The 72,089-nt window shown below is 36.4% G+C and overlaps 1 protein-coding gene, 1 non-coding gene and 2 pseudogenes across 2 annotated transcripts; 1 reads left to right on the top strand and 3 right to left on the bottom strand.

The window, feature by feature from the left end:
- Positions 1–23,899: 23,899 nt before the first annotated feature.
- Positions 23,900–24,006, bottom strand: LOC120092242 (small nucleolar RNA R71). Its single transcript, XR_005485953.1, has one exon. It is a non-coding gene; the product is annotated as a small nucleolar RNA R71 (small nucleolar RNA).
- An 8,368-nt stretch (positions 24,007–32,374) lies between these two features.
- LOC150032587 (uncharacterized) lies at positions 32,375–33,224 on the bottom strand (annotated as a pseudogene).
- Positions 33,225–33,306: 82 nt separating this feature from the next.
- Positions 33,307–40,955, top strand: LOC150032586 (uncharacterized; annotated as a pseudogene).
- Positions 40,956–48,943: 7,988 nt separating this feature from the next.
- Positions 48,944–56,357, bottom strand: LOC120091600 (Actin-like ATPase superfamily protein). Its single transcript, XM_039049701.2, is given in 5 exon segments — positions 48,944–49,235; positions 49,237–49,545; positions 49,774–49,929; positions 51,174–51,760; positions 55,923–56,357. Coding segments are annotated over 4 exon segments (1,059 nt in total). The 5' UTR covers positions 51,729–51,760; positions 55,923–56,357; the 3' UTR covers positions 48,944–49,196.
- Between the last annotated feature and the right edge of the window lie 15,732 nt (positions 56,358–72,089).

Raw genomic sequence — 72,089 nt, 5'->3', positions numbered from 1 at the left:
CAAGGCGTTTTATAACATTTATAAAGTAACCTATATGTCATGCTTCATGCAATGTCCGGTTATTACTATATATAACTTATATATAACGCGTAACAACCAAGAAAACATACTATCATTCACCCTTATACTATAACAATTATAATATAAGAATGATGCATGTGAATGCTTTTTATGCATGCATAAATATAACTCTTATATTATATAATGCATGAGCATGCTCTTACATAATTCAAATCATACTTCTCTAAATTATAACAATTACAATAAAGAGATGATGCATGATCATTGCATAATCTAAGGTGGGATTTACTATATGTGCATACCATATGACATATAAAACATACATCGCATGTAATAAACAAAGGATTAATGGACCAAGATGAGCCTTTACATTAAAAAAAAATCGGAATGAAAAACCCTATCTATTACATTTTTCATCGAACAAACCGGTTCACAGGCGAACCGAGTCTTGTACCACCAGGAGGTCTTCATCGTGTAGCAAACTCCAGCAGGTAGATGATCGTTCAGCGAACACTAGATGATAAGAGCATAAGTAACGATCGCGTAGACGACAACGAGGCTGCGAAGCCTGACCGTCCATGCGATCATGTAGCACGATGACAGGTAAACGATTTACCTTGCGTTACTAAGCGATCATTTACTCAGTTACTAAGCGATGAAGCTTGTTGACCTAAACGATCGTCTAATGCACGTGCTCTAAAAGATACACGAGCGTCTCATCGTCTAACCGATGCATGCAACTTGGTAAATGATTTACCTTGCAAAGCTAAGCGATCATTTAATCAGTTACTAAGCGATGAAGCTTACTGACCTAAACGATCATCTAACGCACGCGCATTAAACGATACTCAGCGATCGCGTGCCCGATCGTCAACCCGATGCGATCAACTCTTGATCGCATTCCCATCGTTTAACCGATGTGTTCAACTGCGATCGCGTACTTTTCAACTTTACGATGCGATGGATAGCGATCGCATAGAACTTCTTCAGCACGATGCGATAAACCCTAGATTGCCTCCTTCCTCGAAGAGCCGCAACCTTTTCCCAGAACTTCGATGAACAACTCACAACTTCAAACAAACTTTGAATACGGACTCGATAACAATTATTAATGCCCAAAAACACAGGGGCCTTTACAAACAACCGCAAATGTAAAAGGATTTAAACAAACTGAGGCTATTCATCCCGAAAACATCCATTAATCCGGCACATCCATAGTAGATTTAACAATAAAAATAGCGTAGAAATGTATCCACCATGAATGTATACGTTATTTCGTTGCAACAGATGAAATCGGAGTATCAGAAACCTGGCTCTGATACCAATTGAAGGAACTCATACCGAGAGTTCCATGAGCGTGTTCAGATCTCTCCGATTTCACAGTGACCAAAACACAAATGATATACATTCAACAAAAATAGTTATGCACATAAATCTAATTATCGGCATGTTTAGAACAAAATACACAACAGAGAAAGGATTTCATACCAGTTGAAGACTATCTTTGAACTTTAGAATCCCAACACAGTGGATCCCTCCAACAGATCTACCAACACCTGGCGGGAACGTCGACTGTAACAACACAATCAACACAAACATGAACGCTATAGTGGGGACGACACCACCACTAATGAACCCCGGGTATCCTTGGAGTGAAAACCCAAAGAGTGAGCTTTGGTGAGTTTGGTAGAGGATGGAGGACAACGAGTCATGTAGACGATAAGCAAGTGGGAGATAATACACTACTATCGTATAGTGGAAGTGCTTATTGTATAGAGGAGCTACACAATCATGTATGAAAAGCTGAATGATTGTTTAGAAAAAAACGTATACAATCGTTTAGAGAAATCGTGAGGTAGACGATCGTTTAGACGGAAGAGCTACTATCATATAGGCTCTCGGGCGATCGTTTTCACGAATTATTTTGGGTGGTTGAAAATAATGAATGCACGATATGAAAAATGAAAACTCTTTTCATTCTTAACCCGTCGGTTACCATAACCAACGTTGCCCACTACCCACAACGAACATGGAAAAATTAGTTAATTACCATATAATTAATCAATCAATCAATTAATAAATATAATCATATTATATTTATATCCTATAGTTTGATATTACATATCTACTATAGTATTTTCTCCTCTACTTGATATATATCATATTTATATTTAATTTCCTCTAAAAAAATGTATTTCATACATTTAGCCAATTATATCATATATATTAACCAGTCCAATTATATCATACATAATTGAATTTCCTCTTGTCAATTTGAACATTTCAAATTAACCTAAATACTGTTTGTCGACTTTATCCAAGCTACCCAGGGGACCTAATGGACATGTGGCTCGAAGCTCCAACGGTACGTGAATAGCTGACTAAACTCTTTAGCCATCTCTCAGTGATTCCACTAAAGACCAATAGTTGAACTCTTCTTACCACAAATTTATTTCTGTGTCCATTGAATATAATCAATCATGGGTACGATGACCCTTCACAGATGCTCGTAAGTACAGCTAGGCCAATTTACCCTTTTTCCCCTGTAGTTACATCTCACTCCTTAACTACCATTGATTCCTCTAATGAACAACACAATATAGTCTAACTATGTGTGAACACCTCTCGGGCAAAGAAAAGGTGTGTGGCGCCACATCGTTCAAGCCCCAGAATCAACCCTTAAGGGAGCCATCTATCTACTTACCCCTGTCTCGGGGAAGGAGTGAATTCCATCTTGTATAGCTAAGTTCCAAGCTTCTAAATTAGAATCCCCAAAATGGTAGGTTTGAATCGGCGACCTGGCCACTCGCACCTATACAAATCAAAGGACCGCCCTCAATGGCAGGAGTTCCCAACTCACTCAGGATTGAGGTCATGTTACCTATGGTCATCCTAGTAAAGTGAAGTCTCTGTCATGAATGGTGTTATATAACAAGACGTTAACACTTCGTGGTAAGGTCTTATACAAATTCTTTGTATAGGACGCCCCCGCTCGCATGTCCCCAACATGAATGATCAGGATCAGATCATCTGTGACAAGTCACAATACTTGTGATCATTCCATAATGTGGGTCGCGTCCGTAGCGTTACCAAGATAAGGTTTCCCTCCTTTATCCATTTACTACATACCACTTTGGTTATCACTCAAGATATGATCTACTTGTATGTCACCACATACATGCTTTAGTCACATACAGATAACCAGGGATGTTATGTTTATTGGTTTGTGGTAAAGAAAATAAAACAATTAACCGAGCAAAATACAAGATGTGAAGTAAATATCATATTTTAACAACACAAGTGTTCGTTACTGTTTACAAACTATAGGACACGAGACTTTAGGGCATCAACCTAACACATATGATGCTTCATGTCACCCTAGAAGTTACCTCCCTTCGGAAAGTGTTTTGTATGAGTTAATATCAAGGTGAACGAAGGAAGTAGTTTATAGTAAGTGGGTGAAGGAAATGTGTAAACATATCTTGCGGTCTCTTCCGTTAGTTTGGACCATGAGATTCCTATGTTGCGCCTATTGGTTAGCTTTAAGCGGCCATTTGCTAGTCGTTTAATGACGGCTATCCCCTTAGAGGGTTGTAACATAGGATTCGGAATAACTTAGGCTCTAGTAATAGATAGGATTTCTTTGGTCTTAATAACCTCTGACGTCTGAAAATAATGGGTCTACGCTTACAGAATTAGTGTTAATAATTTTTGACCAAAAGCAGTACCTAAATGACTATCGAAATATGAGTTATTTTGGAGATAGTATTTAGTCAAGAATGTCTTGATGTAGTATCGTTGCAAAAGAATAATCTTGGATACATTATTGAAATTGCTAAAACTTGATTGGATTTAAAATTTTAGAATGATGAGTTCAATAATACAAAATTTGGCATCGGATAAACTCATCGGGGATAATTATTTGAATTGGAAATCAAAAACACGATACTTGTGATAGATGATTTGCGGTTTGTCTTAACTGAGGATTGTCCTCCCATTCTTAACTTTAACACAAACCAAAATGTTCAGGATGTGTATGACAGATGGGTCAGGGCTAATGATAAAGCCCGTGCTTATATCCTCACCAGCTTATTTGATGTGTTGGCAAAGAAACATGAGGATATGTGTATTACCAAAGAGATTATGGAATCTATGCGAGGGATGTTTGGACAACCGTCCCTCACCCTGAGGCATGATGCCATAAAGTACGTTTACAACAGTCGCATGAAAGAGGGGACCAATGTTCGTGAACGTCTTGGACATGATGGTCCACTTTAATATGGTAGAAGTAAATGGTGTTATCATGGACGAGAGAAGTCAAGTTGGTTTTATTCTGGAATCTTTTTCAAAAATTTTTCTGCAATTTTATACGAATGCATTGATGAATAAATTGAATTTAGCTTGACTACTCTGGTGAATGAGCTACAAGCTTACCAGACAAAGTTAAGAACAAAGGGTCTAGAGTCAGAAGTAAATGTTACTACTGTTGAGAAGAGAGGAACGTCCTCAAAGCCTGATGTTTCCTCCTCTACAAAGAGTAAGAGTATTCCTTGAAGAAAGACAAAGGGAAAGGGAAGAAGAAGCCTACTGGAAACAAAGGCAAGGATAACGTTGCAGATAAAGAAAAATGTTTCCACTACAACAAAGAAAGGCACTAGAGGAGACACTACCTTCAGTATCTTGCTGAGAAGAGAGTAGAGAAAGGTAGCCAGGCTAACTAGTCCTGGGACCATTTGCTTAGCCCATCCAGTGGGAGAAGTTGTTGCTTGATCTTACTACTTTTGTAAATCTTGTTAAGAACAAATTGTATATATACTTTTTGTGATAAATGAAAAGTTCATTTTAAAAAATCATGTTTGTTCTAGTAACCTCTGTTAAGAATCAAATTGTTAAAAGTCATTTTGCTAATATTCATATATTTAAATGGCTAGATCAAAGTATAGAAAGTTTAAAAGATTTCTAGATCTTACTGTTAACAAAGAGTTGTTGAGACAGGTCAGATGTGTCTTACTCAAAGAGTTGAGAATACCTCAATATAGTGGGAGGAAAGTGTGCTTCCTGACCATTATTGAGAATAAGATGTAATCCTCATATAGTTTATTCAAAAGCATATTGTATACTAAACAATGTTTACAATGATTCTCTCGGCTAAAGTGTTTGAGAATTACCTAGTAGGACTAGGAATACCAGATAACCTAGGGCAAGTGGAAGAAATATCGGGTATGGGATACCAAATGATAAAAGATGGGTATGGGATGCCCTAGTTTATTGTATTTCTTGATAAAACTCAGAAACTCAGTCTTATATATCAGATGTATAAGTTATCACTAGAGTTTTAGACCAAGTGGGATTTTTTGGGTTTTATATCCTAAAACTCGTGGTATGTAAACAATGAAACTTATTCTAAAAATTCAATAAAGGTGTTATTGAATAGATGTTTTGCTTATCAGAAATCCAATAAACCTAAAAGTCCCTTGACTATTGGATGAGTACTTGAACTTTTTGTGGAGACATAAAGGTGGACCAAGTTTGAGTAAATAGTTAGAATGATCTATAGTATATGAATAAGTTTGGGTACCTTATTCTGGTAACACTATTGGATGTGGCCCGCTCTATAATTGTTACAAGGAGTTGTAAAGTGCTATAAACAAAGTGATCCTAATTCGTTCATGTTGAACATGGGGCGTGGGGGTATCCCTGTGCAAAAGGGTTTGTACAAGATTGGACCATGAAATGAGTCACTCTTACTTTATAACGTTGTTTACTGTTTAAGACTGACTATTTCAAAATGATGACCGAGGTAACTTGACCTTAATTCTGAGCTAACTATGAACTCCTGTTTATTCGGGATTATCCTTAGATTTGCATAGGTGAGGGTTGACTCAATAGCACTGGCTCAATAAGACTCCCATTTCATGGGTACGATTGGATAGATAGCTGGGGACATAGGGTGCAAGATGGAATTTGCTCCTACTCGCTTTAAGGATAGTGGGCAGGTTGTTCCCTTAAGTACTGATTCTGGGTCTTGAACAAGAGGCCTCGCCCTCTCATTGGCCCAAGAGGGACTCGGTTTTGTGATTGGATCACAGAACAAGTGTTCATTAGGGGATCAGTGGGGTCTTAAGGAACAAGAGATAATTGCGGGGGTAAAATAGAGATTTTTCCCAACCGTTATTAGAACAACTTGTGAAGGGTTGACTTACTAATAATGGTTATATCAAGTGGACATAATATATCTACAGTGAGGGGAGTTCAATTATGGGCTTTAGTGAAGTGATCCATTAGCTAACAAATGGGGGTTAGATCGGTCTAATGAGTTTAGCCGATTAATCTCGGATCATTGGAGCCCATGATTTGTAGGTCTACGAGGTCCCCCTACTAGCTCGAAAATGGACTAGCTCTAGAGTAGCGTGATAGGTTAATTTGAAACGTTCGAATTAGAATCAAACGGAATTGGTGAATATATATTTAAATATGATTTAAATATATGAAGATGAATTTGTGTAAAAATTAATTTGTAAAATTAATAAATTTTGATTTAAAAAAAAAATGATTTTAAATCAATTTTTTGGATTTTAGAAATAAAATTACACAAAATGAAAAATTAGATTTTTCATGTTCATCTTTAAGTTGCTCACAATGAAACCCACTTCTTCAAACTTCATTTACTCCAAGCATGAGCTGCATTCCATGCAACAAATCTCTTTGCATGATAGTCTGTAATATATTGAAGAGATTGAAGTGAAGTTAAAAGTTTGCAACCGATTGAATTTTTCTAAAAAATTCGGGTAGAAGAAGATGTTCTTCATTTGGGTTGTTGCAGTGAGCTTTTTCCAAATTCCCTTTGATTCCAGCTTATTTTGAGTCTCACAACTCAATCTAGAGTACCAAGAGAATAGTAGGGAAGATCTTGTGCTGGTCTGCACACAGATTTGGAGGATTTAACAGCTGGAAATCAAGATTTCAACGGTTCTCCAAAGGTATGTTCTTGAAACCCATTAAATTCTATTTAAGCATGTTTCTGTTTATGCCAAAATTAATGAATTAAAGTGCTTATCGATCCTATTCGCTTCCACTGCATGCTGGTACCTCTCCAACAAGTACACAGTCATGGTTGTAGCAATTGGAAATGTTGTTACAAAGGTTGTGGTAGGGCAACTAAGGGACATCGTGGTTGAGCAAATAATTCAGCATGTGCAGTCACAATAGATGACACCCCCGCCGGCCCCGACACCACAAGTTCATAACCAAGACTAGGCACTGGACCAGACCGTGGTAAGTCCTTCTCTAGAGGCTTGATATTTATGAGACTTCAAAAAATATGATCCCCTGATGTTTAACGAGTCCCTGAAGGACCCCACTAAAGCAAATTTATGGTTATCTACTGTGGAAGGGATTTTTCAGTACATGAAGTGCCCAGAAGAGCAGAAATTGCAGTGTGCTATCTTTATACTCGCTGATAACGCCAAACGTTGTTGGTACTCAGCAGGGAGGATGATAGAAGCTAATTGGGGCCAGGCAACGTGGGACCAAATCAAAGAACGATTTTATGGAAAGTACTTCTCTGCCTATGTGAGGTATAACAAACAGGGCGAGTTTATAAGCCTGAAGCAAGGGACCATGACGTGGAAGAATATGAGGAGAAGTTTGGTTGGCTTTCTTGCTTCGCCCTCGACTTGGTGTCCACTGAAGCAAAGAGAGTGGAAAGATTTGTTCAAGGACTTCGAGATGGGGTGCGAGGCATTGTGCAAGCATTTGAGCCTACCACCTATGCAACAGTGCTCCATGTGACAGCACGAGTAGGTTGTGCATCGGGGCTAGAGTTTTTGAAGTCCTTGGTAGTAGAACCCACCTCAGGTCAGAAGAGGAAAGTTGATTGGAAAGCACCAAAGCCTCCGCAAAAGGTTCAAAATACACATAGATTGCTAGGACATATCAAGTAGCAAGCTACTAATTCAGGAGGAGTCTAGAGGGACAGACCTATGTGCAAATTGTATGGGAAACATCATTGGGGATGTTGCCTAATTTTTCAGGGACTTGATTTAGGTATAAGCAGGCAGGACGTATAGCCAACCAATTCCATAGTAATGGTTCTGAAAGTGGTAGGGGTTAGCTTCGAACTCTCAATAAGGGAGTTCAAATCAATAAGAACATCAGGGCCGAGTTTATGCTACAACTCAACATGAGGCGATAAGTTGAACTTAGTGGTGACATCTAAGCACTTTAATTACATCAATTTTAAAGGAAAACATGCATGTTCATAAAAGATAGAAATAGGGTTTATAGAATACAACCTTTGTAGATTCCACCAAATTGCTTGATCTTCTCTGATTTCTTCTTCAATCTCAGCAATAGACCACCATCAAAGTCTTCTCTACTATCCGGCCTTAGATTGAGTTGTGGAACTCAAATTGAGATGAAATTGGTATGAGCTTTTAAGAGTTTGAAGATAGAGATAAATAGCTTTTCTTTTCTAGATTTTTAGTCTTGCATGAACCTCAAATTTTAAAGTCTAAACTCAATATATAGAGATTCATTATGTAGATCTAAATCAAGGAGTTCAATCACTCAATTTTCCATTAAGAATCGAGTGGCATGAGGTGAAGATTAATGGAATTTGTAGGACTTTCCCAGTTTCCATTAATTTCAATTGTAGCAATGAAATCAAATTAATTAACATACAAAAAAAAAAAACTTATTAAAAAGACTGAAATTTAAATTAAATAAGTTTCATAATTGTTGTATTTCATAAATTCAAAAACTAATTAATTAATTTCTTAATTTTGAATTTCATAATTCAAAATTTGATCATACTAAATTGGATAATTAATTAAACTAATTTTAATTAATTTAATTTAATATCAAATATTAAATTAATATAACACCTCATCAAATATTTAAATCATGTTTAAATATTGTCAACTCTCTAAAACCGTAATGTTTAATTCGTTAATCAAACATTAATTATATCAAATATAATAATCTAAACCCTAAACCGAGTTTGAATATTCCAATTTCTCTCAACATGCTATTATAAGGTTTAATCTTTTTACGAGCTAGTAGACGACCTAATGGACCTACAGATCATGAGCTCCAATGATTTGAGATTAATTGGCTAAACTCTTTAAAACGAATTAATCACTATCCGTTAACTACCAAGACATACCATTATAGCATAGTAATTGCACTCTCCTCACTATAGATATATTTCTCTCTACAATTAGTAAGTTGATCCTTCACAAGTCGTTTGTATTTACAACTAGGTCAAAATTACCGTTTTACCCCTATAATACATCTTGCTCCTTAAGTCTCCACTGATCCTCCATTGAACAATTGGTTTATGGTCCAACCAATAAATCGAGTCACTCTCTGCCACGAGAGGGTAGGCCCCTTTGTTCAAGACTAGGAGTTAGTACTTAAGAGAGCAGCCTATCTGTTGACCCTAAGATGGATAAGAGTGAATTTCGTCTTGCAAAACTATGTTCCCAACTATTTATCTGATCTAATCCCTAAAATGTGAGGTTTATTGAGCAGTGATGTTGAACCACTCTCGCCTATGCAGATTAAAAAATAATCTTGAATAAATAGGGGTTCATAGTTAGCTCAGGATTAAGATCGAGTTACCTTAGATTATTGAATTGAAATAGTCAGTTTTAACAGTAAACGGTTGTTATAAAGAAAAGTGATTATTTCATGGTCCAACCTTATGTAAAAATCTTTTGCATAGGATGCCCCACTCGTATGTCTCCACATGAACGATTTTGGTATCACATTGTTTGTATTAATATACAAAGAGAGCCACATCCTTAGTGTCCCCAGGACAAGGTACCCCTATCCATATACTTATAGACCTTTTTGGCTATATACTAAAACTTGATCCTCTTTTATGTCTCTACATAAATTTTAAGTATTCAGATTATAGCCATGGGTTAGTTTATCGGATTTATAAAAGAATGCTATTCAATGATGCCTTTATCGAAAGAAATTTCAATAATTACTTTATTGTGAATAAAATATGTTTAATGTTTACAAGCTGCGAGTTTTAGGACATTCCCAACAAGGTACACTTCCCATTTTGGGGCATTGTGCTTATGTATTATTTGACTCGGGTTCGACGAATTCATTCATATTGTCTTTGTTTGTGAAGCATGCTAATATTGCATTAGAACTGATGCATTATGTATTGTCAGTTTCTACTTCTGGAGATGTTATTCATGTGACACAGAGAGTAAAAGTATGTCAGCTTGTAATAGCAGAGCACATGTTAGATGTGACTTTGTTAGTCCTAGATATGGCAGATTTCGATGTTATTCTAGGCATGGATTTGCTGGCTATCAACCACGCCATCATAGATTTTTTTTTTTTCGCAAGGAAGTGGTGTTTAGTCTACCTGCAGAAGTTAGTTTTAAGTTCAGAAGAGCTAAATTTGGAGTTTTGCATAGAGTGGTCTCAACTTTGGAAGCTAGGAAGATGGTTAGTCAAGGTGCTTGGGGCTTACTAGCTAGTGTGGTTGATGTTAGAGACCTTGAGGTCATCTTGTTGTCTGAGCCAGTTGTAAGGGAGTATCTTGATGTTTTTTCGAAGGATCTCTCAAGATTACCGCCATACAAGGAAATAGATTTCACCATTGAGTTAGAACCAGGCACTATCCTGATCTCTAAACTCCTTATAGAATGGTTCCAGCAAAACTAAAAGAGCTTAAGATCCAATTGCAAGAGCTGCTTGACAAAGGTTTCATACATCCAAGTGTGTCACCCTAGGGTGCGCCGTTGTTGTTCATGAAGAAAAAGGATGGCTCGTTATGCCTATGTGTTGGGAATGGTGTCCTAAATCTCCTTGTAATCTCGTAGTTTGTAAACTCTGTATAAACATATTGATATTAATAAAATAAGTGTTATTTTATAAGCATTTACTCAATCCAATAAATTAAGATCTGTGGTTATTTTATGTAAATTTAAACAAGTATGTAGAGACATATAGATGGATCTTGTTTAAATAATAACCTAAATGGTCTGTAGTAGATGGATAAGGTTGGGTACCTTATCCTGGTGACACTACGGATACAGCCTGCTTTATAGGTGTTACAAGTGTTGTAAAGTGCTACAAATGATATGATCTTGATAATTCATGTGGAGACATGCGAGCGGGAGTATCCTATACAAAGAGTTTGTATAAGACCAGACCATGAAATGATTAGTCTTTTTATATAACACCGTTGATAATAGAGACTTACATTTCACTAGGATGATCATAGGTGATATGACTTGAATCCTGAGTGAGTTGGGAACTCCTGCTCATGAAGGCGGACCTTTGATTTGTATGGGTAAGAGTGGCCAGATTTCTAACTTAACAAGCCTAACATTTTGGTGATTCGTCTGATTGTGGAGCTGGGTACTCAACTACACAAGACGGAATTCACTCCTTCTCGGATGCAGGGGTAAGTAGATAAATTGCTGCTTTAAGGACTGATTCCAAGTTTTGAACATAGTGGCCACACCCTCTCTTGGGAAGAGAGGACTCATCCATAGTGGGACTATGACTTATTGTTCATTAGAGGAATCAGTGGTATTTAAGGAGTTAGATATAACTGCAAGGGCAAAACGATAAATTGGCCCAACTGTACTTACGAGCGATTTGTGAAGGGTCATTGTACTGTTGATTGGTTATATGGACATAGAAATATATTTGTAGTGTGAAGAGTGCAACTGTCGTTCTTTAGTGGAGTGCCCAATAGTTAACGAATGGTGGATATCATGATTAAAGAGTTTAGTTAGTTATTGGATATCATGATTAAAGAGTTTAGTTAGTTATTCACGTATCGTTGAAGCTTCAAGTTACAGGTCTATAAGGTTCCCTTGGTAGCTCAATGGATTCAAAGTTGAGAATCAGATTTTGGGTTAGTTTGAAGTGTTCAAATTAACAAGAGGGAATTTGATTATATATGATATAATTAAATTAATTAAATTATATATGATATAATTGATTTGATGCATTTGATACATCATTTGATTGGAGGAATTAATATAAATATGATTTATATTAAATGCCATAAAATAGAAAAAGAATTGTAGTTTATATGTTGCATATGATGCAATATTAAAACTATAGATTATAAATATAATATGATAAGTTAGTTCTTATATTTATTTATAATTTATTAATTATGTGATAATTAATATTTCTTTTTCTCAATAACCGACTTAAGTGGGTGGTTATTCACAGTTTTATGGTAACTGTGAGATAAAAAGAAAAAAATAGTTTTTCAAATGAGTCGGTTGTCATTCAGTGGAATCATCTCACAAATTTCACTATCGAGTAAAAGGAGTATTACTACACGATAGTTTTATTGAGCTTAAACGATCAACCGTCGAGTTTACGATACAATAGTACTCGTTTCTACACAATTGAGTATCAAGTCTATATGATAAACTTCTTCCTCTATACGATTGTTCATCGCATACTCGATCGTCAACAGGGATTTTATTTATATTGTTAAGAGAGTGAATAGAGAGAATGTAATTGGGGATTTCCCATATCGGAAGGAATCATTTTAGTGGACCATTCAGCTTACTTGATGCAAAGAATTATAAGAAATTGGAAAGGATAAATTTAAGTTCTAGAAATAAAAAAATTACTAAATTGTGATCATAAATTAAAATAATAATAATAATAAGACCATCGTAAATATTTTCATCGTGACTTGACTAAAGAGCCCACAACTCCTGGATTTTCACATCGAGAATACCAAGGTAATCTTGTGGTGGTGTCTTGGTCTGTTCAAGGATCGAGGATCGAGTTTTACTCGCTGGTGATCAAGGATCTTCCAGTTGATCGTTGCATTCGTGTTGTTTGGACGTGTTGGTGACAAATCGAGGGAAATACGTGAAGAAAGAGTTCTTCAAAGGTATTGTCACTCGATCCCTTGTATTTAGTTTTGAAGCATGCTGTAATTTATTGATTGGTGCATAATCTCTTCTGTATGATTGTAAATGTTTGAGTTCTTTCACAATGGAGTTTAGAACGATTTGCTTCCACTCACTGGTTCTCTAGATTTAGAGTTCCTTCATTATGCATAGACTATAGAGAGTTGAATAAAGTAACCATCAAGAATAAGTATTCACTCCCCAAAATTGATGATCTGTTTGATCAATTATAGGGAGCTACTATATTCTCCAAAATTGATCTCCAGTCAGGTTACCACCAACTGAGGATAAAGGATAGTGATACCCCTAAGACTACATTCCATTCTAGATATAGACATTACGAGTTCATTGTAATGTTGTTTGGTTTGACCAATGTGATGGAAAAATAGGTATGCACAGCAGAAATGAGAATCAATTTTACTCTAATTTCATAAATTAAACATACAACCCTAAATTAGTTAATTAGGGTTTTTTTTTAGAAACATTACCTTTGAAGCTCTTGAAACTCGTCTATCTCTGCTCGAACACGAACCGGACAACTACTAGAGCTGACCTACTATCCTCTAGACTCAGAATCGGGTTGTGGGACCTGATAGATGAAGAACCCAAGAGAGAGAAAGAGATGGAAATAGTATAATGAATTTTGGGTTGGGTTTTCGATTTTTTTTAGCCCAATTTTTAAAAACTGATTTTTGCAAAATGTCAAAAAGTCTTTAATCCAAAATGAAAAGCCCATATTTATAAAAAAAGGGTCATGTAAAATTGCATGACATAAATTCATAAAAATCCAACACCTAGAATCCACTATCTTAGTGGGCTTAATGTCTCCACTATAAGCCAACACCTAGCCCACTATTTTTTTAGTGGAATTATCCAACAAAAGTTTGGATTTTTCCACTAACTTTAGTTAAAGGGCAAAAAAGTCATTTGTCAAAGTCAAACTTTGACCAAAAAGTCAACATTTTGACTTTTTATGATTTTTTCCGTGTTGACTAATTTTGACCTCCCGAGCATGAATCCGCATTCATTTTCTTGAAATTCAAATCAATTTGAATATAAGGTCGGTTAAAGTTTGACTTTTCAAAGTCAAAAGTCAACTCTTTGACTTTTTACATCTTTGACTATTTCCATTATTTTCGAGCTTTCGAATATGAACCTATTCATATTCTTGATATTTAAATCACATTTAAATATTAAAGCTATATCTCTAAATTGAAAAATCGACCACTATATCACATATACTTGTGGGTTTCTCTCTCTTCACCTAATTCGAACAATTCTAATTATTCTATCATACTGTTCTAAGTTTATTCCATATGAGCTAGTAGGGGAACCTAATGAACCTATAGATCATGGGCTCCAACGATCCGAGATTAGCTGGCTAAACTTTTTACACGGAGTTAATCAACATTCGTTAACAAACGGGTCATTCCACTATAGTCCCGTAGTTGCACTCCCCTCACTATAGATATATTTGTGTCCATTTGATATAACCATGATTACTAAGCTAATCCTTCACAAGTTGTTTGTAATCTTGGCTGGGTCATAAACACCGTTTTACTCCCGAGACTACATCTTATTCCTTAAGTTTCACTGATTCTTTAATGAACAATTGGTTTAAGGTTCAACCTATAAACCGAAGCCCTCTCGGGACAATGAGAGGGTGGGGCCCCTTGTTCAAGACCTGGATTCAGTACTAAAGGGAACAACCTATCCACTATCCCTATAACGGGTAGGAGTGAATTCCGTCTTGCACCCTATGTTCCCAGCTATCCACTTGATCTTACCCCTGAAATGGGAGGCTTATTGGGCCAGCGATAATGAGTTGCCCTCACCTATGCAGATCTAAGGATAATTTCGAGTGAACACGAGTTCATAGTTAGCTCAAGATTAAGATTAAGTTACCTAGGTCATCAATTAACAAAATAGTCAGTTTTATACATTAAACAACATTTAGAACGTAAAAAGTGACTATTTCATGGTTCAGTCTTATGTAAACTTTTTACATAGGATGCCCCCATTTTCATGTCTCCACATGCGATTTAGGATCACATCATTTGTACTACAAAATGGGCCGTAACCATAGTGTCCCAAGAATAAGGCACCCAACCTTATTCATATACTATAGACCATTTTGGCTATATATATTTGAACTTGATCTACATTTATGTCACTACATAAAGTTCAAATTTAAACTTAATAGCCTTGAAACCTTAGTTTATTGGATTCATGAATATAGAATTTAAATTTACTAAAGATTTTCAATAACAACTTTATTGAACAAGAATATGATATTACAAACTACGAGTTTTAGGACATAAAATCTAACACAATGTTCCAGCAGTGTTCATGTACCTGACGAATAGGGTGTTTGGGGATTTTCTTGACACCTTTGTAATTGTTTTCATCGATGACATCTTGGTCTATTCCAAGATAGAAGTAGAGCACGAGAGCATCTTCAGAAAGATCTAGGAACTTTGATGGAGAATAAGTTATATGCTAAATTCTCGAAGTATGAATTCTGGCTTCGTAAGGTGTTCTTTCTTAGGCACGTGGTGTTGAAGGATGAGGTTTTTGTGGACCTAGCAAAAATTGAGGCGGTTACGAGTTAGCCCACCCCACAACAGTTAGTGAGGTGCATAGTTTCCTAGGGTTGGCTGTTATTATCGTCAGTTTGTAGAAAATTTCTTCCGCATAGCCACTCTTCTAACTCAATTGTCTAGGAGGGGAGCTCCGTTTGTTTAGAGCAAAGCTTGTGAAGATAGTTTTCAGAACCTAAAGCAGAAGTTTGTTTCTACATTGATTCTTACACTACCAGATGGCTTCAGAAGTTTTGTGAGTTACAGTGATGCTTCTAAGAAGGGGTTGGGTTGTGTGTTTATGTAACATGGTAAAGTGATTGCCTGCCTCCCACCAGTTGAAAAACCATGAGCGAAGCTATCCTACTCATGACTTAGAACTAGCAACAATGGTTTTTGCCCTGAAAATCTAGAGGCACTATTTGTATGGGGAAAATATTCAGATTTTCATCGACCATAAGAGTTTGAAATACTTCTTCACCTAGAAGGAGTTAAACATGAGACAACGCAGGTGGCTCGAGTTAGTGAAGGATTACGATTGTGAGATTCTATACCATCTAGACATGGCGAATGTGGTGCTCGATGCTCTTAGTAGAAAGACAGCTCATTTGGCTGCCTTGATCACCAAACACGTCCAGCTATGTAATGAGTTAGAACGTGCGGAAATTGCAGTTGTAGTGGGAGAAGTCACCTCGTAACTAGCACAATTGACGATTCAATCGAGGCAAAGAATCATTGATGCGTAGCAGGGCGATTCATACCTTGTTCAAACATTTCGTCTGGTGGAGTTAGGTCAAGACAGTGAATTTTCAGGGTCCTTGGATCAAGGTCTTCTATATCAGGGATGGTTATGCGTACATGCAGATAATGACCTTAAGAGCGAATTGTTGCAGAAGCTCATAACTCCCCATTCTTGATACATTCTACCAGTACTAAGATGTATCAATATTTGAAGTAGTATTATTGGTGGTCCAATATGAACGGGGAGATAGCTGATTATATGAGCAAATGTTTAGTCTGTCAATAGGTGAAGGCCCGAAGGCAGAAGTTAGCGGGTTTGTTACAACCATTAAATGTACTAGAATAGAAGTGGGAGAGTGATGCGTTATTTTATGAAGTGAAATTATGGATGAAATGCGATGGTGAAAAATGCATTGAGCACTCAAGTTTTCTCAGTGGAATCTAAGTGTAAACCCCATTGAGTTTCTAATAAGTCCAGGGTCGAACTCGGGGACTTGTGAAAGGTTGCGATTGTAATTTTTAGAAAACTTTGCGGTAACCGGTAACTCAATTAATTGTTGGTTGTTGTTGATTGCGATAATGTAAAATAAACAAATGCGACAGATTTGAGAAAAGTCGGATTGCGTGATAAATGCACTGAGTATGCAGATAAATGGGTTGAGAAGGTCTTTAGCTAGTGTTACTTGGGAATGCGTCAGACTGTGCGATCATGCTACAACCATGCACAGCAAGTCATTTTCCAATGCAAATGCGATGCTCCTAAGTCTAGGACGCATGTGTTGAATGCAAAAGTGTCCATAGAGTTTACTCCTAAGTCTCTACTCTTGTCATATGTGATGATGCAAGATGCATAAAGGCAAGGTGACCACACACAATCATATCCTATCTCTAGGATGCATGCGATGCGTTAATAGCAAACAATGCTTATTCCTAAGCTCCTATCTCTTGATTATGTGTTCTAATCTGACTCTCCCGAGCCTGGATTCTAACCTGACTTTCCCAAGCCTAGATCCTATCCTTAGACTACCCTCCCGAGTATCTCTAATGGACGAATGAAGCATACATAATACAAGATAATCGCATAGAATGAAGATTCCCAGTTATGCTAGCTAAATGCTTCTCAACCCAGTCAACAGATTTAGCTACTCATGCGCAAATAACACAGACTGAATAGATATAGAGAAGAAAATTCCATTTTTATAAATGAGTTTGAGTAGAAAATAACAATGGAAGATAAAGGTAAAGAGCATGGTAGAAATTCCTTGCTGAACGAGGCTTTTACACTGTCAATCTCAACTCGGTTCAAAAGATATTCCTGCTTCTGCAGGAGTCGACCCTCTCTCTGTTCTTGAAGCTTCCGACACTCTCTCAAGCTTACGGGAACGATCTGTCGACATAACCTTCTTCTCCCGCGTCTGCCTTAAAGCAAAAGAAAATTTAAGAACAAGGCTAAACTATGAATAGAACTTGTGAGATGGTGAACTGGTTAACTCGTGGAACCCTTTTCCTGAAGGATGCCTTTGGTATTTATAGAGCTTCGGGGTGAAGGCAGCTTCTCTCTCATGATTGCACAAATGGGATGGTTTTAATTCCCTGACTGATGTGCCGAATATTTGTCACTGAAAAGCTGAATGTACTTGTTACCGTTAGGTGCTTATCAGCTTAATTCAGATTCGACCGCCATCAGCTTTCTGTCCCATCGTGATTAATTATGCCTTTCACCCAAATGCGTCCACCAAGTTGCACCGACCAAGTTGCGGCAATCCTTCTTAAGCAAATGTTTGCGAACACAATCACCGCAAAGTCTTGCAGTAATGTTGCGCTCGATCAATGATTTCCTATGATCGTAGTTTCCACCTTGCGTCAATGCATATTCTGCATAAAAACACAAAAATCAACTGTTTCTATGCGATGAACGCATGCGACCATAATATTATGAATTTGATGCTTTTTGGATGCCATTTAACATATTTTATCAATGCAAGCCAGGATTTGTTTAAGAACTTAGCACTATGATAACGTGCATTTCTACCCGTTATCACACCCCCAAATTTAAACAATGCTTGTCCTCAAGCATAAGCTAAAGATTTCCTTTAGCAAGTCGACCACAATGTTCTTTTCCTAGATTTCTCAAGGATACTTTGTTCACATCCTATATACTAAAGTCTCCTTAAGTCCTATTCAAGTCTCCACTTAAAATATTTCTAAGACCGAGGAATTTCAAACTTAATCTTCAAAAGGACTTTACTAAATTCCGGAACATTGCATGATTTATTTAAAAAAGTCTTTTCCACCGGGGTGTTAAATGATTTTATCCTTGCATATTTCTTGACGTTATTATTTTTTTTCTGACCTTGCCCTGATCCAAGTGCCTTGCCTTCGTTTTGGCTTGCCCCCATGTGGGTCATGCGGACATCCAACTATGAGCAATGCGCTCTTTCTCAGACTAAACTCATACCTACTTGGCAGCAGAGTTGCGGTCATTTATTTATGTGTCAATCCTATTGACTTACTTTCGTTTTGGCTTGCCCCCACGTGTGTCATGCGGACATCCATCTACGAGTAAGTGCCCTTCACAACTTAACTCTTATCAACATGGGTTCCCATTGCGTTGACAGTGGAGTTGTTATTTTCCTCTTTTCTTCTTCTTCTTCTTCTTTTTTTTTTTAATCAAAATAACAAGGTCGAAAATAAATACTTCACCCCCAAATTTAAAATGCGGCAATGTCCTCATTGCCAAAAGATGAAATAAGTCATGCAATGTTCTTAGAAGGCTTCGTAAAGAGAGTTTGAAAGAAAGCTAGCAAACCCCTAACTTCTAGAAATATTTCATGAGGTGACTATCTTAAAGTTAAGTCTTTAGTATATATGAAAGAAATAGAAGCATATTTTTCATCATTGAAATCATAATTGGCAAAGAGACAACATGCGGTAACTTACTAAATTTATCAATATTAAATGATTGTGGTAATCAAAGAGGATGAGATGATAAAACTTTTAAAACTAAAATGCGATGTAATAGCGCAAAATTTGAAATAAAGTGAAGGAAGAATATAACCCCTAAATTTGGGCTGTCGCCCGCATTATGTATTGATGCATCATTCTTTGCGGCGATCTATCTTCTTTGAATTGCAGTGACGGAGTAAGATGAGTTGCTTCTTCGTGTAACACCTCCGCAATCCTGTGCCTCGATCGTTGCACTAAAAACAGTGAGAGGGTCAAATAATTTTAAACAAAACAACATTTTTTTCGCAACATTTTTTTAGATGAAGTAGTAATAAGTAAAATGCAGATAGATAAATGATGATTAAAGTGTCAAAGGAATGAGAGTTCAAGAACCAAACAAAGGATATTCCAGGTTTTTCAGATCCACAGAGGTATTTTCTGGTTGAAAATCACCCCCACAATATGCCTTAACTCGCTGTTCATTAACCTTAAATGTACGGCTTCCATCCTCAGTGATAAGCTCCATCGCACCATGTTGGAATATCTCTTTAATGATGAAGGGTCCGAACCAGTGCAATTTTAATTTTCCTGGGAAGAGTCGTAGTCGTGAGTTGAATAGTAGGACCCTCTGCCCGACTTAGAGGTTTTTACCGCATATGGGTTTGTCGTGCCAGCGTTTGGTGTGCTCCTTGTAAATCTTTACATTCTCATATACGTTAATCCTCCATTTTTCTAGCTCGACCAGTTGCATTTTTTGCGCTTCCCCTACTTTCTTCAAACCAAAGTTTAGCTTCTTTACCACCCATAGTGCCTTATATTCCAGCTTCAAAGGTAAATGACATGCCTTACCAAATACCAACGCATATGGGGACATACCTATGGGTGTTTTAAATGCAGTTCGATATGCCCACAACGCATCGTCGAGCTTTGTTGCCCAATCTATTCGTGAAGGCCTTACTACCTTCTCGAGTATCAGCTTAATCTCTCGATTGGACACCTTGGCCTGACCATTTGTCTACGGATGGTATGCGGTCGCCACTTTATGGAGAATGTTGTATTTGCGCAGTAGCTCCTTAACAGTATGATTGACAAAGTGAGACCCCTCTTCACTTATTATGGCACGTGGGGTGCCAAAACGAGTGAAAATGTTTTTCTTCAGGAATTGCGAGACTACCGCCGCATCGCTTGCAGCGCATGCCACTGCCTCTACCCACTTGGGTATATAATCAACGACTAATAAAATATAATGTTTACCATTCGATGGAGGGAATGGTCCCATGAAAAAAATACCCTACACGTCGAATAACTCGAGCTCCAAGAGGATGTTCATCGGCATTGCATGTTTCCATGAAATGTTACTTGTGCGTTGGCACCGATCACACTTCCTGGCATAGTCAGTTGCATCCTTAAACAATGTTGGCCAAAAGAATCCACTCTGTAAAACCTTAGCTACGATGCGCTGTCCTCCAAAATGCCCACCATATGGTGAGTCGTGACATTGCGATAATATGTGTTGTTGAGCAGCATTTGGTACGCATAGTTGCAGAATCTGGTCTGCCCCCCTTTGTACAGATTCGGCTCATCCTAGTAATAATATCTGCATTCATGTTTGAGCTTCCTCTATTGGTGGTAGGTATAATCTTCAGGAAATTGCTCACAAACCAGATAGTTAACTATGTCAGCATACCAAGGCAATTCTTCAATATGGAACAATTGCTCATCCGGGAACACCACACTCACCTCTGATTCATTGCAGTCAATTTCAGGGTTTTTCAATCTAGACAAGTGATCCGTAACTTGGTTCTCCATCCCTTTTCGATCAATTATTTTTATGTCAAATTCTTGAAGGAGGAGAACCCATCTGATTAACCTCGGCTTTGTGTCTTTTTTTGTCATTAAGTACTTTATCGCTTAATGATCCGTATGGATGAGTACCTTCGTTCCAGATATGCTCGAAATTTTTTCAATGCAAAAATTACCGCAAGAAGCTCTTTCTCTATGGTGGTATAATTGGTCTGAGCAGGATTTAACGTCTTACTCGCATATGCGATGGGATGTAAGATTGTTTTTCTCTTTTGTGTCAAAGCTGCTCCCATCGCATACCCGCTTGCATCGCACATTATTTCAAAAGAAAGTGTCCAGTCAGGTGTAATTAACACGGGTGCGGTAATCAGCGCATTCTTCAAAATTCTGAATGCGTTGAGGCAATTATCATCAAAATGAAATTTTCTGTCAACCTCCAACAACACACTCAGTGGTTGCACTATTTTCGAGAAGTCTTTGACAAAGCATCTGTAGAATCCAGTGTGCCCTAAGAAACTTCGTATAGCCTTCACGCTTGTTGGAGGTGAAAGTTTTTCAATTGCTTCGATTTTTGCTTTATCCACTTGATAAGCGGCAGAAATACATGTTATCATAGTGCTAAGTTATTAAACAATGACGGATGGCATTGATGAAAAATGATAAATTGCGTCTATAAAGCATAAAATCTATAATATTGCAGTCGTGTGTGTCAGCACATTGGAACTATTGATTTTTGTATTTTTTTGTGCAGAATATGCGTTAACGCATTGCAGAGAATGCAATCATAGGAATTCATTGGTTGAGCGCAATTTCACTACAAGACTTTGCATTAATCGCACTCGCAAATATTCGCCCGAAAAGAATCGCCGCAACTTGGTCAGCGCAACATGTTGGGCACATCTAGTGAAAGAACAATTAAGAGTGATGGGATAGAAAGCTGATGACAGTCGGATCCACATTAAGTTGACAGTTGATAACGGTCACGAAGTACATTTAGACTTAATCGATGATAATTAGCCGGCGCGTCATTCAGGAATTAAAGCTGTCCCATCTGTACAACCAGGAGAGAGAAGCCACCTTTCACCATGGAAGCTCTATAAATACCAAGTGCATTGTTCAGAGAAAGGGTTAAGCAGTCGATTACTCCACCATTTTTAGTTCACGCCTCTATCCATAGTTTTCTTTCACCTTTTTAACGCGAGGAAGAAGTTGTGCCGGTAGATCGTTCCGACAAGCTTGGGAGAGCACCGAAAGCTATTAAGGCAGAGAGAGGGCCGACTCCTATGGAAGCAGGAATATCTTTAGTTTAGAATAGAGATTGCAGTGTAAAAAGCCTCGGCTTGCAAAGAATTGCTACCAGGCTCTCTACCTTAACTTCCATTAGCATTTTGTACTTAACTTATATACAAGAATGGAATTTCTTTCTCTATATCTGTTCACTCTTTGTGATTCACGCATGAGTAGCTAAGTTAGTTGAATGGGTTGAGAAGCATTTAGCAAGCACAACGAGGGAATCTTTATTCTTTGTGATTATCTTGTTTATGTATGCTTCATTTATCTATTAGGGATACTCGGGACGGTAGCCTAAGGACGAGATCTAGACTTGGGAAGGTCAGGTCAGAATCTAGGTTTGGAAGAACTAGATTAGAACACATAAACGAGAGGTAGACGCTTAGAGATGAGCATTATTTGTTATCAATGCATCGCATGCATCTTAGTAATAAGATACAATTGTATGCGGTCACCTTGCTTTCATGCATTTTGCATCAACGCATAGGACAAGAGTAGAGACTTGGGAATAAGCTCTATGGACATTTTGCATGCAACACTTGCGTCCTAGAATTAGGAGCATTGTATTTACATTGGAAAATGACTTGCTGTGCATGGTAGTAATATGGTCGCATAGTCTGATGCATTCCCACGCAATGCTAGTTAAAAGATCTTCTCAACCCGTTCATCACATACTCTTTGCATTTACCAACACAACTTTGTTTCTCAAATCCGCCGCATTTATTTATTTCTTTTTATCAATACAACCAAACCAACCAACAACTTATTTATTTACCGACTACCGCAAAGTTTTCATTTAAAAACTATCAATGCAAACTATTTTCACAAGTCCCTGTGATCGACCCTTGACTTACTAGGAAACTCAGGAGAATTTACACTTGGATTCTACTGGGAAAACTTGAGTGCACAACGCAATTCCATCAACGCATATCATCCATATTTCCACTTAATAAAATAACGCAGCAAGTTTTTGGCACCGTTGCCGGGGACTTCGGCAAAATAGTTTGTTAACGGTAGTTTTTTTCTTTTTTTTTTTTAATTTCTTTGCAGGACTCTCAATCTCTGGCGAATTATGACCCGAAGATTGAGAGGACCTTTAGGAGAAGATTGAGAGACTGCCATCAGCAACCGCAATCCGATAAAGAAAAGATGGCGGAGTAGCTTAGGAATGAAGCACCAAATAACAACAATATCATCGCAAATCCAATTATTTTGGCCAACGATCGCAATAGGCCCATCAGGGACTATGCACCGCCAAACCTCTATGATTTCTCTTTGGGAATCATGAGGCCTGCCTTTGATGGAAGTAGATTTGGAATGAAATCGGTGATGCTGCAGATGATCTAGGCTGCAGGTCAATTTGGAGGAAGGCGTGGCGAGGATCTGCATGCCCACCTCCGAAGTTTTATTGAAATCTACAATACTTTTGTGTTCCCGAACATCTCTGCTGAGGAGGTTTGACTAACATTGTTTCCATTTTCTCTCTATGATCGGGCGAGGAAATGGTCTTATTCGCTCGAACCAGGAGAGATCACTTCTTAGGAGCAGGTGGTGGAGAAGTTCATGAAGAAGTATTTCCCACCTATAGAAAATGCCAGACGAAGAAAGCTTATCACAAATTTTAAACAAGATATGGACGAATCACTCAGTGATGCTTGGGCAAGGTTTAAGAGGTTGGTTCGAGATTGTCCACATAATGGGCTACTAGATTGCCTTTAAAGGAAATCTTCTACCACGGTTTGAATCTTGCTTCCCAGACCGCTGTCAATGCGGCAACAGCTGGTGGTTTGCTTGACAAGACTTATGATGAGGTGAAGAATATCCTGGATCGCATCTCCAAGAATCATGAAGACTGAAGGGAGAGCGACTAGAGATTAAGACTCAAAGATTCGGATACAAATAACGATGCTATTGTTTCCTTACAAAACCAAATGACCGCAATGATGAATTCGATTCAAGGAATGACGATCAGCAGTCCAACACCTTAAGGTAGGCAAATCAATGCAATAAGTTAAAACACCGCAAGGTGCACAACTTGCGGTGATGGGCATGCGATGGAAGATTATCCACAAAACCCACAATCTGTATATTTTGTGAAGAACAACCCTTTTTCCAACACCTACAACCCTGAGTGGAAAAACCACCCAAACTTTTCTTAGAAGAACCAACAACAAGGTTTCCAATCTGTGGCACAAAAAGAAGGGCCACCAGGGTTCTTTCAATGCAGTAATGTTCAATAGAGTAACCAAGCAAGTAGCTCACAACAACCACCGCAATCTTCTTCCCTAGAAAGCCTATTGAAGCAATATATAGAGAAAAATGAGATGGTGCTTCAAAGTCAGGCTACGTCCATCTACAACCTTGAATTTCAGATGGGCCAGAATGCGAATGAGCTTAAAAGCAGACCGCAAGGGGCGCTGCCAAGTTCAACTGAGCTTCCATGCAACCTAGGGGGTTCAGGTAAGAAGCAATGTCAGGTTGTGACATTGCGCAGTGGAAAGACTGTGGAGGGAGAAAAGAAAGAGTAGAGCAGACCAACCTTCATTGCAACTAAACCTGAGATTGCAGCAATGCAAGAAGAAGAAGAAGAAAATGAAGCAGTAGAACCTGAGGTTGTGTCGACCTCAAAGTCAAATGAAACGGGAACCGTGAAAGTCCAGTTACCACCTTTCCCTCAGAGGCTAAAGAAGAAAAAAAAAACGAAGAGGTATAGTACCAATGCTTCTCATCTATGTTAAAGCAATTACATGTTAACATTCCCTTCAGTGAAGCGATTGAGGAAATGTCTGCCAATGCCAAGTTTCTGAAGGACATGGTAACCAAGAAAAGAGGCACTGGAAAATTTTCCACGGTGGCACTAATGCAAAGTTCCAAATCTATTATTCCACAGAAGATAAGCGATCCTGGGAGCTTTACTATTTCTTGCTTCATAGGAGGACTCTATACTGGGCAAGCCCTGTGTAACTTGGGGGCCAACATAAATTTAATGCTGCCATCAATCTTTCGACAACTAAATGTGGGGCAACTTGTGCCCACATCTGTGACCCTCCAATTGGCCGATAGATCTCTGGTTCATCCAGAGGGTAAGGTGAAGGACGTGCTGATCATAATTGATAAATTTATTTTGCCAGCTGACTTCATCATCCTGGACTATGAGGCCGACAAAGATGTGCCCATCATTTAGGGCGACCTTTCCTATCAACAAATCATGCTCAGATTGATGTGCACAAGGGAAAAATCACCTTGAGCATAAACGGACAACAACTCAAATTTAATATAATTCGTGCCATGAAATTCCCGGATGAAGTAGACCTGTAAGATTCTGACGATGAGGACCTGAATATGATTGAGGAAGAAAAGTCTGATGAAGAGTGTGAAGAAGAGGATGCGAACGCATCCATAGCTGCCTGTAACGCGATCGTAGCAAAAACAAACAAAGAAGAGGGATCGATCGCAACGTAAGAAGAAGAGCCGAAAGAAGAAACAAAAACAACACAACCTTCCCTCGTGGAACCACCAACACTTGAATTAAAAACCCTGACAACACATCTGAAGTATGCATTCCTGGGGCAGAATGAGAAGCTGCCAGTGATAATTTCCTCTACGCTCAACGCAGATCAAGAGAATGCGTTAATGAGCATTCTCAAGAAGCATATGCGAGCAATCGGCTGGATGCTCATTGACATCAGAGAAATTAGCCCCGCGTACTGCATGCACCACAGTCGTCTTGAGGATGGCCATAAAGCAACCATTGAAAATCAACGTAGACTTAACCCTGCGATGAAAGAGGTCGTAAAAAAGAAGATTATCAAATGGCTGGATGCGGGCATCATCTATTCCATTGCAGATAGCACGTGGGTCAACCCCGTGCAATGTGTGCCGAAGGAGGGCGGAATGACGGTAGTCCCCAATGAGAACAATGAATTAATACCGCAAAAAACCATCACTGGATGGCGTATATATATGGACTACCGCAAACTGAATGTGGCCACAAAGAAAGATCATTTCCCTTTGCCATTCATTGATCAAATGCTGGACAGACTAGCAGGGAATGATTTTTACTGCTTCTTGGATGGATATGCAAGGTACAACAGATTATGATGGCTCCTGAAGACCAAGACAAGACCACATTCACCTGCCCATATGGGACATTCGCTTTTCGCCACATGCCGTTCGACCTATACAATGCGCCAAGCACGTTCCAGAGGTGCATGATGGCGATCTTTTAAGATTATCTCGAGGACTCAGTAGAAATATTTATGGATGACTTCTCCATTTATGGGAACACTTATGAAGTCTGCCTGGCCAATCTGGAGAAAATTCTAAAAAGATGTGAAGAGACGAATCTGGTGCTCAACTGGGAAAAATGTCACTTCATGGTGACAGAGGGTATAATGTTGGGGCACAAGGTCTCTCGAGAAGGGTTGGAGGTTGATAAAGCAAAGATTTACGCAATTGAAAAGCTTCCACCTCCAACCAACGTGAAGGCAGTGCGAAGCTTCTTGGGGCATGCTGAATTCTACAGACGATTTGTTAAAGACTTTTTTAAGATAGCAAGACCGTTGAGTGCGTTACTAGAGGCAGACAAAAAGTTTGAATTTGAAAACAATTGCCTCAACACATTTCGAATTTTAAATAATGCGTTGATTATCGCACCCATCTTAATTGCGCCGGATTGGACATTGCCGTTCGAAATCATGTGCGACGCAAGCGGGTATGCGATGGGGGGCCACACTAGCGCAAAAGAAGAAAACAATTTTGCATCCCATCGCATATGCGAGTAAAACTCTGAACCCTGCTCAATTTAATTATATCACCACTGAAAAAGAGCTCATGGCTGTGATTTTTGCGTTGGAAAAATTCTGGGCATACTTGTTGAGAACCAAGGTACTCATTCATACCGATCACTCGGCAATCAAATATCTAATGACAAAGAAGGACGCAAAGCCAAGATTGATCAGATGGGTTCTCCTCCTTCAAGAATTTGATATCGAGATAATTGATCAGAAGGGGACAGAGAATCAAGTTGCGGATCACTTGTCCAGACTGGAAAATCTTGAGGTTGACCGCAATGAATCTAAAGTGAGTGTCGTGTTCTCGGATGAGCAGCTGTTCTGTATAGAAGAATTTTCATGTTATGATGACATTGTTAATTATTTGGCCTATGAACAATTTCCTGAAGATTACACCTACCATCAATGGAAGAAGCTCAAGAATGAATGCAAACACTACTACTGGGATGAGTCGAATCTGTATAAAAGAGGTGCAGACCAAATCATTCGATTATGCGTGCCTGATGCTACTCAACAATGCATATTGTCACAGTGCCACGATTTCATACTTCATGCAATATTTATTCATTACTACTTTATATAACTCTTATATAACTTGTAATGAACTAAGCATACAGCTTTCATATACCCTTATACTATAACACTTATAATATGAAGATGATGCATGGATATGTTTAATGTATGCATATATTATAACTCTTATATTATATGATGCATGAGCATGCTTTAAGGTAATTTAATCATGCAAATTTCTATATTATAACTCTTATAATATAAAACTCTTATGTTCAGAGTTCCTTCAATTGGTATCAGAGCCAGGTTGTTCTGATATTCCAAATTTCGTTGATGTATTGAATTACATTTGCAGCCATGGTGGGTTTTATGTTTCTACAATGCATTTAAGTGTTAGATGTAGTTATGGATGTGAATTGAAGGAACTCAAAATATAGAGAACCAATGAGCGGAAGCAGATCGTTCCAAATCCCATTGTGAAAGAGAATGAACATTTACAATCTAACAATACAGTTATGCATCAAGGAGTGAACATACCTTTGAAGAACTTTTCTTCTAGTATTCCCTCGATCAATCAGCAAGGCACCCAACAACACAAATGCAACACTTCTTTGGAATATCCTCGACCCTCGAATGGAAACTCGACACTACCACGATGCTACCTTGTTACTCTCGGTGTAAGAATCCAGAAGGTGTGGGATCTGTATGGATTTGGTAGAGGGAAGAAGGAACTAGATGATCGAGTAAGTGGGAGAAGACAGAAGTCTATCGTTTAGACTTGGGTACTCGATCATTTAGTAGCGAGTAGCTATTGTATAGAAAAACTCGATGCTCTTATCGTTTACTTTCTCGAATATGAAAACGATCACTTGATTCATGTAGCGTGTTCCAATGTCAAAATGAAAGATTTTAGAGAGGCTTAGTTGGGATTCAGATCTTTCGAGATCGAAAGAACAAAGTGCTAGCACTGTCTTAGGCATCGTACATTGACAATATGTTGATCAAGTACTCGATGCAAAACTCCAAAAGGGGGCTTTTGCCTTTCCGGCATGGAGTCACATTGTCTAAGAAACAGTGTCCTAAGACACCTCACGAGGTTGAGGAAATGAGATGGGTCCCCTATGCATCTGTCGTTGGCAATTTGAGGTACACGATGTTATGTACTAGACTTGACATTTGCTACGCTGTGGGGATAGTCAGTAGATATCAGTCTAATCCAAGATAGGGTCACTGAACAGCCGTTAAGAACATCCTCAAGTATCTTCGGAGAACGAGGGGCTACATGCTTGTGTATGGTTCTAAGGATTTGATCCTTACAGGATATACGGACTCTAGTTTTCAGACTAATAAAGATTCTTGGAAATTCACTTCAGGATCAGTGTTCACTCTTAACGGAGGAGCTATAGTATGGTGAAGCACCAAGCAGGGGTGCATTGTTGATTCCACTATGAAGGCCGAGTATGTAGTTGCTAAGGAGGCCGTTTGGCTCAGGAAGTTCCTAACTGATCTGGAATTTGTTCCAAACATGTCTAGGCCCATCACCTTTTATTGTGATAATAGTGGTTCTGTGGCGAATTCCCGTGAGCCTCGGAGTTACAAGCACAGCAAGCATATAGAGCAGAAGTACCATCTCATCAAAGAGATTGTGCATCGAGGGGACGTGATTGTCACAAAGATAGCTTCAGAGCACAATGTTATTGATTCGTTTACGAAGGCTCTCACGACTACAATGTTTGATAGTCACCTGCAGAGTATGGGTCTATGGAACCGACCGCAGGTCGACTAGGGCAAGTAGGAGATGTTTTATTGGGCCTTAATGCTCTAGTTTATTGTTTTGTACTTGTAATACGATTACCTTATACACCCCACTAGCTTTAGGACAAGTGGGAAATTGTTGGGGTTGATGCCCTAAATCTTAAAGGGTCTTGTCGTTTGTAAACATCTGTATGAACAAACAGTTTGATGATTTATAATATGAGATATTTTATTCATTTTAGTCTATAAATTATGAGATATTTTAGTTGCATTAACCACAAACTAATAAACTAAGATCCCTGGTTATCATTGTAACTTAAGCATGTATGTGGAGACATACAAGTGGATCGTGCTTTAAGTGATAATCTAAATGGTCTGTAGTATATGGATAAAGGAGGAAAACCTTATCTTGATGATACTACGAGTGTGACCCACTTTGTAGATGTTACAAGTATCGTAAAGTACTACAAATAGTCTGATCTTGACCCTGTATTAGACATGTGAGTAGGGATGCTCTATACAAAGGAGTTTGTATAAGACCGGACCACGAATTGTTTAGTCTCGTTATATAACGCTATTCATGACAGAGAATTTCATTTCACTAGGATGACCATAGGTAACATGACCTTAATCTTGAGTGAGTTGGGAACTCCTGCCTATGAAGACGGTCTTTTGATTTGCATAGGGGCGAGTGGCCAAATTGCCAACTCAAACCTACCACTTTGGGGATTCTTCTAATTGGGGAGCTGGGAACTCAACTATATAAGACGGAATTCACTTTTTTCCCGAAGTAAGGGTAAATAGATAAATTGCTCCCTTAAGGGCTTATTCTGGGGCTTGAAGAATGTGGCGCCACACCTTCTCTTGGCTCGATAAGGGTTTAATCATAGTGGGACTATGATGTATTATTCATTAGAGGAATTAGTGGTACTTAAGAAGTTAGATGTAACTATAGGGGTAAAATGGTAAATTGGTCCAACTGTACTTACGAGCAATTTGTGAAGGGTCATCATACTGTTGATTGGATATATCCAATGGACATAGAAATATATCTGTAATGCGAAGAGTGCAGCTATTGGTCTTTAGTGGAGTGCTGGCAATAAACGGATGGTGGATATCGTGATCAAAGAGTTTAGTCAGTTATTCACGTACCGTTGGAGCTTCAAGCTATAAGTCCATAAGGTCCTCTTGGTAGCTCAATAGATTCATGTTGAGAATTAATTTTTGGGTTAGTTTGAAGTATTCAAATTAACAATAGGGAATTTGATTATATATGATATAGTTAAATTAATTCAATTATATGTGATATAATTGATTTGATGTATTTGATACATTAATTGATTGGAGGAATTAATATAAATATGATTTATATTAAGTGCCATAAAGGAGAAGAAGAACTATGGTTTATATGTTGCATATGATGTGATATTAAAACTATAAGTTATAAATATAATATGATAAATTAGTTATTATATTTATTTATAATAAATCAATTATAAGATAATTGATTTCGATTTTCTCCAATAACCGACTTAGTGGTTGGTTATAGTCAGTTGATGGCAACCGAATGGTTAAAAGTGAAAAATGATTTTCATTTTGACATTGGAACACGCTACACGAATCAAGTGATCGTTTTCATATTCGAGAGAGTAAAGACGATCGAGTTTTTATATATGATAGCTACTCGTTGCTAGACGATCGAGTACCCAAGTCTAAACGATAGACTTCTGTCTTCTCCCACTTACTCGATCGTCTACTCGATCATCCAGTTCCTCTTTCCCTCTACCAAATCCATACAGAGCCCACACCTCTTAGATTCTCACATCGAGAATACCAAGGTAGCCTCATGGTAGTGTCGAGTTTTCGTTTGAGGGTCGAGGATTGATTTCACTCATTGCTGATCGAGGATATTCTAGAGGCATGTTGTGTTCGTGCTATTGGGTGCCTTACTGAGGTATCGAGGGAATACTAGAAGAAAAGTTCCTCAAAGGTATGTTCACTCGATCCCTTTGTGTTTATTCTTTTGAAGTATGTTGTAATTTACTCCTTGATGCATAACTATGTTGTTAGATTGTAAATGTTCATGTTCTTTTACAATGGGATTTGGAACGATCTGCTTTCGCTCATTGGTTCTCTATGTTTAGAGTTCCTTCAATATGTTGCAATCTTTAGTGCCTTACCCTAGAGGGATTCTGTTAAAGAAGAATGACTAATCATATCTCTTACCATATCCTTAGATGTTCTATTTCGACTTTCTGCCACACCATTCATGTTCGGTTTCCTTGACATAGTGTATTACGGGACCATTCTACATTCCCCTAGGTATTTGGTAAAGGGCCCTAGACGTTATTCATCTGATCCACCGTATCTACCATAGTATATTCACCACCACAATCAAATTTGACAGCATTAATTTTCTTTCCAAGTTGAAGTTCAACTTTAGCTTTGAAAGATTTGAAAACGTCCAAAAATTGAAACTTCTCATGAATTAAATATAGATACTCATATCTTGAATAGTCGTCTATGAACGTAATAAAATATTGTTGTCCATTCCAAGAAGCTGTAGGGAATGGACCACAAATGTTTGTATGTGTTAGTTCTAAGATGTCTGGGCATCTGCTAGCATATGAGTTTCTTATGTTTCTCCATTTTCCCTTAATATATTCCACATAAACTTTAAAGTTGCGTAAATCAAAGGAATCAAGAATTCCATCTAACACAAGTCTCTAAATTCTCTATTTAAAGATGTGACCTAAACGCTTGTGCCATAATATAGCAGAATTCTCATTGAATTTACGCTTTTGGTCACATGAATTAGATAACAGGATCTTGTTAAATAAAGCAAAAGAATCAAGCATATATTGATTATCAATTTAAGAATCGGTACCAATAAACTTGGAATCTTGAAAAAAAACTAACTTTATGATTTTCAAAAGAACAAGAAGAATCAAATTTGTCTAAACTAGAAATAGAAACTAAATTTTGTCTAAATGATAGTATGACAAAAGTCTCATTCAAAACCAAATAACAACCAGTTTTTTAAACGTAATTTAAAATTCTCAATAGCTTCAACTAGAACTACTTTTCTATCGCCCACATAGATGAATCTTTCATCATCACTTGGTAGCCAGCTCCACAAGAAACCCTGCAAAGATATACTTACATGAGTAAAAGCATCAGAATCTACCCACCAAGTATCTGTAGGTACAAAAGCTAAATTAACTTCAGAACAAACAAAAGTGAGAAGTTTTCCCTTCTTCACATGCCACTTGCCGTATTTAGGACAATCTTTCTTGAAGTGACCTTCCTTTTTGTAGAAAAAACAAGGACTTTCAATAACCTACTTCTTGTTTTTATTCTGCTGAGATGTCCCTTCTACAACACCCGTAGATTTTCTTTTCTTCTTATCATGAGAGCCAGTTTCCAAATGAGCATTTTTTATCATTTCTCTCTTAATTCTATCTTCTTCTTACACACATTGTGAGATAAGCTCATTAATACTCCATTTATCCTTCTGAGTATTATAGCTTATCTTAAACTGAGCGAATTATGCAGGAAGAGAGATAAGTACCAGATGTACCAGTAAATTTTCATTTATCTCGATATCAAGTGCCTTTAGTTTAACTGCGAGATTGAACATTTCCATTATATACTCCCTTATGTTCCCATTGCCCTTATACTTCATGGAAGTTAAAGAAGTCAAAAGACTACTTGCATCCCCTTTTTCATTTTTAGCAAATTATTTCTCAATTTGAGCTAAGAACTTATTGGCATTTTCACTTTCCGTAATCGATACCTGAGAAGACTCCAAAATGGAGTACTGAGTGATCATTAGACACATGAAATTTGACCATTCCCATTTCTCAATATTAGTCGTATTCGACTATTCACAATTAATACAACATGTCATAAAATAAAATATGACAAAATAATTTCACTTATATGGTAGGCCCCTTTAACAAGATACCTAGCACAACATTGATGTCTAGGCTTTGGGCAAAAACATCAACTATAAATGGTACTCTCAACGTAGTAATCAAAATACTGAAAATAAACTTTGTAAAAAAAAGTCTTTCTTTAGACCGACTATTTTCACATGAAATTTTTTTATAATTATCACATACTCATTACCACATACATACCCATAATTTGGTAAAATATTTATCTTTCTTTGGGCTAGTAATCATTCACATAAATGAATGAATATGCACATCTTATATTTAATAATTAAACTAATCTAGATAACATATGCTACTTTGGTAACATATTATTTTGACCAATTCAATCCAACATATAAGAGACAATAATATAATAATCTTAAATATATTATTGTACATAATAGGAGAAGATCTCAAAAAATTATGGTTCAAAATTAAATTTAAATCACCAAATTATCAATCAAATTTAAATTTAGTTTCACAAAATTATCAATCAAATTTAAACTTAAATTAAATTTTACTAAATTTGTCCAATAAAACCACTTTAACCCTAATTAGAGCTCCAAAAAGTCCCAATTTTCAGCCAACTTCCGCAATAATTCCACCCAGAAAATGGATTCAGTTTTAGAGGAATCCATGACGCATAAACAGTGACAAACGATAGTCAGAAGCTTTTAATGATGCACAAAATATGACAACAGTAACACTGTGTACAAAAACCTCTCAGATCTACACTCCGAATTCCCTTTGTCACCTCTATTTTGAGCCATTTTCACAGCAAAAAAAATTGTCATAAACAACACAACTTACAAGACTTGATTTACAAACAATGTACGCAAAACAATGGACCCAAACAATGACCAAATCAACATTAAACTGTAAATCTAAGATGCCAAAAAATCGAAAACATCTATTTTACAAACCTTAAACCCTTTTTTCTGAAAATTGAATCAAAATAGTGGCAAATGTTAAAAAGACCCGACATCGAGTAAAATTATCTGTATGATACGTAATCCATGATCATGTTTGCGAAAACGTAAAAAATCAAAGTATCTTGGCTCTATCGCATGAGTTAATCTGAAAGTAGGTAGATTGATTATAAAAATTCTGATAAATTATTGACTCATCTGGTATCTAAATATATAATTCATTTACAAATTTACTCGATCGAAAATTTATAGTCTTAAAAAAAATTATAGATCCAATGTCACATTAGTAAAGATTTATGATACATGTATAGGGTGTACTCAATGTGTCCGAGCTTGCCCCACAGATGTATTAGAAATGATACCTTGGGGCGGATGTAAAGCTAAGCAAATAGTTTCGGCTTCAAGAACAGAAGACTGTATTGGTTGTAAGAGATGTGAATCTGCCTGTCCAAGGGATTTCTTGAGTGTTCGCGTTTATTTATGGCATGAAACAATTTGAAGCATGGGTCTAGCTTATTGATATGTTCTCTAAAAGCCCCCTTGAATACATTTGATTTCTTTTTTATCGACAAAAACTCGTGCTCGAAAATAAATATACATATATATATTTATTTTTTATTTCATTTTCGAACATGAGTTTTTTTAGTCCAAGTGTATCTTGTTTTTACTACGAATTATTTTCCTTGGTTAACAACAGTTGTAGTTTTTCCAATATTTGCAGGTTTATTACTTTGACAACATGAAATTCATGCTCTGGTATCACTTGTTAGCGTAATTTCTTTAAATCTATATTGAATAGATTAACAGTAGGATCGTTCACGTCAGATTCCATTGAGAGATTGATGACAATTTCGAATACCCTTAGTGGGATCTCTCCCTAGATGGGATTCAAGAAAGACTAAGTGTGTATTGTTTTTGTATATTAGGGACCATAGTCCTAAAGTCTTTTTATATACTAGTTCAATTAAGGTTCTCGTTAAATCCTAATTAACTAGGAATGGACTTCTGCCCAGTAAGTCTATATTCAATTAAGAATCTAGGGTCTTAATTAATCAAATCACATAATAGAGTTCAATCTAAGAAAATAATCCAATGTGATAAAATATTAATCTACATACATAGCCCATACTTTAATTATACGTATTATTATTTAAAATACGTATAACAGCTAATTCATGTGAGGACTTTAGATATGCCTTTGAGTCATTTTTGTTGTAAACATTCTGAATTCTTGAGTTTATCCAATTTGTATTCATTGATAAGTTGATTTTTCTATTTGAATACATATTGATTGCTATGATTCTCCATGTTATATGTTGTCATCGAAATCGAAATCGCCTAGTAGCACGATTAGAATTGTGTATGTTAGATTAGTTGGTTGTTCCAAATGATTGACATGCATGTTCTAAATAGGATTCAAAATAAATCTTGTAGTTAATTTAGCTATCCAAATTAATCACACGTCTCGAAAATTACCCTTCACACTTGATGCAAACATTGAGAGTATCTATGGACGCTATCAAACCCAGTTAACTTAATTTATTTAGTTTAATCGAGGATTTATCTCAGTTAATGAATTGGGGATACTTGTTTGGCTTAACCAAACAAAGTGGTTGTGCGTCTGCATATTGAATGACTATTATCTTTAGTTTTCATATGAACAAGTCTAGTAACTGAACCGGTTCCTACCTCTAAATTGGGCTTGTTAAGTTGAATCGTTAATCTTTGTCAATTTCAACTTCGAGCATTCATCTTTTGAAATCTTGATTACTTGCAATCTTTATCATCATCGTTGATCACATGAAAACCCCCTTTTTACCTTCAAATTTAAAAATTAGTTTTGAGAAATACCTTGATTCCTAGCTAGCGCTACAAGCTTAATTTTAATGTCGATATGCATTCCAATTTACGAGTTAGCAACCTTGGAAGACACTGTATTGCATGTTTTATGTAATTTCGTTTGTGCATATCATAGATTCAAGATCTCCCCAAGAACACATTGTCATACAGTTAAAAAGTTCAAGACTCCCTTGCTTCGGAAAACATTACCAACTACTATGACAAGCAAAACACAAGATCAGAAGTCTAAAACAAAATCCAACAAACGAAATTAGAGGGGAAATGGAAAACAATAGAACAAAACTTTCGATTCTTTTTTCTCTTCATTTTTATTCAATCTCAACTGTCGTCTTGACTGAGATTTCACCCCCGAAAGTTTAAAAAATTGATGATTGGAATGTGCTATTAAAGGAAGTTAATATTTTTGTTTTGGTCTTGGTATCGATCTTAGCTGAAATACACCAAGACGAGTCATTAAAACAATAGACCAAAGAGAATGCATTTTGTGAAAGATAGAAACTTTTTTGTGGTATTTCTATTACCCCAAATAGCCCATAATTTTTTTCTTTTTTTTTTTTTGGAATTGGAATGTGGCTGAATTTGAGGTTTCATTCTAAAAAATGGTAAAACCGCCAGGAATAAGAATTATGGCAACTCATGTGACATGCACATGACCACAAATTTCTAAATCCATCCCTTGTTTGCCGGTAGATGTTGTTGATGAAACTACAAATACCAGTTAATTCCAAAATAAAAAGTTGAGGTATATATACAGGTAATTGATGATATTTTCCAAGGACAACTGCCCTCCTAATTTTGCTCATGTGGTTAACATAATATCTATATTTTATTATTTTTGAATTGATCTCACCTTAATAAAATATCTAGATTTTTCTACCAAATTTATATTTGAAATATCCATATATTATTAGAATTTCTTTTATCCATATATTTTATTCAAATCTTTATATTGTTTTTCATAATTGTATACATACCTTTTGAATGAATTAGCTGTATATTTCTCACATTTTTAATAAATTAGTTGTATATACTATTTTTTTATATTATTTTAACGTTTTGGGAAAAGAAATATCACTTCCTATAACTTTACGATTAGGATTTGATTTAAAATAAACAATCTCTTCCTCATTTTTTCCTCTTTTGAAATTTAAATTTATTTTTAATATAAAAATTAGATTTTGATAACTACTTCAAGAATTTGATTTAAAATAAATCAATCTCTTCCTCATTTTTCTCCCCTCATTATTCAAATTAGCTATTTGTTTTGATTTGATTTAACCACTTCTCGAAAATATTCCGAATTAATCAATATTTAATTTGTTTATCATCATTTGGATTTTAATTTATAATACACTTTTAGATTTTATATTATTTTATTCATTTTTTATGATTCTAAATTTGGATTAATTTTTTTTTTATTTAAGATTTTATGGAATATTTTATACATATTATCATCTAATAAATAGTATATTTCATTTAAATTTGATCAGTTTTTTGTATTTTTTAATTACCTTTTATTCATTATCATCTTATTATATTATTATATCGTTAATTTGTCTTTTTGACAAACAAATAAGTATTCACTTTTGCAATTTTGTTGTTTTTGCTATTCCTCTACAACGTGTCAGGCTAAGCTTATGAAAATGGAATGATGAATACTGTTGTTGAATGAAAAATTCTGGACCAAGCACAAGTCACCACGTCGTTTGCTAAATTAACGACGAATTTCTAAGTCATTGACTTTGGGTCCAATTAGAAGTTAACACATGTCCCGAATTGAATTGAAGACAAGTTTTGATGACGTCACGCGGATGAATCAGATGAGATTAAATTGGTCCAATTTGATATTACTATTTGGGCTTAAAGTCCAAACTAAAAAAAAGTTGAATTGGACTCAAATTCCAGATCAGGCCCAAAACCAACTAATTGGGCCCAAGGGTTAGGCCCATGGACCAACCAAGCCCACGAAGCCCACCTGAGAACTCTATAAATAGAGAAGTTCTCTTCATTTGTAAAGGCAGCATTTTCTACACTCAGAAGACTCAAAGAGAATTCACTAACAAGCAAAGGACTCTCAAGACTCATGAAGCTGCACTCCTATAAGGCAGAAGACCTTTGAAGATACAAATACTCTTCCAAGACTTCTACTTCAAACTTCCAAGACTTCTGAAGCTGCACTTCTATAAGGCAGAAGACCTTTGAAGACACAAATACTCTTCCACGACTTCTACTTCAAGCTTCCAAGACTCCTGAAGCTGCACCCCTATAAGGCAGAAGATTTTTGAAGATACAAATACTCTTCCAAGACTTCTACTTCAAGCTTCCAAGACTCCTGAAGCTGCACTCCTATAAGGCAGAAGACCTTTTAAGACACAAATACTCTTCCAAGACTTCTACTTCAAGCTCCCAAGACTCTAAAGCTGCACTCCTATAAGGCAGAAGACCTTTGAAGACACAAATACTCTTCCAAGACTTCTACTTCAAGCTTCCAAGACTCCTGAAGCTGTACTCTATAAGGCAGAAGACCATTGAAGATACAAATACTCTTCCAAGACTTCTACTTCAAGCTTCCAAGACTCCTGAAGCTGCACCCCTATAAGCAGAAGACCTTTGAAGATACAAATACTCTTCCAAGACTTCTACTTCAAGCTACCAAGACTCCTGAAGCTGCACTCCTATAAGGCAGAAGACCTTTGAAGATACAAATACTCTTCCAAGACTTCTACTTCAAGCTTCCAAGACTCCTGAAGCTGCACTCCTATAAGGCAGAAGACCTTTAAAGATACAAATACTCTTCTAAGACTTCTATTCAAGCTTCCAAGACTCATGAAGCTGCCTTTGAAGACACAAATACTCTTCCAAGACTTCTATTTCAAGCTTCCAAGACTCCTGAAGCTGCACTCCTATAAGGCAAAAGACCTTTAAAGATACAAATACTCTTCCAAGACTTCTACTTCAAGCTTTCAAGACTCCTGAAGCTGTACTCCTATAAGGCAGAAGAACTTTGAAGACACAAATACTCTTCTAAGACTTCTACTTCAAGCTTCCAAGACTCCTTAAGCTGCACTCCTATAAGGCAGAAGACCTTTGAAGACACAAATACTCTTCCAAGAGTTCTACTCTAAGCTTTCAAGACTTCTACTTCAAGAACGTTCGGTGCTTTCCTTCTCCAAGTCAAGCATATTCACCCATCTGAGAGAGAATCAGAGGATCAAATATTAGAGATCAAACCACATCGCATCAAATCAACTCCAACATCAACACCAACTTAAGTTCAACTCCACGAAATACGTTTCTCCGGAAACCTCGTGTGAACAAATTGGCACGCTCGGTGAGACATCTCTACCTCTCATCTCTCTCTCGTCATCCAAGTCTAACAAATCTACAAATAGCACCAAAGAAAGTTGTATCCAAAGCTACCATCGCAAGCAATAGTTATATAAGCTCTGTCATCACGGAGGAAATCTGGGACCAGCTGGTGGAATCTTCTAAAGGCGGGATCGTCATCAGAAAAAATCCCTTGTTTGACAACTATGCTTCTACTACTGATCTATCAGAGAAAGAATCACATCTTGATGACTGACGTAATGACTGAGTCGACCATGGCAGAGATGGAGGTAAAGATAAACCTCCTAATGAAGGCTGTAGAGGAGCGAGATCATGAAATTGCTGTTTTAAGAGATCAGATACAAGCTCGAGATACTGCTGAATCAAGTCAATTCCCAGTTATAAAGCCAATGACAAAGGAAATACTGTCTTGCAGGAAAGTCAGCCACCACAATCCACCTCTATTGCCTCCCTGTTAGTTCAACAGCTCCAGGATATGATCTCAAACTCCATAAGAGCTCAGTACAAAGGACCGTTGCAAAGCTCCTTTATGTACTCTAAGCCATACACCAAAAGAATCGACAACCTCAGAATGCCAGTTGGGTATTAACCTCCAAAGTTCCAGCAGTTCGATGGAAAGGGCAATTCAAAACAACATGTTGCACACTTCATTGAAACCTGTGAAAATGCAAGAACCAGAGGAGACCAGCTAGTCAAGCAGTTCGTCCGTACCTTGAAAGGAAATGCTTTCGATTGGTATACTAATTTGGAGCCAGAAGTAATTGATAGTTGGGAACAACTAGAAAGGGAGTTCCTGAATCGCTTCTATAGTACAAGGCGTATTGTTAGCATGATGGAGCTGACAAACACCAAACAGTGGAAGGGAGAGACAGTCATCGATTACATCAACCGATAGAGAGCTTTAAGTCTAGATTGCAAAGATAGACTTACTGAATTATCTGCAGTGGAGATGTGCACTCAAGGCATACACTGGGAGCTTCTCTACATCCTACAAGGGATAAAACCTCATACGTTTGAGGAGCTGGCAACACACGCTCATGATATGGAGCTGAGTATTGCCAATAGGGGAACTAAAGATTTCCTAGTCTCTGAAGGGAAAAAATACAAAAATGATGCCAAGGGCACTAAAAAGATCGTCGGTAGTGCCACAAAAGAATCTATGGTCGTTCATGTGACCCCACTGAAATTTTCCTCCAAAGGAAAACAAACAAAATTTGAAAGAAGGCACAATGAGGGCGAGAAGCGCCGTCCAACTCTTAAAGAACGACAAGAGAAGGTTTATCCATTCCCTGACTCTGATATGGCAGATATGTTGGAGTAACTACTAGAGAAGCAACTTATTCAGCTACTGGAATGAAAGCGGCCGGAACAAGAAGGAAAAATAGATGATCCTAACTACTACAAGTATAATCGGGTCATTAGTCACCCAGTTGAAAGGTGCTTTGTACTGAAGGAACGAATTATGAAGTTGGCTCGTGAAAAGAAGATTGAGCTAGATTTGGATGAAGTAGCTTAGAAAAATCATGCTACGGTAGCGGCAACTTCAAATGTTCCAATACTGTCTGTGTCCCATGCTCAAAGAGAAAGCCCGATCTAGTTTGGAGAATTCGAGCCTATAGTTGTTCGGTTCCAACAAGAGATTCAAACAACAAATTTCGAAAAGAAAGATGAGCTTGTTGAAGATGACAACGAAGGGTGGGTAGTAGTGACTTATCAAAAGAGAAGACAACCAAACTCCACCCAAAAAGAGTCGCGTTCCTATCGAAGCTATAGAAGAAGAAACAAGACTCATAAAAAGAAAGACAAAAAGATGACACAGAAGCCTAAGCCTACTAAGAAAGAAGACAAAGACTTCCCTCAATTCTGACGGTCGATAACTTCGGCAGAATTTCTCCCAAGAAGCTTTCTCAATAATCATCCGAGAAAGTATCAGAAGTTATTGCATGTCCCACTATTGGCATAGTGGAAGTCGACAACAATCATGTGACTGCTGAAGAAGTCAAAGACTCAGAAGAAATGAAGCAAAGAACTTCTGTCTTCGATCGTATTAAACCTTCGAGTGCTCAATCTTCAGTCTTTCAAAGATTGAGTATGGCCACGGGAGGAGAAGAAGACCAATGTCCAACAATTCAGCCTCAAAAGGCTAAGTATATCCACATCAAAGAAAGATCAACCTCCAGCATCTACTTTTGATCGTCTCAAGACAACAAGCGATCAACGTAAAGGAAGGATGAAAATCTTGAAGTCGGCTCTTTAACCATTATTGTAGCTCACCATATGTATCTAGAACTATCGTCAACGGTTTGTGTAGCCATAAATAATCCTATATTTTTTTTTTAATTCAGTGAGATCTATTAGAACTTTAAAATGTTCTAATTTAAACATGAAATAATTTCATTCTTTTCATGTATTAGGTTTTATTAGGTACAATATATATAATTTCTATAAAATACTAAACATAAATATATATAAATATAAATATATTAAAGATACCATGAAAAAAACAACGACGAAAAGATTCACAGTCGTGTCCCTTCACGCATGAAGAGGAAATTTTCTGTGGACATAAGTACAGAAGGTTCCTTGATAGTGAAGCCAAAACTTATCATATTGACGAATCCTACAAATGAAGAGGATAATCAAAACCATGATGAAATAAGAGTTTCTGAAGTTTAAATGAAGAAGCTCCTCATCGCAAGAGCCTAAACTGCATGATGCTCCTAGCCCGCATGAGCTTAAAATATGAACGGCCCAAAAAACAATTTGTATGAAATACGTTATGACTTGATCCCTTTCATTATAAAGAGTAAGTAGGCAACTTAAAGAAATTTAAGTTCAGTCGAGCATAAAAAGAAAAAAAAAATCTCTTCGAACTACATTATGACTTGATTCCTATCATTAAGAAGGGTATGTAGGCAGCTTGAAAGAAACTTCAAGTTTAGTCCAGTTAAAAATAAAAAACTTGAACTATGTCATGATTTGATCCCTTTCTTTAAAGGTACGAAGGAAACTTAAAGAAATTTAAGTTTAGTCCATCAGAAGAGGTACCACAATCACCTAAATATAATACTACAAGATTGATGTTGATCATCCCCGTCAAAGAATGACACTTCAGATTGAAGATGTTCATCCCTATTGGGGATAACATAATGGGTTGAAGATGTTCATCCCTTGTAAGGAGCCAACACAGTAAATAAAAGGCACACACGTGGAATGCGCTTCGCTTCCTTTTTAAAAGTAAACTTATACACTCCTCCATCTTCAAGTTTAGAGGCTCCATCGATGCTTCATCTTCATGCTCAAAGTCACAAAGTCAAGCCTACTGCCAAAGCTTCATGCTTCATCAAACTCAAATGCGAAGAATTTTTCGATGCTTTGTCAAACTCAAGTGTGAAGGTCTCGTTGATGCTTCTACATATTTAAGTTCAAAGGCTTCATTGATGCTTCTTCATCTTTAAGTTCAAAGGCTTCGTTGATGCCTCTCCATCTTTAAGTTCAAGATTGGCATGTACTCCATCTTCAATTTCAAGGTCGGTGTGTATGGCTCAGCTCCATCTTCAATGACTTGGTCTACAAAGTCATGACGCAGCTTCGATTCATCTCCAAACTAATGACGCAGCTTCACTTCATCTTCAAAGTCATGGCGTGGCTTCGTTTCATCTCTAAACTAATGATGCGGCTTCGCTTCATCTCCAAGTTGTGGCGTGGCTTCGTTTCATCTCCAAACTAATAACGCGGCTTCACTTCATCTCCAAACTAGTGACGCGGCTTCGTTTCATCTCCAAACTAGTGACGCGGCTTCGTTTCATCTCCAAACTAGTGACGCGGTTTCGCTTCATCTCCAAGTCATGGCCTGGCTTCGCTTCATCTCCAAACTAATGACGTGGCTTCACTTCATCTTCAAAGTCGTGGCGTGGCTTCGTTTTATCTCCAAACTAATAACGCGGCTTCGCTTCATCTCCAAGTCGTGGTGTGGCTTCATTTCATCTCCAAACTGATGACGCGACTTCGCTCCATCTTCAAAGTCGTGGTGCGGTTTCGTTTCCTCTCCAAAATATTAGTACAACTTCACCTCTTCTCTAAAATTTGTGTAGCTTCGTTTCCTCTCCAAAAATGTGGGTGTGGTTCCACCTCATATTCGAGATCAAGTTTGGTTTGTCTAGCTCTACCTCATATGCGAGGATGACTCTAGTCCATCTGGCTCCACCTCATATGCGAAGACAACTCCGGTCCGTTTGGCTCCGCCTTGTACGCGAGATCGACTCTAGTCAACCTGACTCCGTTCAAAATCTTGATGGCACATTCTTCTCATCTTCAAGGTTTGATGGCATATCCGCCTCATCTTCAAATACTCAATGGCGTATTTCCCTTATCTTCAAATTTTGATCAAGGAGTAACATAACAAGGAAAACCTTTCGAGGATCCTCCCTAGGGTGATCGAATAGGAGAGTTGTATGCCTTTGCGGGGCCCTTACCATGACGATCAGGATACACGAGCGGCGCTACAAGGTAGACCTTTCCGAGATCCTCCCTAGGGTGATCGAATGGGAGAGTCGTAAACCTTTACGGGGTCCCTCCCATGACAATCAGGATGTACGAATGGTGCTACAAAGTAGACCTTTTCGGGATCCACCTAGGGTGATCGAATGGGAGAGTTGTAAGCCTTTGCGGGGCCCCTCCCATGACGATCAGGATACACGAGCGCACTAAAGACGGGTCGATGAGATTAAAAAAAAAAAACTTGTTTTGTTCTACTCCTTTGGTTGCACCGTAACTCCTACAAAAAAAATATAGTGGGGGGGGAGGGGGGGGGAAGTTAGTATAATAATAATAATAAAGGAGAGCAAAAAAAAAAAAAGAAAAAAAAAAATATGTGAAAAAAAAAGAGAAAAGTGAAAAAAAAAAAAAGAAACAAAATTTTAAGAAAAAAAAAAAAAAAAAAAAAAGAAAGAAAGAAAGAAAAAAATATATATGAAAACCAAAAAAAGGAAGGGAAGCCCTAATTCCCCATCTTTCCTTCTTTCTCCCTTCTCCTCACTTACAGCTTCCTATTGCAATCCAAGTCTGATTGACAAAGGATGGAAAGGATGTAAGAACGAAGGAGATCACACTTCAAGATGAAGAAGAGCATGCGTCCTGCCAGTATTTATATAGCTAAGCAGTTGAAATTTGATAAAATCACGAGTTATTCAAACTGAATACTGTTTATTTTTGTTGTGGAACTCCGATTCTTGCTGAAATTAGTTAAGAGTCAACAAAAAAGATCATGCTCGATTGGAGGCTGCCTGAATTAGGGGCAACGATGGAGTTTTGAATCCCCAGATTCAACGGCGAGGAGTTTTGGGCTAAGACTTGAGAGAATCTGGCATAAGCCAACAGTATGGAGAAGGAAATCTCGCTAAGACTGGTATCGCTAGCCACAAAGCAGACGACTGTCTGAGATTAAAAAGAAAAAAAAATTATTAATAAAATAATAATAATAATAATAATAAGGGGAATCTCGCTAGTGTCGCTCTCTCCCACTTTCTCGCTCTCTCCAGTGTCACTCTTTCTCACTTTCTTGCTCTCTCCACTCTCACTCTCTCCAGTGTCACTCTCTCTCACTTTCTCACTCTCTCCACTCTCGCTCTCTCCTACTTTCTCGCTCTCTTCAGTGTCACTCTCTCTCACTTTCTCACTCTCTCCACTCTCGCTCTCTCCTACTTTCTCGCTCTCTCCAGTGTCACTCTCTCTCACTTTCTCACTCTCTCCACTCTCGCTCTCTCCCACTTTCTCGCTCAAAATCTCGCTCTCTCCAACAAACTTCACGTGCTAATTGCAAGCACTGCAAACAGAAGATTATGAAAGGAGAGGAACTTGTGAACTTAGTCACTGCCTGGGTGCCTTCAGAGACAACGCGTTTGGCCAATTCTCGAAGATATCATTGATGAAGCTGTTCATGATACCCATGGCCTTGCTGGAAATACCGATGTTTGGATGAACTTGCTTCAGCACCTTGAAGATGTAGATCTACGTTTCTACACTCTTCTTGGTCCTCTTCTTCTTCTTGTCTCCGGCAGTAGAGGATCATTCCTTCTTCAGCTGTTAAACGAATCGAATTCGATTCTCAAATTAAGTTCCTGGTGAAGTTGGTAGGGTATCACCATGAAGTTGGTAGGGTATCGCTGGTGATGGCTTGGTATCGCTGGTAATGGCCTGGTATTGCTAGTAATGGTTTGGTATCGCTGGTAATGGCCTGATATCGCTGGTGATGGCTTGGTATCGCTGGTAATAGCCTAGTATCGCTAGTAATGGCTTGGTATTGCTGGTAATGGCTGGTAATGGTTTGGTATCGCTGGTAATGGCCTGATCTCGCTAGTAACGGCTTGGTATCGCTGGTAATGGCCTGATCTCGCTAGTAAGGTTGTCTTCCAATACGTTGGCTCTCCAAAATCTCTTCCATTTAAGTTCAAATTCATATTCCATTCAAATTGGAATTAAAATCAACTGTTATTCCAAATCTCAGTCTAAAGCCTCTAATCCAAATTTTTATTCTAAATTAAAACCAGCCAAATCGGGTGAGATAAATTTCAAATCCGTCCCAAATTAAAATTTGGCCATATCCCAAATTTTATCAATATTCGAATGGTTAGCCTTGATATTGAGTTATGAATAAAATGCCGAGTCAAAATTTGGCTATATTCCAAATTTTATCTCAAATTTAAATAAACCTTAGTTTCTATACTCATTTCCAAGTAAAATTGAGCATATCCCAAATTTTTATCTCAAACCAAAATTGATTAAGATTCAATTTCACCCCAAATTCTATTCCAAATTCGAATTAAATTAAATTTGCAATTAAAGTGGAACATAAATTCTACTTTAGTTCAAATTAAAGTTTACTTAGCGAAATTGTATCAAACGAACAAGATTTCAAATCAAAATTTTGAGCTAAATTCTTATATTTTGATCATAATGATGTATCAAATTAAAAGAGTCAAAAAATCATACTTTGATCTCAAATTACATTTTTTATCGAGATTCATTCACCCATATACGTGCATAAATCTAAAAAATGGGGCATTTGTTGAATGAGAAATTTTGGGACCAATCACAAGTCACCACGTCATTTGCTAAATTAACGACGAATTTCTAAATCATTGACTTTAGGTCCAATTAGAAGTTGACACATGTCTCGAATTGAATTGAAGGCAAGTTTCGATGACGTCACGCGGATGAATCAGATGAGATTAAATTAGTCCAATTTGATATTACTATTTGGGCTTAAAGTCCAAACTACAAAAAAAAAAAGTTGAATTGGACCCAAAATCCAGATCAAGCCCAAAACCAACTAATTGGGCCCAAGGGTCAGGCCCATGGACCAACCAAGCCCATCTGAGAACTCTATAAATAGAGAAGTTCTTCATTTGTAAAGGTAGCATTTTCTACGCTCAGAAGTCCCAGAGAGAATTCACTAACAAGCAGAGGACTCCCAAGACTCCTAAAGCAGAACTCCTATAAGGCAGAAGACCTTTGAAGACACAAATACTCTTCTAAGACTTCTACTTGAAGACACAAATACTCTTCCAAGACTTCTACTTCAAGCTTCCAAGACTCCTGAAACTACACTTCTATAAGGTAGAAGACCTTTGAAGATACAAATACTCTTCCAAGACTTCTACTTCAAGAATGTTCGGTACTTTCCTTCTCCAAGTCAAGCATATTCACCCAACTGAGAGAGAATCAGAGGATCAAAAAACACGTTTCTCCGGAAACCTCGTATGAACAACTGTAATTGTAAATAAACAAACTCCCTTCTTGATTTTTCTTCCCGAATTTATAATTTATTATCAAATTAGATTTTATCTAACTACTTATCGATTTTCTTAATCAGAATAAACAAAAATTTACTGTTTTTTCTTCTCTAATTTATATTTGAATTTATTTTTTATTATCAAATGTGATTTTATCCAACTAACTTTTGATTTGTTTATATGTTTGTTACAAATTCAATTGTATCTAAATATTTTATTATTATTTTATACATATTGTTATCAAATTCATTTAATTTTTTTCTTTATATTTTCGATGTTTTCAATTTTTCATATACAAACATGTAAAAATGGCTTGTTGAACCTAAAAAGAAACATATAAATGGAAATTAAATTTTAAAGGTTTGAAACATGTGAGTGGGTGTGTGTATATATATATATTTTTCAGTTTATTATTATTATTATTATTATCATAATTATTATTATTTATTAAGAGAAGATAACAAAAACCCTAAATCTCATCTTCATCTTCTTCACTTAGCTGCCCTCAAAATCTCATTTTTCTCCTTTGCAATCTCATGTCTTCAATCGCTGGTTCAGCAACTCTTTCTTGAATTTCATCATCTTGGCTAGCTTTTAACGACCATACTAGGTTGCCGACCTTTTTTTCGCTTGCACACATGTTTTCTGCTTTTGTTTCTACTTTGAATATCATTTTCAATAATGACGTTATGGGATTCATAGTATTTAAAGTTGGTTTTCAAGATCCAATTAGCAAAATGGTTACATGGAATGAAGATGATGAGTCTCCCTACAAGTGGTTTGGTGTCAAACGCAATCATACTTCCAATGGTCACATCGTCATGAAGTTGTAATTCCTTCACATATTCACTTGCCAACAACAACTTTACTGGTAAAATCATTTTTGCTCTTTCTCACCTTTGAGGAAGTCTATTGTTATATGCATCCATAAGTTTCTAATGACCCCATTGACGGCTCATCATATTCTCTTGCATAAAGGACCATTCACTTGCCAACAACAACTTTACTCGTAAAATCAATTTTGCTCTTTCTCACCTTGGAGGAAGTCAATTGTTGTATACATCCATAAGTTTCTAATGACCCCATTGACGATCCCTTACATAAAGGACCATATTGGGCGATTTTTAATTTCGCTTCTGGAACGTTTAGATACTAATGTATTTGTGTATTCTTGTTCTTTTTTAAGTAGTGTATCTTTACATTTTCATTTGTACTTAATTTTATTGTTTTAGAGTAGTTTCATCATTTACTAATTAGTATTTTTTATTATATAAATTCATTTTACTATTTTTATAATTTTGAAATTTTTTTGCTATTTTTCCAAATGAAACTTTAAAATTTTTTTGTTTCTTTTGTCAGCCTTTTTTTTTTTCAAATCTCATTCAGTTGAATTTATCCATGGCAATTTCATCTACTTGGGCTGAGTTGTTACTCTTACAAATCGCAGTTTAATTGAGTTTTATTTGTGGTTTTTTTTTTCTTCTTTTTGGCCTTTTTGGCCTATTTCTTTTGGGTAATTACATTGTGTATGCACCTCACTATATAGCAGCACCCAGGGTTAAAATCAAAGTATGAGCATATAGTGCTATATATACACATACATACGTATACATATATATTGCAACAGAATTTGAACATAATTTCGTGAATGTAACATTCTAGAATACATAAAAGTGCATGACACACCAAAAAGAAAAAAAAAAACTGCAAATGCTGAACTAATTTGCCTCCAGAGTTGGCTCTCGTTTGCTGTTTTCTAATTATGTTGGACCTGTAAATACCATTTACAAGTTAGATCCTAAAGAACCATTGGCCTAAATTTTTCAACAATGCTATAATCTATAAAACTTCAGGCAACATCTAAAGAGCCATGGAAAATCAACTATCACATCTTGAAGAGATAAAGACATGCTTTCTGGTTTCAAAAAAAAAAAAAAAAAAGAATAAAGACATGCTTTCCGGGTTTAGATGTCTTCTTCCATGAGCTCTTTTCCATTAGTCAGATCCTCTCTCTCTCCAGATTGCGTGTACTTCATCAGTTCGAAACCGTTGGGTGAACGTTGCTTCCTCCAATGGTGTAGAAACACCGTGTGCCCAAGCAAGAAGACCAGTATATGCGATCATTGCCCCATTATCGATACAATAACGGTCATCAGTTGCAAATAACCTTCCACCTCGCTCAGAGCACATTATTCTCATCATCTCTTGCAAACGCTCATTACAACCTACACCACCGACTATAAGAACATCTTTCTTGTCACAGTGAGCCATGGCTCTTTCCGTGATTTCCACAAGCATAGCAAACAATGTTTCCTGCAACACAGAACAGCAAGTTAAGTCAATCGAATAACAATTGCAAGTCATTTTACAGAAGAATGAGTGAACACAGCAGTTTTACAAGTTGGCTCAAAGTTTGAGACCATCTATAAAAGAGCACAGCCCAATTCAGAAACACAGCTTGGTTACAGAATGGTCCAAGGTTTCCAGTCCATCTCAGAAATGGAGACAAAAACCGCTTTTATCATAGTAAACAAAGATTACCTGCAGAGAGTAGCACAAATCAGCAGGAGTACACTCATTACTTTTTAACTTCTCCTCAGCAGTTGCTTCGATATAGCTCAATATGCCACTGAATGATACATCCATCCCTTTGACAACATATGGAAGTTCAATAAAAAGTTTTCCTTTCTTTGCAAGCTGTGGACAAAGAAAAATCAATAGAATTAGTCAAAGAAAGCACTTTCTTACACATTATTTAAGCTCAAGCACTTTGTTGGGATTCAGGAAAGAAGGAAAAAAAAAGGTTTCAAGCTAAAACACATTTTGAATAAATTAAATCATGATTAGTAAAGAACAAGAATCAATTTATAAGATAACAACCGTATTTAAATCATCATACAAATTGTTGAAAACCTTGAGCCATTTGGAATATTAAACTAGCAAATAGGTAAACCTGAAGATATTGGCGTCCTTCACTTGAGATCTTAAACCAATGAAACCATGTTTTAATACATTAAAAAGTGTAAAAAACATCTTGTTAAATGAAAAGTAGATGCATGAATGAACCCTTCTTATATATTCATCAACTTTAATGATAAAAGAGGAATTACATATGTTCAATTCAAACTGTTAGGATACCCTCCTAACAAGACACTCACACAAAGGACAAATAAAGAATACTAAAAGAGAGATTTATATTGCAGTATCAATGAAGAAACCACAATATACCTCAACAAATTCTAGAGAGCTGAGAATCCTCCACAAATTCCCAACAAAGAAATCACCACAAAATAAATCACACCTTTCCTCTCAACTCACTACCTCTATTCATAACTAAAAGCCCTAACAAACTTACTATCTAATTACTAATATGCCCCTTCTGATTACCATTCTAATATTTACTAATAATCCTACTATTTCCACAACTAGGGGTCTTACACAAACATCCTCCTACAATTACGAGATTACTGCTGACTACTCGAAGCTCTATTATATAGGATTCTAAAAGGATCTAGTAACTGAAGTCACACAAACACAAATAAGTTGGCATTTCTCTTTTTCCATTTCTGAACTAATAAATGGAAACAGGGAGCATTTTCTCTCATAATACTCTCCCCTTAAATATTTTGACATTCCATTGTAAATTTCTTCTTTACATATCACGTATCATATACAAATAGAAAACAAACCAAAGTTATACGAGCAAATTTACAAAAAAGGAAGCAACATTTCCCTTCTAAAAGGAATCAAAGAGCATATTTAGTTTATGATATTTCAAACGTTTAATTTGAAGCCTTGAAATAAGACCTATCTTTAAGTTTTTTTTTTCCATTCAGGCTCAGCTTGAGCTATTAAGGTTGCACGTCTTTCATTCGCAATAATCTGATGAAAGGAATAATGGATTAACAAAAAATCTATATTATCAATTTTCTATAACACACCTGTTCAATATTGTATCCAGGACTTGGATCATTGGATAATGTTAGGACTCTTGCAAACCGGTCCAAGCAATTTCCAACAGCAATGTCAATAGTCTCCCCAAAGATTCTATACCTTCCTTCACTATAAGCAATCACCTGAGTATTCCCACCACTAACATACAAGACAACAGGATCATCTGCACCAGTTACAACCCTTCCCATCTCAATATGTGCAACACAGTGATTAACAGCGACAATAGGCTTATTCCATATCTGAGAAAGAACCCTCACAGCAACAGCAGAAACTTGTAGAGGAGCTCCCATGCCAGGCCCTTTGGTGTAACAGAGGCAGTCAATATCTTTGGGGGTAATTTTTGCAGTTTCCAGAGCAGACTTAACCAATGGAAGAATGTGGTGGAGATGGTGATGTGCAGTTTCACGAGGAAGGAAGCCATGGCCAGGAGGTGTAATGTAGGTATGACGTGGGTTTGACAAAATGTTGCCATCTAAAGTTACAACCCCAACACCAATCTTGTTTGCTGAACCCTCAAAACCCAGAGCTATCATGTTCTTCATTTCCCAATCAATTCAAGGGGCCCTATAGAAAACTGGAAAATAAATAAATAAATAAATTCTGAAAAACATGAAAACGATAGACATAACAATAACCTGCTATGAGTTTTATTGGACAAAATATAAAATTTTGGGAATTTTGTACAAATGGCCCCTTTTCAGGGGCCCAAATGAAGATTAGCCATTTAAAAAATATAAGAATTTTGTCATTTTGCTTGCATCATCACCGTGTAAAGTTACCATTTCGACCCCAAGAACCACATGTGTTTGGTCCTCAACATTCTTCTCACTACCTAATCTCGTTACTTGCTAGCGCCCTCGATCCCAATTATTAACGATATTAGTTGACACAATCACATTTTCGTTACTCACTCCTCGCTTGTGTTCTTGATCCTCGATTCTCACACTCCTAACACTTTACTGCTTTAATGAATTTTAAACATTAGATTGAAAAAGCTTCATATATTTTAGGTGCATGTCCTCTCTCGTCTCTTACTACTTTCTCTCGCTCTCCCATCCATCAAACAGCTCCCAAATTTTCTCAAACAACATGAATCATCCAACTGCAATTTTTACCATCTTTATCATTCTCGATCTTTAACCAGTACTAGCGAACTCCACCATTGATTCTCTCCTCTTTCCCTCGAACAATAACACTTATTTCTATCATTTTCATTTTTGTTTTTTGTTTTTCGTTTCGGGTGCATGTGCTCTCTCGTTGGGTTTATGGTTTTAAGGTTTAGATTTTCATTTCCAACCTGAATAGCAAAATAAGGTTCAAGCGAGCAAAGAGAACTGATCACCAGGATGAAGTTCTGAGAGGGTTTAGAAAGTACCAAGATCTAATAGATAGAATCAAGTAGCAAGATAGCAAAGAGAATGTGTGAATAAGAGACTCGACACTATAAAATCTGCTACAAGAGGTGAAGGGTTGATGTTCCACTCTCTAGCTGCAACAATAGCATGTGAACACAAAATCTCTAAAGTTTCAAACTCTCTACAACTGCATTCATGCGTGTTGAGGATGACAATATCGTCAAGCACCATCCTTCACATGAAACCTATAACAATCAATTGGGTGAACTTGGTAAAGTCTATCACACTCAATTGTCATAATTTTCTCTACGTAGTTTGAGTGTGTTTATGTACTAGATGACCAAAGGTTTCACCACTTGTAGAACCACTCATGGATAAAACCTCCAATGAATTCAAGCAATAAGGTTAATGGCAACAGTCTTGCTTCTTTGATCAAAGCTCGAAGTACTCAACACTGTTGCTAGTCATGTTATCGTATCAATTTCCCTTCTCACAACATCATGCCCATCGTTCGACCCTAACTTCTTGCAAATACCTTGCAAGGCTCCCGTTTTTAAAGTTCAAAAGTTGGTTCCAATACCTTTGAAGTCTAACTCTTGGAAAACTCTGGCCGCATTATTAAACAAAAGAGTCGCCACACTATCCTTGAAGTTCGATATGACATTATTTTTTACGTGATAAGTACAAAGTTCATATAATGTTATGAGGAATACAGCTTCAATTGCATTGATAATAGTTACGTGTCGATCTAAAACGAATACTAAGTTAGGAAAATCTCCATGATCGATCAGTCTCCTTGTCAACAATTGCATATGTAAATGGGTACAACTGATTATTACCATCCATAACAACTCCGACTAACATCGTGCCTTTATATTTACTATTTAAATGAGTGTCTTCAACAATTACCACAGGATGGCAACTTCTAAAACCTCTTATGCAAGGATCCTAGTGCCATAAACATATTATTGAAGTATTGAGCTTATTCAAGTTCAATCTCAAATATGGTCTAGGATTTTTTATCTTCAAAGCTTCTCCATAAACATACAACACGACATACGAGTCTTCGAGAGTCCCCCTCACAGTAGTGTATGCAATTTCCTTTGCATGCCATGTCTTGTCATAGTTGATATTTACACCATACTCTTGTCATATATCCTTAATAATATGTCATGGTTTGTGTGCACGACCAACTTCATACTTGTTCTTAATTAACTCTCTAATTAAGAAAACACTAGCTTGCCTGTGGTCGTGATTCAAAACCTCAATTGAGCATTTATGCACAGTCGTATACATTGTGATCTTGAAAATGTCACGACCCTCCATTCTTACTGCACAAATTGCCCACTTACAATTCTCATGGATACATCGCACAATGTATAGATTTTTATTTGATTTATTAACTCGCATATCAAAATTCTTCTTAATATTCAACATTGACAACCTCATCTTCAGGTCATTCTTGCACAAGAAAAATTAGCCTACCTTAATATTCACCCCTGAAGAAGATTGTAGATTCAAGATCAAGTCTCCACTTCTAATAGTACTCACCGATGGCCCAACTTCATCGAACCTTGCTAGAATCGGAGTCTTAATAGGAACATTTCCAATAAAAGGATCAGACTATTGCATTCGGAGTCTACTATGATACATTTCCAAGAGAAGGCCCACTCCCTCGTCCAATTGGAGTCTGATGCGACAAATTTGTTGTAGTCTCAACAGTTTCAAATCCATCCATGGTCACATCGTCTACGTTTTCAAAATTGGTCTCGTTCCCAACATCTTCCATGGTCACATTATAATTGTTCTCTCTAGTCTTATTCATCATTACGACCCCTTTTTCGACCAGTGTTATGTTGGGTAGTATACAACTCCCATAGGTTGTTGTAATTTTCCATTCAAACCACTGATGGAAAAAAAAATATCTGGTTCATTAATATCACTAGAAGAAACAACATCCTCCTCTCCACACATAGGTTGGTGTTCTCTCTCTATGTTTTTAAAGGTTGTCTCTTGTTGGATTTATTCAACACTTATGAATATCTAAGGTCTAAAATGATCCATCTTTGAAATGAGAAATCGAACATCGTCATTCCCCATTAAGTATACTGGAGGAGATTCACAATCCAACTTATATTTCACTCTCATTATAATGTTGTACTCTGATGAACTAACTTTTATAAGTTCATATGCGCGATCTCTCAATTCACTATACTATAGTGCGCTCAACACTAAGATACCCTTCAAATGACCTCCATTATAGCATTGTTCTTTGTCATCCCATGAACCACCATATCGAATCAATTGAGGCCTTTTGTCCATCCTTCAAAAAAGAATATAAAAAAGAATCAATTAAAATAAACAATTTTGATAACTCTTGGTCTTCGCTCTCGTTCCTCCTCTTGCTTCTCATTACTTGTTCTTATAACTCAAGGACACAGTTGTAGAACCTTTATTCTCTCTTTTCACTTCTCTCCCCAAATTTGCACTACCCTCACGTGCCACTACGAACTACTCGTTCCTTGCTCGTGATCATAATACACCCTCTTTGATCATTATGACACTCGCTTGTTTTATCTTGGTTACATGATACCGTCTCAAACAACCTCAAAATAATAATAAAAAATAAAAATAAAAAACAAACCGTAAGTAGATATACCTTTACTTATGTGATGTTTGAAAATGATTGTCTATGATAATTGAAAAACCTTTAGAACGTTACAATGTTTATTTTTCTATACTTTTGAAGATGCCTGGTTATGGGTTCTTTTGAAGTAACGTGAGGTGTTTATGTGTAAACAATTTCGAGTGTTTGTGCTCTTTGTGTTAAGGGAAATATAACATGCAAATCACTTTCCTTTAAATTGATTTGAAAGGATTGCAGGACTGACAGTAATTTTCCATTAGAGTGTATATTCGTACAACTAGCATTAATCACCAGTAAATTAAAAAAAAAAAAATGGAAAGTGGAGTCAAAAATGAAGAGTGAGGTGCAAGTAGCGAGAAGTTAGTATCATTCGAATAGGCCAGCGACTCCAAGCTTAGGGCGAATCGAGCAATCGAGCATTGTTCTTGGGATCGAAACAATGATTTCACACGGTAATGTACAAGCAGAAGACCAAAATTCTTATATTTTTAAATAGTGAGTCAATTTTCATTTGGGCCCTCTAAGGATGGTCATCCATACAAAATTTCCCAAAAGTTCCTAAAAATGTAGTACATGAATTTTCAAATTTGTATGATAATCAAAACGCAAAACCTCATAAACTACGGCAAAAAAGAAAGAATTTCACTGAAAGATTCTCAACTGCTGGGATGAATATCATTCAATCAAAATAGAAAATGGGTATGAAGAAGTTAAAGAGAGAAAGTAGAACTAACCAAAAACAAGGGGGTGAAGCCCTTTCTTTGGCTCGATTCTTCAAACTGTAACTGATTTCCTATTCTCCAGATGTCCGAGGCGACGTTACTAAACTCGGTCGTTGACTCGGACGAACTCAATTAAGTCAGTACGATTTTCTGATTGTTTTGGGCACAACGGAAAATATTTGCAATTTTGGCCACACTTATATGTCTGGTTTGCAATTCTGGATCGGAGGGAGGATGATGATGGGTGGCCTATGTTTGGAGAGGAACACAGACACGGGACTTCGAGGTCGGCCGGCTGTGAGAAGAACAGTGGCAAGGCGTCGATACGACCGACGTGGCAGGGAGAGACGGACTACGAGTGGCGTGGCAGTGGACGGCCTGAGGTCGGCGAATGGAAGGAGCGACCGGTGCAGTGCAGAAGGAACTGAGAGACTGATGACGAAAAGCAAGGGCTAAGGCTTTAGGGTTTAACAAGTTATACTCCGTTCAGTTAGAAGCCATATGAGGTCTGACCCACCTTTGGCCTTTGCTTATATCAACATTCAGCTTTTAGAAATGTTTGCGCCTTTGAGGCGCTTAATTGGTCAGCATAATCAATTATATAAAAGTTAGTGTCTAAGATATCATAGTTTGGATTATAATAGTCTTTGTTGAGATGTAAATTATTCTTGTTTGGATAAAAAATAATAAATATTATAGCAAACAAGAAAAAAAAGAATCAGTAAAAAAAGTAGTAAATAGTATATGCAGTACCAAATAGGATTTTGAAGTAGTGTTTACAACACTTAATTATAGGTTATAAATAGTTACACACTATTATTTTATTCGGTGTACTAAACATGGAGTGAGTTATAATAACCAACTTCACCGACTTCAAGTTGGGGTCGAAATGGCCCCAAATTTTTTTCTTTCTTCTTTGTTCTCCAACATCTCTCCCTACCTAAACCCATGGAAAATGAAGCTTCTATCAATGTGAAATTAAAGAGTGAGAGGAATAGGTGAGAGTGAGACCAAGGAGTAAGAGGAAGAATCCAACTGCAAAGGGAAAAAAGTTGCATAATGAAAAATAATCAAAAGGAGCAAGAGGAAGAAACGAGAGCGAGAAGAATAAACAAGAGGAAGAATCCAACAGCGAAGGAAAAATCTTGAAAAATTATAGATTTGATGAGGAAAAATATCAAAGAAACTAGAGGAAGTGTTGTAACCGACTACCCTCCGACAGTCAAATTGTTGGATTAAGGAAGCATGCAACGGAAGAAAAAGGGATTATTAAGCATTCTAATTCATTAATTTTGGCTTCAAATTCAACATGTCCATAAATTAAAAAGAAGGCTTCAACACTAACCTTTGAAGATACTTTTGAATCATGAATTCTAGTTGCAATCCTCCCTTTCTTTGGATGTGAACCACCACAAGGTCTTCCATACTATTCTCTTGGTGCCTTAGATTGAGTTGTGTCACTCAAAATAAGTTTGAATTAGGGAAATGAAGGAGAAAGGTTTTCTGGTTTTCCCCAGAATGAAGACTTTCTTCAAACAGATTTTTCAACAAAAATCTCTACAATGCATGCCCATTCCACTCAGAATTTATATTGCATGACTATCATGTAATCAAGAATACATGTATGAATTATAGTGGTTGCCTTGAATTTGCTGAGAATTGCAATGGAATTGTGACTAACCTACTAGGTGAAGAAGTGGGAAATTCCCACTTTTCCAATTTTTCTAATTTTTCAATTTTTATTCTTTAATTAAAATTGAGTTTTTATTAATTTTACAAAAATTAATTCAATAATTAAATTTTCTAATAAAATCAATAATTAATAATTAATTTAATAATTTAATTAATTCTAATTAACTTAATATCAAATATCAATTTAATTAATCATCACTTCCACTATCATGAATTCCTATTCATGAATTTAATTTTTAAATCATGTTTATATATTAATCGATTCTCCAATTTTGTTTAATTCCAAAATTAAACATGTAATTATATTACATATAATTACTAATTTCCTTAATTCTAATATGAACATTTCAGATCAACTTATCACGCTATTCTAAGGCTAATCCATTTGTGAGCTAGTAGGGGGACCTAATGGACCTACAAATCATGGGCTCCAACGATCCGAGATTAACGGCTAAACTCTTTACACCGAATTAACCTTCATTCGTTAACTACTGGGCCACTCCATTAAAGCCTAGAGTTGCATTTCCCTCACTGAAGATATATTGTGTGCACTCGATATAACCATGATTAATAAGTTAACCTTTTACAGGTTGTTCATAATAACGGCTGGGTCAAATGACTGTTATACCCCGAGATTATCTCGTGTTCCTTAAGTCCTACTGATCCTCTAATGAACAATTGGTTTGTGATCTAATCATCAAATCGAGTCCCTTTCGGGCCAATGAGAGGGTGTGACACCTTGTTTAAGACCCAGAATCAACACTTAAGGGAACAACCTCTCTACTATCTCTAAAAGTGGGTAGAAGTGAATTTCATCTTGCACCCTATGTCCCCAACTATCTACCCGATCTTACCCTGAAATGAGAGGCTTATTGAGGCGATGTTGTTGAGCCAACCCTCACCTATGCAAATCTAAGGATAATCCTGAATAAATAGGAGTTCATAGTTAGCTCAAGATTAAGGTCAAGTTACCTAGGTCTTCATTTTGAAATAGTCAATCTTAAACAGTAAACATCGTTATAAAGTAAAAGTGACTTATTTCTTGGTCTGATCTTATGCAAACTCATTGCACAAGATGCCCCCACTCCTCATGTCACTACATGTACGAATCAAGATCACTTCATTTGTAACACTTTACAACTTCTTGTAACAACTACAGAGTGGGTCACATCCAATAGTGTTACCAGAATAAGGCATCCAACTTTATTCATATACTATAGATCATTTAGACTATTTACTCGAACCTGATCCACTATTATGTCTTCACATAAAGTTCAAGTACTCATTTTATACTCATGGATCTTTTAGTTTATTAGATTTATTTCTAAAATGAAATAAGAAATTCATTTATTCAATACAATTTTATTGAATAAAACTTCAATAACAACTTTATTTAATTTATCAGAATAATTTTATCGTTTATCAACCATGAGCTTTAGGACATGAAACCCAACACAAATTTGACAGTAGCGAACAGTCACGAATAGCAATCATCAGAAATACGAAACCTGCAAAACAAAAACTCGTTACAAGCGGAGTCGCGAATCTCGCTCTCTTTAAGACGTTTTGAGGCTCTTGCCAAGTGTGTAAGCAGTTCTACAGGATTGCCACGTCGTCCCTAGGATAAAACATCTCATAATATATAAAAACATCTTGATCGAAGTGTTGCACAAAGCCCGATTGGAGAATTCACACCCTTTAATATGATATGCTCGAAAAACGAAAACAAGAACTAAAATTGAGGAAGAAATCAAGAGGGATTGGAGTTGTGAGGAATGATGGAAGGTTGGCACCTTTTATAGGCCTCGAAGACCAACTACAACGTGAACTGTCGGGGAAAAAAATACGTCCAACCATAGAATGTGCTTGAGTGGAAGTCGACGCGGGCGGAAGACTGAAGATTGGGACTAAATCAGTTATTAGTTTTATAAATTAATTAATTAATTAAATAATAAAAAATTAAATAACTTTTTATTAAAAAATAATCGCACACATGTGTGCCTCGTCACGCACGACCGAATGGACGATGACGGCTCGTGTATGGGATGTCTAACGTACCCACATTTTCTATCTCCTCATTACCTCTAAAATATGGGTACCCCTTGGAACCCAAACCCAAAGCCCAAGATGGGAGTATAAAAAGGAGACTCCTCTTTAAAAAATAATCAATGTGGGATTCTCAATCAAAAGTTTTTTTTCCTTTTCTTTCAAAAACTTGAGTTTTCACCCAACAATCCCCCATTTGAAAATTTAAAACATAAGAAAAGCATTTTTCATTGAGCAATATCAGTTTATACAACACTATGCATAAGCAAAGGTGTCTTACAACTTGAACCTTTACGTATAGTAGATGATTTAAAAAATACTAGAGTAACCATTGGTTTTGAACTCTATCTCTAACAACATCTCACACACAATATAATTAGGGTGTAGTTCGAAAGCCTATGCTTTAAGGCCTATTAAGTTTAACCCGATTTAGTGAATGATCTAGAGAGTTTGCATAAAAACTTCATAAGAAGCGGCCCCCACTCCCACATTCACATAGTGAGTCTATCAAGAGTACTCTTGTAGCTAGGTACCTCACTTAACATCAAGTATAGATTTCATTAATAACTAAATTCAACCTTTCTTACGTTTCAGGATATCATGCTCAAACGGCAGGTCACACGAAGGAAGCTCTGTGTTCATTTTAGCATGATTCACTATATATTACTTGTGATTAGTTGTTAAATGTTGAACCTGTTTCTTGGGATCTCCAGTCTACAAGTTGGGTTTTCCTCACAGTAATTCATCTTTCTATAAGCATGAGTCTCATCCTTTCTGAGGTTTTGAAAACCTTCGCTCTGACCAGTCCTTTCACCAAAGGATCTGCCAAGTTTTCATCAGTTCGTATATGATTGATGGCGAGAAATTGGAAGTCAATTTTACTCGACAACCAAAATCTCGTGGACGCATTATGCGATGCATGTTCCTAAGATATGCGTTGATAGTCATACGTCGATAGTCATGTGTTGGACTGATATTGCGTTAATGAATGTATGCGATGACCATACGTTCTGCCACAAGTTTTCTTGCGTTGGAACCAAGTATAATTCCAACGCAAGTTTCTCGGGTAATCCGAGATAGAACACAGGGACTTGTAACTATATGTTTGTAGTGATGTGCATGTGGCGGTATAAATAAAAGAATGGAGGGGATGTTGCTAAGTTAATCCTACTCCTACTCCTATCTAACAGACAACGCAATGAGAATATGCATGAAAGGTAGAGATGCGAAAACCTTGACATGAAATAAATGTATGGAAAAATGTGGAGATGTTTTCATTGCAATACTTAAGAGTGACCGCAAGGGCAACCCTAGTTAACACAAACTAATGCAATCATGCAACACTCATACAATAGTAAACTACCTTTTGATGCGAATGCTACGACTTCTAATGCTAGAACGCATGCGATGTATGTGCAGAGGTGTCTATAGGGCCTACACATAAGCCTCTAATTCTTGCCTATGCGATGATACACAAACAAGGCGACCACATATCGTCATTCCTATTCCTAAGGTGTATGCGATGCAGTGTTGACAAACAAAGCTTATCTCTAAGTCCCTATCTCTTGATCATGCCGATCTAATCTCACTCTCTCGAGTCTAGATTCTAACCTAGCTCTCTCGAGTCATTAGGTTTTTTCTTTAGACTCTCTCTTGAGTAGCTCTAAAGGGGTATTGGGCACAACATAAAACAAGACAAACGCATGAACTTGGTTGACACAAGGTTGTTACTATCCCTAGTGAACATCGCATACCTTGCTTAATGCGTCCAATCACTTACCTTCCCGAGCAGTTGATTGTTGCTGACTTTACTCATAGACAAGCAATGCGTTAGCCTATAGATAGGCATTGCAGTAGCTTCACACTAAGCAAATAAGGTTACTCACACACTCGTGCAACGCACACCTCTCGGTGGGTTGCTACGTGCTTCATATTCCTAATCTACATGACTAAGTATGCAATACCCAAGCACTCCCACTAAGTGTTGCAATGAAAGTAAAGATGCTAAGCAAAGAAGATGGAGATGGAGTTGAAGGAAACAGATAAGTGCATTGAAAACAAGTTGTATTAATTCCTTAATCACAAAATATCATACAATACAATATAGGAAAAGAAAGGAAAAATAAATGACCGGCTGGAAGAAAAGATTTGCTCCCAGCGAATGTGCGTCAAGGCTGCCGGTGGTGCCATGGATGGGTGGAGGAGCTGACTCTCTCAAGATCTAGCTCCGATCGAAGGCTCCGGTTGTCACTCGAAATGGATGAAGGAGGTGAAGAACTCTCAGCATTTTCTCACGCATTTTGTCTAGATCACAAGGATCCCCCCTAGGCGAACCTTAGGCGAAAACCTTGGATTCCTTGAATTTCTGCTCACCAGCTTCTATTTATAGAGCTTGGGTCGCTAATATCATTAATTGGACTGCTCTGAGTCTAACATTCGACGCGTTAGTCCTTTCTGAACCTCTGTCACCAACGGCGTGGTAGGTGAAATGCCAACATCTTTGGATTTTCTCGAGATAGGTGCGTTGATGCTTTCATTCCACCTACCTTGTATTAATCCCATTAGTTTGCGTTGTCGCATAGCTGCAATCATTCAATGGCCACATTCGCTTAATACCGCAACTCTACATGATGACCGCAATCGCTTGACGAGTGCAACTTCTATGCGATGGATGCATACGGATGATTACCGCAACATCCATGGACGCGTTTGGCTTTGCGATGGAGTGTTTCTCCGCATGCGGTCGTCTATGCGGTGGTCTGGTTTCTGCGTTTGCGTTCATTTCCTGCATTGGCTACAAAAATAGAATATTGAACGCATAATTAACGCAAAATAACGAGTTAACTGAGATTCGACATGCTGATCGACGTAAACTCTTTTTCTCGTGAATTCCTAACATGATTGCCGCATATTCTGCCTAACAACCTTTATAATTCTAAGTAAAAGGACTAAGATGGCATGCATTTCTGCATGTCATCAATGATCCTCTCTAATTGCATCAGTAGTAAGGAAATTTCTACTGGTACTATGCTTACAACGTATTTTTCGTCTCTTTCCATTGCAGTAACGGTTCTAAACTTTTGCGATTTTTGTAGTACTACCCAATGGATCAATATGGTTGGTATCGGCTTTTCCCATAGGGGAAGCTCTGATAGCAGACTTCTAAGTCAGCCTGCTTCCTCACTAGTTGTTGCTAGTGCTATCATTTCTAATTCCATCATAGATTGGGCTATAGTCTATTTCTTGGACTTCCAAGAGATAGCTCCGCCTACTATATTATAGATATAACCACTTGTAGCCTTTAAATCATCCGAGGGGGAGTTCCAATCAGCATCGTTGAGTCTTTCCAGGACAGCAGGAAACTTCTAATAATATAATCCTAGATTTTAGGTTTTCTTCAAGTACCTCATATCCCTTTCTATAGCATTCCAATGCTCTATATTAGGTCCGTTTGTAAACCTACAAAGTAATCCTACAACATAAGCTATATCAGGCCTAGTACAGTCAACACCATATCTAAGATTGCTTATGATGCTTGCATACTCAGATTGATTAGCACTATTATCGATGTTCTTGAACAACTTAGTACTAGGGTCATAAGGAGTATATGTTGGTTTACATTCAAAGTAGTTATATTTCTTTAGAATCTTTTCTACATAGTGAGATTGATCCAAATAAATTTCCTTTTCAGACCTAGTCACTTTTATGCCTAAGATTACACTTGCTTCTCCTAAGTCTTTCATGTTGAAGTTTTCACTCAATGTAGATCTCACATCATTTATGACGTGCAAGTTTGACCCAAAGATTAACAAATCATCTACATACATACACATATAGTGCAAAGATTATTTTCGAACTTATAGTATATGCATTTTTCACTTTCATTGACCTTGAAACCTTTAGTTATGATTAGGTTATCAAACTTTTCATGTCATTGCTTAGGAGCTTGTTTCAGGCCATATAGAGATTTATCTAGCTTACAAACCTTTTTTTCTTGACCATGGACTATAAAGCCCTCAAGTTGTTCCATGTAAATCTCTTCTTCAAGTTCACCGTTTAGGAAAGCGGTCTTTACATCCATCTAATGTACTATGAGGTTATAAAGAGTAGCAAGAGAAAACAAAACATGGATTGAGGTAATTCTAGTGCAGGGGAGAAGGTGTCAAAGAAGTCTATGTTTTCTCTTTGTCTGAAGCCCTTTGCCACTAACCTAGCTTTAAACTTGTCAACTGTTCCATCAAGTCTAAGTTTCTTCCTTATGATTCATTTGCACCCTATTGCCTTGCAATCTGCGGGTAGGTCTACTAAGTGTCAAGTCCTATTTGACTCAAGAGAGTCCATTTCATCATTTATGACTTCTTTCCATAAGTAGGCATCTACAGAGGATAGGACAACTTTTAGGTCTTTAGGATCTTCTTCTACATTATAGGTCTGGAAGTCATCCCTAACATCCTTGATGGTTCTAGTTTTTTTACTTCTTCTAGGTTCTAAGTTGCTTTCCTCTGTAGAGGTAGAATTTCTAACTAAGGTTAGACTACTGGATCTTGAGCCCCCACTATTTTTCGATTTAAAAGGAAATCTATTCTCAAAGAAGTCAACATCGTTTGACTCAATGACCACTTAGTTTACTAGGTCATAGAATCTATAAGCTTTACTATTTATGGCATAACCTATAAAGACACACCCATAGGCTCTACTAGCTATTCTTTTTTTAGGGTCTGAAATCCTTATAAAGGCTAGACATTCCCATGTTCTAAAGTATGACAAGTTAAGTTTCTTATTCTTGAGGATTTGTAAGGTGAAGTTGTGTTTTTAGACTTTGGTATTCTATTTAGGACATACCACACAGTAAGGATGATTTCACCCCACCAATAAGACGCAGCTCTTGAACTAAGTAAAATAGCAACTACTAGCTCAGCTAAATAACTATTTTTCCTTTCAGCTTTTCCATTCATTTTAGAAGAGTAAGATGTAGTCTTTTTGTGTATTATTCCATGTGAGTTAAAGAACTTAGTAAAGCTATTTGAGTCGTACTCAGTTCACATATCAAGAACTTAGTAAAGCTATTTGAGTCGTACTCAGTTCACATATCACTATGAAGTCTTTTAACCTTTCCATTAAACTAATTCTCTACTTCAGTTACAAACAATTTGAAAGCATCTCACGCATCACTTTTGTTTTTCAGTATACAAAAGTAAAATCAGAGCAATCATCAATAAAAGTAATAAAATATCTTTTACTGTTCCTAGTCAAGATGTCATCAAATTCACATAAGTCGGAATGAATTAAATCTAGAGGCTCAAATACCCTATGTACAGATTTATATGAAGTCTTAGTTATTTTAGCCTTGCTACAATACTTGCATTTATCAAATTCACTCATGGATAACTTAGGTATCATTTCCAGCCTAATCATGTTAGTAATTAATTTCTTATTGGCATGATAAAGTCTATCATGCAAAACATTCAAAGAACTCGACATATAAATAGAAGATTTCATTTTATTTATGTCTAGGTTTGATTTGAACATTCACTTAGTTGCATAACCTTCCCTACAAATACATTATTCTTAGTAAATGTATATAAGTCCACCCCTATTGTCTGGGTAAACCCGGCCTTGTTGAGGACATAGCCTGAGATCAAGTTCTTTCTTATCTCCGGAATGTGCAGGACATTTTTCAAGGTGAGAATCTTCCCGAATGTAAACTTTAGCTCCACCTCGTCAGTTCCAGCAACTTTTGTTGAGTGGTGATCCCCCAACAGAATGTTCTTATCCTTAGTTTCAGTATAAGTTTTAAGGTCGTGATAGATAGAGCCCAACCTTCAAAGTAGTCCACACCGAGTGCCCAAGAAAGATAGTCCACTAATATATAAAAGTCAAGTGATTACAACATTGTACTTATCTATAAATAGAGAAGATTACAATGACAACGTGGAGCCCAACTTAGCTAATCACCTAGGCTCCCTTAAATGTGAGACTCCTTCTCACTTGAACTTAGCTCCCCTTAAGTATGCTTATATTAGTATTGGATCACTTAGACTCCCCCTAAGTGTATGAGACTTCCTCTCACTTGAAGATATCTTTCCTTCTTATTGTGAACATCCTTCACGTGAGGACTTAGACTCCCCTTAAGTCTTGAGAACTCCTTTCTCGAAGAATAAAGCCTTAGTTTTAAGGTGTGCAAAATCCTTCTCAATCAACAATGTCTTACGCCACTTCTAAGATTGAGCAACATTTGTTCTTATGAAATGCTCATGGTAAGAAAAAATAATGAATAGGTCGCCACAAAAAAGCATAAGACCTTCTTCTTAAAATCAATGCAGTGTAGTAAGTATTCACTACAAGAAAGAAATATTCTCCCAATGCCTAAATCGCCAAGAAAGACCTGGAAACACGTCGGGAGTTCCATCTCCCGATGCATGCAAGAGTGTCGAGAGATTAATCAAGAAATATCCATCGAGAAATAATCTACCGACGTAGAAAGCTATGTCGTCGGGAATTCATACTTATTCCTGATGTCGTATATACACCGTCAGGAGATACTTATGCCCGACGACATCAACACCATGTCGAGCGTTATGCTATCTCCCCACGGTGTTTTGACGGCATCAGGAGTATGTATGAACTCCTCATTCCACTAAACTTACTCCTGACGATGGCTGACCCATTAGGAGTTATACTATCTCCTGACGATGTTGTCAAGAGTTTAGTACATTTTTTTCAAAATACTTCCATTACTACTTTTAATTATTTTTTTTTATTTTGATCTTTGTAACCTAAAATTTAGAACCGAGTAAATTGTTTTCATAAATTCAAATCAAATGAAGTCGTCAATAAAATATTATTTATTACATAAAGGAGAGAGAGAAGTGCTATTATAGAATAATGTTTACATATATTAGGGGTGATCCACAAAAAAAAGAGAGAGAGAGAGAAGTGCTATTATAGAATAATGTTTACATATATTAGAGGTGGTCCACAAAAATAAAAGAGAGAGAGAGAAGTGTGTTGACATGTTACAAGTTTGTGTGACTCCAAAAGGCATCTCCAAAAAGCATCAAACTTACCTACAATATAATTAAAGTCGAGACATTAGACCATATTATTATTAAGATTAAACGTATGAAAAATCACGACCCAACATTTGAAACTAATCTCAAACACAACTTTTAAGTCACACAAAAACTAACAATTACCATAAAACTTCATAAACATAATAATTACCAAAAAAAAAAAAAAACATAACAAAATGATAACAGACTTAGATAACTTAGGAATATTTCAACCCAACCCTCCAAAACACATAAAAACTACAAACTTAGATCATTTAAGAACAATTTCAACCCACCCGTCCAAAACACACAAAAACTACAAACTTAGATCACCTAAAAACCGAGATACTCCTCTATACTCGACCTATAATTTATTTCTATGTTTGATCCCTTCTTTATTCATCCTTAAAAATAAACTTTTAATTTTCTAGCCAACTTGTAATCCAAAACAAATTATGACCCCTACTTAAATTTGTCAAAAACCTCAATATGGCTTGTTTCTTGTGGTTCCTACCTTGTCAAAAACCTCAATATGACGAAGAGTTGTGGTTCAAAGTGAACCTTGGAGTGACATTGAGAAGTTAAGCTAAAAAACTTCTGTTGAAGGACCAAGAGAGGGAAAGCCTAAAACAGGGAACAAAAATGATATTGAAAAAAAAAAAAAGTAGCCATGAAAAAGCTCCATGGAAGTAGAGGAAAATAGAGAATTCTTGGGCTTTAGAAGAAACAACAGCAGACATAGAAAAGGAATGGGCAAATTTCTACAAGAAACCATGGAGGTGAAGGAGGAGAAAGAGGAGAAAGAGTAGGAAGTCACTTCCAAGTTCTGATCTTAAATTCACAACATATGATGGGTACAGTTCTAATATGAACAACAATATTTAGAAAAGATATAGATTATTGTAAGGCCTTATTGCAGACATCTATTAATAATTCATACCCTTATCCTTTCGTAATATGGTTCTAAAGGCAAATTAACAAAGTATGGTCCTAAAAACAAATTAACAAGGACATATATATAGCAGTAGAAAAACAAATAAGTTATTCGTCAAAGCATAGAAATTTAGGTATTATAAATATTAATCCAAGGCAACTTATCAACTAGATCTACAAATATTCACTTTTATATTAGCAAACTCCATTTAACACAATTTTCTCCTAAAAAGAGATCCCAAAATCATCCATCAAAGCATAATTTCTTTTAAAACAAAAAACAAAATCGAAAAAACTTCATATACTAATCCTTGATAATTCATTACAAAACTAGAGAGAAGAAAACTTACTAGGAGAGAGATCCTGGTCACAAGATGAAGAGGGAGAAGACACGGCCGGAGAAGGAAATGAGATATGCGAAGAACACACGATTGAAGAAAGAAATGGAGATGAAGAACAAGTTGGGACGATGCGGTGGAGAGATGGAGACGACGTGACGGATTTGGAGATGGAAGATTGGGATTTTAATAAGATCTCCAAACGCCTTCAAATCATCGTCAGGAGTTCTTCCTAACTCCTGACATTAGTAGTAACTCGTTGAGAGATAGTGACATCAGATGGAGGTTTTAAAAGGAATTTCTGATGGTGTTATACAACATTAGGAGTTAAGAAGAACTCCCGACGCCTATTGTACAACGTTGGGAGGTACGCTATCTCCCAACCACCTATCTCTCGACAGAGATTTCTTGCGTTAGGAGATACCCTTTTTCTTGTAGTGATTCTGTAAAATTCAAACAACGATCTCACAAACAATAGATGCGGCAATTCTAACACAAGAACTTCTTGGACTTAAATAATACAGCAGAATGATGAAAATAATCCTCACATAATATAGACAATTTACCAAAAAGGAAAACATCTCAAAGAAAATATTATGTAGAATAATTCAAATAAGGAAAGAAATATTATGCAAAGATGGCAGCTTGAAGAACAATCTCTAAGACAAGTTCCCATAGAGAAAATCTGAGATAACTCCACAACAGCCCAAGAACATAGAGCTAGAGACTTAAACAAATATATTTAGCCAAAATCACATTTTTAACAATAACAAAGGAAAAAAAAATTAGAGGTGGAAATAGTGTCAATAGGTTTCAATTTTCAAACAACAAAAATAAAAAACGAAATGGTTACCAGGGCCTTAGTGATGGGGGACTACAAGCAAGAGATGAAATTAGAGTAAATATTAAGAAACAAACACGTAAACAATGTGTTGAGATGCAGTATTTTTCTAGCTTTAAGAAGATTCAAACTCTTTATGGCATGTATTATATTTTTTTTTATATCAACCATCGGTACAAAAAATATTCTCTAGTATGTCCCTTATATACTACATAAATCCAATTGAGGTGTTATATAGCTCAAACCACTTTATATTGAAAGGTTGAGTTCAAAGGTTCACAACTAAGAATACTTTTTCTTTTGGTCAACAGCTCTTAAAAAGAGCAAATGAACCAAATATGAGAATAAAGGAATGAAGATATAAATCTTGTTGTGATTTGAGGATAAGGTAAGTGATGTATTTATATTAGAAGGTTTATCTAAGAAATTTAATACATAATTTTTAACTTCTCTACATATACGTTTTTCACACTAATTTGAGCCATCTCATTTAAAATCTCTAAAATTAATAGTAAATATTAAAGAGTAACCACGTTCCTCCACTCTTTTTAATATTAAAATCAATAACAAAATAAAATTGACCTAAATAAAGATAATTATGCTACATAAGAAAGGTGTGATTATGCATTGAACATTTACCAGTGAAATAGTAATCTTTATTCCAGAGTTATTAGTGGTTTCTGACTTAAACTATAACTCTAAAAGAGAAATAGAGAGCTATATATTAGATTTAATTTAAATTTAATATATAATTAATATAGCTAATTTGCATTATCTGCTATTTTAAGTCTATTATTTTATTGGAGAAATTAAGTAAAAGATGATTCCCTTGTTAAATACTTTGATGGGAAGTGTCTATATCACTACAACAAACTACAATAAACACAGATTTCCATGACTCTGAAAAACTGTCATTAGCACATTTTTTATTCTTTGAATCTACCTTCAAGGAAAAGTGTATAGATGACACATGAAAAAGTCAATCATTATGTCATGACTTTTCTTCAGTCAATAATAAGTATTTATTGACATTTATTATCTATCATGGTAACATTTTTTTATGAAAATTTATCATTATCAATAAATGACCTAAAAGTTGATTTTTTCTATCAATTAAACTTCTACCTTAACATTAAAAACTATCACCAAAATATTAATAATGTCACATTTATAGAGTCAATAATATCTTAATTGTTACACTTTCTAAACATTAATGAATTACATAAATTGACACATATTTATAGTAATTGAAGTATGATTGATAACAGGATTTCAATGTCATATAACTACATCTCATGAAATTTGTGAATTGTCAAAATAATATTTTTAATGATGGATAACTTTTATTTCATACCCATTATTACACCTATGTTTCCTCTAATTTTGACAATAAATATGTACACAAACATAAATATGAACTTTCATATATAACACTAAAGTTTGTAATGTTAATATAAGGAAACTACTAACCAAACTTTGGTATTTACAAATCTAGTAATTACAATTAAGTGTTGGCACTATCTAATATACGCATGCACGTATGCACGCACACGCACACTTGCTTGGTGGGTTTCCTTATTTTAATGGGCTTGTGCAAAAACCTAGTATACAAAACATTTATTTTAGAGTTTAACTCAATACATCAATGTTAACAATAATAAAAATATAGGTTTAAATACTATTTTAGTCCCTATACTTTTAGTTTTAGTTCATTTTGGTTCTTATACTTTCAAAATGACCATTTTAGTTCTTATACTTCAAACTTTGGTTCATTTTGGTCCCTATACTTTCAAATGTTCATTTTGGTCCTTATACTTTCAAAAAGTGACCATTTTGATCCTTGATTTTCATTTTACTTCTTTTTTAAGAGATCAAAATGGTCACTTTTTAAAAATTCAAGGACCAAAATGAATCAAAGTTGAAAGTACAAGGACTAGAATAAACATTCTAAAAATATGGAGACCCAAATGAACCAAAGTTGAAAGTATAAGGACCAAAATGTTCATTTTAAAAGTACAATGATCAAAATGAACCAAAGTCAAAAGTACGAGGACCAAAGTTGTATTTAGACCTAAAAATATATATAAGTTATATATATTTGATCTTAATATTCACATTCTCTATATCATTTTGTTGACTACATTTACGCTGAAAACCACACTTTAATCGTACAAATAAGCTTCAAATCAAACTTTAAAACAAAAATGATACTTAGAGTCACAATAATCACATATATAGGCTCAAAATAACATTATAAGCTCCAAATCAAACTTTAATACATAAATAACCTCATGATTTAACTCATTCTTCAAAATTACAAAGCTAATGAACTTTTAACATTGAATCTTGATATAAAAATCATATAAAAAGTATTGTAAGTTGTCCAAACTTTTGTAGAATATAACAACTAAATAAATTAAATTATAACAAACAAAAAACATCAATCTTACTCAAAACATTGATGTTAGTGTAAGCAAAAAAACTCTAAATCTATGTTGATTAGATTGACCCTAGGATCATTCATGCCAAATTGTCATGAATGAATAACATACCGGATTCCATTGAAAAATTGATGATAGTTATAAGGTGGTTATTATCTTCCTTAACCAAAACTATGAATACCCTTAGTGAGCTCTCTCTCTAGATGAGATTGAAAAAAACTGAGTGTGCATTGTTTTGATGCATGGGGACCATAATCCTAAGGTCTCTTCATATACTAGTTCAATTAGGGTTTCCATTAAACCCTAATCAATCTAGGATTTGGCTTCTATCCATTTAGTCCATACTTAATGTGATAAAATATCAATACACATACATAGTCATATTTTAATTATACGTATAATTATTTAAAATATATTTAACAATCTCCCACTTGGGCTATGTTTGTATACCTGATGTAATTAAATTATATAAACCTTAAACTCACATAGACAGGTTATTAATTTAATTATATATTAAATAAAAATTAATATATATTTAAATAAAATAAATTTTAAAAATTAGACGGGAGATTTTTTTTGTCAATGTGTGAAAGGGAGTAGTAACTCCCCCTCATCCCTCTCTCACGTTTTAAAGGTTGATGAAAGTTTTCTGTAGAGTAATATGAGAAGAAAAAAGAACAAGTGTTATTCTTGAATGAAAACTCTCTCTTCAAAATTCTCTCATCTAATCCCTCTCTCGATTACTCTTTCCTTTACCAAAATCAAGGAGCCCACACATCATTGATTCTTATTCTGGAGAATAACAAGGAAGTGAAGGAACCATTGAAGGTCCTTGA

Source organism: Benincasa hispida, chromosome 11 (genome assembly GCF_027475165.1).
Source record: "Benincasa hispida cultivar pf3 chromosome 11, pf3_genome.v1.1, whole genome shotgun sequence".
NCBI classification, from domain to species: domain Eukaryota; kingdom Viridiplantae; phylum Streptophyta; class Magnoliopsida; order Cucurbitales; family Cucurbitaceae; genus Benincasa; species Benincasa hispida.
The sequence above is the reverse complement of the archived record's forward strand: the minus strand, read 5'-3'. Positions and strand labels throughout refer to the sequence as shown.